This window comes from Hevea brasiliensis, chromosome 9, assembly GCF_030052815.1.
Source record: "Hevea brasiliensis isolate MT/VB/25A 57/8 chromosome 9, ASM3005281v1, whole genome shotgun sequence".
Lineage (NCBI taxonomy): Eukaryota > Viridiplantae > Streptophyta > Magnoliopsida > Malpighiales > Euphorbiaceae > Hevea > Hevea brasiliensis.
Genome location: NC_079501.1, coordinates 9,094,284 through 9,155,231, shown reverse-complemented (window position 1 = coordinate 9,155,231; position 60,948 = coordinate 9,094,284). Strand labels below are relative to the sequence as shown.

The following is a 60,948-nucleotide window of genomic DNA, read 5'->3' as shown; positions in this document are numbered from 1 at the left end:
CCATGTTGATGTTTTCAGCACACAACTTGGTGCGTTCTGGGTAAATACAAAGATGAATTTGACAAATAAAATAAAGCTAATTAATGAACGTAATAATAGTGACATAAAATCACAAATATATAACCATAATGACCTAATAAAATTATTATTGCAAAAAAAAAATTAATTCTATTTTCCGGGATAAAGTAAATATATGAACCTTAACTTATTACAAATCTGTCTTACCACATTTTGAAAGTCACAGTTGAAAAGCTATTAAAAAGAATAAATAAAATTTCCCACATATATTTTTTAAATTAACACTTGTTTTAAACAAATTTTTTTTTTTTTATATTTTTCCAACTTTTTATACATGTTATCCTGATTATTTATTCTATTAATAATGAATATTATATAATTTTAAATCATATAGTTGCAAGAATCTTTATGAAGTTGCTCCATCATCACCAAAGATTTTGACTTCATTGCGTTATATTTATACACATACATTTTTATATATATAAATTACATTTCTAAACAAAATTTTTAAATTCAAAACTAATAGAAATAAAAAATTGAAATGCAATTAATAATGAAATGACAACTGAATTTAATACAATCATATTCTAAAGAATTTAAAAAAAATTCATTGACTGTGTTCAACGATAAAACCAGCATCTTCAGATACGTCACCACATGGCAAAATCGGGAGAGAGAGAGAGAGAGAGAGAGAGAGAGAGACTGTGTTCATTGACAGACAGAGACCAGTTATTGAATAAGATTGTTTTAACCTACGTGAGATTCATATACAGACTCTGATGAAATGCAAATTTTAACATGTTATTGCATAAGTCGGCATTAATAATTGCCATTTAACTAGGCACGCTAATGATCTATTGACAAAAAGGAACTGCAAAACCCACAAACAGTAACATATGTTGAAGCCTCCAGTTGAAAAATCACAACAAATGTTAGATTTTACTTCAGATCAGAGTAGCCAGCATCGGCAACCTTGAGATTCCTGGGGCCCTTCAAACCATCGATCCCATAATGGGTTTACAGGGCCATTTGTTCTGTCATTGGGGGGAAAAAGATGACTCAGCATTGTAGATAAAGAGATTTCATATTAAAACAGCAAGAGTACAAAGGTGTTACAGAAGTTACTCTGAGAGTAACGGATCGGGTATGGCATGGACATTCCGCATTAATCTGAGGAGCACCAACAAAACTGATTTTAATCCTAATCAAATTCTTACTCAGATAACAGATTTAAGTGACAGCATAGCTGTTCTAATTTTTGGAAAGAATATCACTTATTGCACTTACTCTTCACACGCTGTTGATACATTATCTGTTTTCTCAAGCTCCCCCAGCTCTCCCTGTATGAGTTTATGAAACATACTTGATAAGAATTAAATCCAGGATACTCTTTAATTCCACTTGTGGAAATGCAAAAACCCAAATTACTCTGTTGCAATTAAATGAACAACGAGAAAGACATGACAGTTCTGATATGCAGTTATGCACCAAGTGCCTTCAAAACAAGAAGATTGCTTTCATACCATGTCCATGTGAGGAAAATTTGGCAAGGGTACAGCCCCTAACTGTAACCCATAATCTCCACATTAACAGGGTAGTCAGATTTCATAAACCCAAAGGATTTAAAAACCTGTTGACTCTAAAACAAGGCAACTTCAAGAAAAATGTTCAGAGAAAATGCATGAACTATGATGGCAATTGTCCTATTAAAATCTCTACAAAAAATCAGGGTCATAGGCCCCTTGATCATAAACAACAATTATAACAAGAAGACAGAGCATAGCCATCCCAGACCATATTGGTGCAGTGCAACTAGTAATAACAGAAACCTGCGAGAGAATTATTTGGAGGAGCTATCTATGTGTGAATTACAGAAGCCCGAAGGCTTCTCTAAAATAATCCTACTAAGATAAAAGTAGAAATATTCAAGAAATGCAATTCACGAGATTTGTATTAACGAGTTTTGACTGGGAGTTTAACTGCTAAGAATTCAAGAAAATCCTTGTGGCATTACTAATTTTGCAAGTGTAGACAACATGCACAATGTATGACAAATTTTACATCTATGAGAGGGAAGTACAAAGATAGACTCTACTCAGAAAGCAGCCACTAGGTCCCAACCTCTCAATTGGTCCTTTCCTATTTCATAACTGCAATAAGTACGACTTTATGGGCTATACATATTAGTAACATTTGTGCACTCCTACCATCACCCCCTCACCAGAACTTAAACCAAAGTTTGAAATGGAAACAGGTTAAATATAACTCAGTGCTTCATCCCCACGCTATATGATTTAGGCAAACAAATCAGGTATAACTCAGGCTTCTAGTAGTTAGGCATCCACCCTGCAGATAGGCCCAAGACAACATTTTGCATCCCAACGGCCCAGTATCAGTAGACTGTAATGCCATTCGGACTAAAGACAGCCCCCCCTCACTATTTCAAAAGGCCATGACCAGAATCTTTGAGCCCATCTTACACAGCACCCTGATTTACATAGATGATATCCTACTATTCTCCAATCGATAGTCCAGGCTCACGGACTCATGCTGTCAGAAAGAAAAGTTATTTGACCCGTACCGATATAGACTTCCTTGGCATGTAATTCCAACAAGTAAGATATCAACCAAGCCCTCATATCGCAGCAAAATTACTAAAGTTCCCGGATAAGAACCTGAACAGTAAGCAACTCCAACAGTTCTTTGAAATGATCAACTACATCAGCAAATTTATTCCACATATTGCTATTCACATTAGCCAGTTGTAAAAAATGCTGAAAAAGACAACTCCACCTTGGGGACCAGCTCAAACCGCTGTAGTTCAAGTTTTAAAGAAAGAAGCTTAACATTCACCACCACTAAAGATTTCCAATATAGGGAATAGAATGCAAATGACACACACTGGAGTGCTATTCTCATTGAAGAAACCAATGGAGAAAAGAACATATGTGGTCACGCTAGTGGAGAATTTAAAGCTGCTGAAAAATATTATCATTCGGTCTATAAAGAGATTCTAGCTGTCAAAAATGGCATAAAGAAGTTTGAACTTCATCTGATTGGCCATCACTTCACAGTTCTAATGGACAGCTCATCTTTCCCTCGCATAATGGAATTTAAAAACAAGACCTTATCAGAACCACAGCTTTTGCGCTCAAAAGACTAGTTCTCTAAATATAAATTTAAGGTCCAACATATTAAGAGAAAGCACAATCTCATTCCAGATCTCTAATCAAGACCAACTCCAGTCTGCCTCATCGGCTCCACATTTTCTCTCCCACTGATCTGCATGGCAAGTTCCTCAAACACTCCCAGTTTCTTAATTCCTTCACCAGACAGTTTTCCTCCAGGATGCTCACCAGCTATGTCCCTCTCACAAATCCAAAGCTATGCAAGAAACCATCTATTTCACTTCTAGAGTGCCATGAATACTCTTAGACAGATTCTCCCACCTGTCTCACGGTTTTTCCCTAACTGTCAATTCCTTAGCTGTTTCATTCTACACCTGAAACAGATCTCCTCTTAGAAGAGTTATGATTCTTATGGTGCATGACTGTACTGTATTCAACAGCCATTGAGTTCCTATTAATGCCTCTTTACCAGTTTGTCCAAAATATTGGCACTAGATCACTACTCTGGAGGTTCCTGGAATGGTTCAAACCCATCCCGGTATGAAGTTATGACCTAAAAAGATTAATGGAATAGAAAACAGGCTCATAACCCAATAACACAATGTTAGGTCTATTTTCATTCTACATAGGCTCTTTTTCAGAAGGCTCGATGGACTCCTTTGATCACAAAATTCTCATTATGAATGAAGAACCTACAATGGGACTATCATAGATAAAAATCACATGGGACCACTCAGAAGACAACTCGACAGACACTTGTGTGAAATCAACAATTATCAACCCTTCTTGGATTTACATGTCACATGCACTACTTTAGGACCAGTTCATTCCACTCCAGATAGCCCTATTGATTGGAATAATCCAGCCTGACAAGACTCTTAGGACCCCATAGATCTAGAAGCACGTGAAGCGCTTGATAGTGCAGCTCCATCATCACCTGAAGAACGTGGCCCATGGTTCCAACATTTTTATGGAGAGATTGACTTTGATGATGCTAACTATAGGAACTTCAATTTGTCCACATCTCCATAAAAAGATGCCTTTGAACCCACTATCACATGTGGTCTCTTACTTTGTCTATCACTTAGTAACTTTAAGAGTGTCTGTGTGCTTTACTTGAAGTTTGTACTGGATTCTGTTTACTTTAGCTTTTAAAATTATGATATTTGTCGTTATGTATCTGCTTCTTTTCTATATAAGAGAGGCTCTCTCAGTTTGAAAAAACAACCTTACGAAAAATAAAATCTGTCTCTCACTATGGCTTTCTAAACTCTTCTGAAAATCTAAGAAGGTATACTATTTCTCTATAATCAGTTGCACGTATGCTTTACACTTGACTCACATGAGAATCCTGTGTATCAGGAATGCATCTATTTTGATATTGTAAGTGACGGTCCTCTTGCTATATGTAGTATGTAAGTACAAAAGGGCTCCCAGCCTGAGAGTACTTATGGAGAGGAAAGCGGCATTGAGCATGAGTATGAACATACTATGTATAACAAGAGGCTCCCGGCCACCTATGGCATCAAAGCCTGAATTAGAAAGAAATAATATACACTTCAAGAATGAGTAAGAAGAGAATACTACATACAATGAGTTATCATACACCTACGCCCTCTGTAAATACAGTAGTAGAACAACCATCTCCCTCAGACATCATAAACCTTACCTCTTCTCTCTCTTTCTCTTTTTCCCTCAGAAGAACCTTGTCTTCCAGAATAGATAATCTGGTCGAGATATCTACTTTCCCAGAGGAAGCTCAGATTGGTGAATCCCTACTTCCACTTCTTAGCCCTTATAACATATATAGGAGATCAGGATTCCTCACTAGAGGAATTAGATCACTTATTTCTTCTAGAAGACCATTGCCAAAAGAATATGTACAGGCTTCCCGCATGGATCAGTGCAGTCTCCAAGCCACTGCTTCAAAACAATATGTAACTTTGGAAATACTACCTTCTCTTGTCCCTAAATGGAGGAATGAAGGCTACCCCCATCTCCACTTTGGTGCGGTACGCTTGATTCTCACACTACATGGTAGAAGGGGATTACCAGTAACTGCAAGGGTATCTCTCCTAGATACATGATTCCCACAATATGAACATGCAGTAATTGGTACATGTCTCACTACTCTACCAACAAGGGTATCTCTCTTCTTACTCATTCTTGAAGTGTCTACTATTTCCTTCTAATTCAGACTCTGGTGCCATAGGTGGCCGGGAGCCCCTTGTTATACATAGTATGTTCATACTCATGCTCAATGCCGCTTCCCTCTCCATAGGTACTCTCAGGCTGAGAGCCCTTTTGTATTTACATACCACGTATAGCAAGAGAACCGTCGCTTACAATATCAAAACAAATGCATTTCTGATACACAAAATCCTCATGAGAGGCAAGTGTAGAGCATACGTGCAACTGATTATAGAGAAATAGTATACCTTCTTAGATTTTCAGAAGAGAGAGAGGAGTTTAGAAAGCCATAGTGAGAGAAATTCAAAGATTTTATTTCTCGTAAGGTTATTTTTTCAAACTGAGAGAGCCTCTCTTATATAGAAAAGAGGCAGATGCATAACGACAAGCATCATAATTTTAAAAGCTAAAGTAAATAGAACCCAGTACAAATTTTAAGTAAAGCACACCGACACTCTTAAAGTTACTAAGTGATAGACAAAGCAACAGACCACATATGATAACATATGATAGTGGGTCCAAAGGCATCTTATGTGGACAAATTGAAGTTCCTGTAGTCTTAGTCATCAGAGTCAATCTCTTCATGAAAATGTTGGAACCATGGGCCATATTTTTCAGGTAATGATGGAGTTGCACTATCAAGTGCTTTTAGGTCCATGGGGTCCTAAGCATCTTACCAGACTGGATTATTCCAATCAATAGGGTCATCTGGAGTGGAATCAACTGGTCCTAAAGTAGTGCATGTGAATCCAAGGAGGGTTGATAATTGTTGATTTCACATAAGTGCCTGCCGAGCTGTCTTCTGAGTGGTCCCATGTGATTTTTATCTGTGATAGTCCCATTGTAGGTTCTCCATTCATAATGAGAATTTTGTAACCAAATGAGTCCATCGGACCTTCTGAAAAAGGGCCTATTGTAGAATAATGATAGACCTAACATTGTGTTGTTGGGTTATGGGCATGTCTTCTATTCCATGGACATCCATTAATCTTCTTAGGTCACTTGCATCTGTCTACAGGATTCTATTCCCTATACTGGAAATCTTTAGTGGTGGTGGATGTTGAACTTCTTTCTTTAAAGCTTGAACTGCAACGGTTTGAGCTGGTCTTCAAGGTTGAGCCGTCTTTTTCAACAGTTTTAACAACTGGCTAATATGCACAGCTACATGTGGAATAAATTTCCTGATGTAGTTGATTATTCTAAGGAACTGTTGGAGTTGCTTACTGTTCAAGTTCTTATCCGGAAACTTTAATAATTCTGTTACGATATGAGGGCCTGGTTGATATCTTCCTTGTCGGAATTGCATGCCAAGGAAGTCTATATCAGTACGGGCCAAATAACTTTTTCTTTCTGACAGCATGATTCCGTGAGCCTGGACTATCGATTGGAATTGGATCAATAGGTGCTTATGAGTCTGGACATCCTTGGAGAATAGTAGGATATTATCTATGTAAATCAGGGTGCTGTGTAAGATGGGCTCAAAGATTCTGGTCATAGCTTTTTGAAATAGTGAGGAGGCTGTCTTTAGTCCGAATGGCATTACAGTCCATTGATACTGGGCTGTTGGGATGCAAAATGCTGTTTTGAGCCTATCTGCAGGGTGGATGCCTAACTGCCAGAAGCTTGCTTTGAGATCAAACTTAGAGAAGATGTGAGCTTCATGTAACTGAGTGAATAGTGCATCTGTTTTAGGCAGAGGAAACTTGTCGTCTTGGAGAAAGTGGTTGAGAGGCTTATAGTCTATGACTAATCTCTTTTTGCCTCTAAGCTTTTCATATCTTTTTTCCAGATAAAAGGCTTGGCAAGCCCATGGAGAACTTGTGGGCTCAATGAGACCCTGCTGGAGAAGTTATCTACATTCTTCTTGAGCAAGAACCAGGTCTGGTGGAGTCATTCCAGGATATGAGGCCTTTCTAGGGTTTACGTCTTCATTCAATTTGAAGGGAAAGTGAATGAAGAACTCAGTATTTTTCCACAATGGGTGAGGATGAAAGAAATTAGCATGCGAATCATCACAAGATTTTAGGAGTAGATCCTTTTGATCTTGAAATGCAAGTGGAGCTTCTGCTAATGAAAAGAGTTTTGGAATTGTGGTAAAAGGCTGAAAATGTATTTTAAATTTTAAGCCAGTGGGCAGAATCTTTAGTTGCTTCGCTTGTTGGTAAATATCAAACTCAATGAGGATATCTTTGTCTGGAAGGTCTGACCCAATGACCTTAATCCATATTATGAAATTAGGGAAGAACTGAACACCAATGAGCTTCTTAGTAATGAGACTGATCTTGAAAACTTTTCCATCAGCTGCCTTAAAATATTCTGTATGTTGGACCCAATCTTTTGGAGGTAAAATGACTGAATTCATCATACTTTTATGGACTCCTGTATCAAGAAATCCAATAGTTGAAATGGGCCTTGAAAATTTACTGGGCAGTACATGTAGGGAGACCAGTGGAACAGGAATGGTTTGTTGGGTCGGACTTTGTTGAGAGTGGGTTAACTGTTGGGTCAGATGCAGTAATGGATAAGGGTTCTCAGGTTCTGAATCTGAATCATCCGAAGTGGTGCTCGATTCTTGATCATCTTCTACTAGGGCAAAAACTGTGTTTCCATCAGGTTCATCTTGTTCAGAGAAAAGAGATTCAATGTCATCATCAGCTAGAGACATTTGGGTACCCTGTTGGATGTGTTGTATCAGCTTAACTGCTTTATTAGGGTTCTTTGGACAATTCTTTGCGTAATATCCCTTGTTACAACAGGTGTAGCACCTATAATATTTTTTTAATCGCATGCCCCGTTTTCTTCTTCTAAAGTATCTGACAGATCTTTTTCCCTTTTTCTTGGAAGGGAACTTAGAAGAGAAAAACTTTTGTTGGTAGTTCTTCTTCTTAGGTTTACAGACACAATGCTTCTCTTTGCATTTGATGGAAAGGCGGAACTTTTGACAAACATTCTTTAGCGTCTTACTGTTGTCAATGATATCTCTAAATAGTTTATGTTAGTCACACATCTTTTCTAAACATGCCAGAGTAAGTTGATGGATTTCTCCAATAGAGATAGTATTCATATCTCTACGGGAAGCTGTAAGAGAGCGATGTAGTTCTGGCTGAAGTTGTTTTGGGAGAGAAGATATATACGTGTGTCTAAGATTAATATCATTGAAGCCATTGAGAAGGTCGTAACGCTGAGTCATTCGTTGATAATGCTTTTCAATGTTTGATCTCTTGAGAGAGCAACATTTCATATCAAAGAATTCTTGACGAAGCTGTTTGTTGTAGATAGTTGCATCTCCTAAGAATTATGTAAATATGGCATTGATGGCAGCTAGGACACTGAAACGGTAAAATTGAGCAAGATGGTATTCTCCTAAAGAAGAGAACCATTCTTGCAATGAGCCAATTGTTTTGGAGACAAATTCTCTAAGGACCACATGAGAATCTACATCAGCTTTAAGCATTTGAACTTCCATCCATGCTTTGAATTCTGCAATTCTTGCTCTCCATTTTGATGGTGGAATGTCATCAAGAGTAAACCAAGGACCTACACCTAGTTTTGTGGACTGTTGAGTATTTGGAGGAGCAAAGGAAAGTTCTTCAACATCTTCATCAATGGGATGTTCAACATGGGGGTCATTAACAGGTTCCGTAGTGGTTCCTGTATTAGAGCCTGTGGAAGCAGATGGTCCAATGGGATCTGCCATGAGCAGAGTAGTAATATCTGCCATTTGGTCTTCGTTGTCTGAATCAGAGGTTAAAAATCATCATCTGATTTATCAAATCCTTCATTAAGAACTGGATCAGAGACATGAGCCATGTGCTGTGAGGGGGCTCAGGATGCATAGGAGCTTTTCCTGCTCAGGATGCATATGAGCTTTTCCTTTATCAGTTTTTTGATGCAAGGATTCATCAGAAGAGGAGAGAGGCTAGGTTCTGGTTTAAAAGGTTGAGAAGGTGATTTTGAGAGGAAAGGTGAAGGATAATAAGATGGGGATGATTCAGAGAAAAACATTCCAAATGGTGACAAGGTTGGTGCCGGTGTGACCATGAATGGATTTTGATTTCTGGAAAAAGCAAAAGTATGAGGGTGTGCCCATGGATCAGGAGTTTTATGCATATCTGCTTCAATCTGAGCTATCTGCTTTTTTAAGCGTCTGATCTCTGCTTCTTTTTTATTAAACTTAACTCCAAATCAATGATCCATTGTTGCATATGATATTTCAAAATTGGTGGTTGAACATACAAAAGCAGCTCTGGTAAGAAAATGCCGTTCATTAAAAAGTATTCACACTGTTGGTTCACAACATCTAGGTGGTTATAACAATCTCAAATGAATATCCCTATTTGATCAGCAGTTTCAAACAAAAAAATCCAACTTCATGTGACCATTTCAACACAAAAAGATTCAAGTCAAAGAGTAGGTATGGTGTACGAGGATTAAGAAGTGATAAACACGATACTAAAATTAGCTTTCTAGTATATTTTACATTCTTCAGTTTTACGGTGAAACAATTTTCAACTCCTAAATTCTGCACCAGTGCCGACACTTCTAGCAAGTGTCAGTTAGAGCTCATTTAGCATTAAAATAAAAAATAATTAAAAAACCAAAATTTCCAAATTCTTGAATCAACCAGAATTTTCTCCTCCTACACGATCATCTAGATATGTCAATGTCAATTACTCAAAGATGTCTCATTTCTGTCTTTCAAAATGAACGAGTCATGTGCAAACCTACTTGAAGGCATAGGTGTCAGTGACGCCCAAAATAACCCTAAATAAACCTGAAATAGGCAGCACTAAATCCACAATGTCCTAAACAAAATCTCAAATATTCAGTTGAATCCGGTGATCAATATTGGGGTAAAATAAAAATAGAGTATTTCCAAGAACAGAAAAGAAAGCAGTAAAGAAAAAGAAGAATAAGAAGAAGAAAACGACCTCCAAGAACTTGATTTCTTGCTCGACGCGCTTAAGCTCTGCAAGAATCCGATGCTTACCTCTGGTATCAGCTCCCAGTGGAGGAGCAGCACCAACGACCTGTTCATCGGCAGACGATGCCGTTTCAGACTCCATTTGCGAGAATTTAGAAGTAGAGCTCTATCATAATTATCATTTGAATGATATTGAAAAGGAAATGTAAGTATAAGTCACCCGCATTGAAAGAGGAGAAAGAGAAGGAATCAAAGTAAGCCCACAGATCTATTATAAAAGAGCTAATGAGAGAAGAAGATGAAAATGTTGTTTATTTTTAATTCTCTTCAATGCAGAAAACACACAAGACTTTTCCTCCCTCCTCTTTGAAAGCTGTTTTTCTTTCTCTTTTCTTTTCTCTGTCTTTTCCATATATATATTTAATAAAACTAATTTTTTTTTATTTTAAAAAATATATTATTCAGGCTTCACAAAAAATAATTTTTATATAAAAAAATATTTTTTATAAAATTTTCTTTCAATAAAAAAACATTTTTTTATTAATTTATTGTTTTGAGCGTTTTAAGCTTTATAAAATATAAAAAATATTATTTAAGAAAATATTTACATTAAAACAAACAAAATCTTAATTTTTTTTTTAATTTTTCAGTCTGAAAATTATTTAGCCATTCTATTATTTTCCTGTAATCTTAAATTAATCAATTTATTCAATTTTTGTTTAGTATTTATAAATTACAACCATTGTCTTATTTTTTACTAACAGAAAAGTTAAAAATATATAAATTAATTATTTAATTTTATTAAAATATAAAAATTAAATAATAATTATATTTTAATATAATTGATTATTATGAAAATAAGCACTGTACTCCATAGGATTTTTAAAAAAAAAAATAATAATTAAGAGGTCCACTTGGTGTTAAATTAAGCATGAAATGATTTTTCTTCATCTCGTTAATTATTATAATAATAAAAAAAACATGTTAGACATTTTAGGCCATATGAAAGTTATTTTTAATAAAAAAAATTAAGTAAAATTATTTTTTAAAAAAAGAAAGAAAATTAAGAAAAATAAAATTTTTAATACTTGCATGTAAAAAATTTATATGCAGCCATTGACTATTATTTACCTTTAAAAAAAGACTGCTGAGCTATTTTGTTGACTAATTGATGAAAGATTTCAACCAAATTAGATACAATTTTTAAAGAAATACTATACAACATAACTAATTTAAATGAATTTTTCAAAAATAAATTAAATAAAAAAATTTAGAGTTTTCACATAATATTTGAAAAAGATAATAATTGTAATTAGATACAATATTTTAAAAATAGTATTATCAAATAAGAACTATTGTTATTGTTTTACCATGTAACCCTTTGATCAAAATAGAGTCTTTATTAATTTTTAGAAAAAAAAATACTATTTAATTTCATTTAACTGTTTAATGTTATATATAAAGGAACCTTTCCATCTCAACATTAAAAAGAAAAAAAAAAGAAAAAATCCAAGTGAAGCTTAGGATATCTCCAATACATCTACAATAAATGATGCAGATGGAAATTGTAGAGGCGGTGGCGGCCACCACAAAGATAAGGAATTGATGAAGAGCAAGCAAAAGCCAAATGGGTATGCGGTTGATGGGTCCTCTCTCCCACTTAGCAAAGTGCCTTTCAATGCTGTCTTTTTCTGCTTTATTTGGACTTCTTCAAATATATGTTATATATATATATTTCTTTAGTCAAGCTGGTACAGAAGGCCTCAAATCATATATCAGATCAACTTCATTTCATAGTTCAATCATACCCATACCATATGGGCTGGTCCCAGACTGTCCAAACCCAATGGGATCAATTTCAACCGTTTCCTTTACAGACTTCCAATGTCAAATGCGATGGCTTATTTCTGTCGCATCGCTCAATACATTTAAGCATTCCACCGTGAAATCATAATAATTATTATTTTTTTATTTGGTTTAAGCTAAAGATTTTTATTGTTTAATCTTGTTTATTATGAATTTAATATATAAAATAAAAAATAAAATTTATTTATTAAATATATAATTATATATTATATATATTTATATTTTAAATTTATAATAAATTAAATTTAAATAAAAATTTATGATCAAATCTAAATAAAAAATTATCGGTAAAGTAAACTTATATAGCGGAGAGAATCTTAATCTTTATATATATATATATAAAATAATAAATTTTCCAAAATTGAAGAGACATATAACTGGTGAAATTAGCCCCAAAAATAGATATATAACAGTGACCAATCACAACCTTGTATGTGGAGCTGCTACTCTACAGGCTCGCGAAGCCACATCATACTCGCTCAATAATAACAAGCCACAACTACCACCAATAACCAGTGGAGTCTGCAACTGGGTTTTCTTTACAACCTCCAGATTGACTTGTTTTCCTTGGTGGGTAATCTTTGATTCATCTAGTCATGGCCTCCTTAATGCTCAATGGAGCTGAGAACTTCACTCTCATGAGCGGCATAACCCCAAAAGGGTTAGGTTTTTTGGGTTCGGATTTTCATGGGAACCACTTTCCTAGAGTGAATTTAATCAGTAGCTCTAGAATCTCCAGGACAAGAACAGTGATGCCCAAGTGCAATTTATCAGCCTCTAGGCCAGCTTCTCAGCCCAGGTTCATCCAACACAAGAAAGAGGCTTTTTGGTTCTACCGGTTCCTGTCAATTGTATATGATCATGTGATAAATCCTGGGCACTGGACTGAGGACATGAGAGACGATGCGCTAGAGCCTGCGGATCTCAATAACAGGAATTTGCTAGTTGTAGATGTTGGCGGTGGCACCGGTTTCACTACTTTGGGTATTGTAAAGCATGTGGATGCCCAAAATGTTACCATTCTTGATCAGTCCCCGCATCAGCTTGCAAAGGCCAAGCAGAAGGAGCCCTTAAAGGATTGTAAGATAATTGAGGGCGACGCAGAGGATCTGCCATTTCCTACTGATTATGCGGACAGATATGTGTCCGCTGGGAGGTATGTCTCTTATTTGAATTGAATTTCAAAGTTTGGTTATTTGATGCTCTATTCAATTGGTGTGATGATTTTCTTTGGCTTGTGACTTGATGGCTGGACTGTACCGCTGTAGTCATGGTTCCATTTCTGCAAATTGTATGATCAGATTGAGCTGTTATTAACTAATTATTATTTTTTAGCACTGCTTATGCCGTAGAGCAATTCTTTCTGTCAAGTTTCCATTCATCAATGATGCTTTTCTGTAACTTTTGCAAGAGGTGAGGTCAAATTGGTACATGCACCTATGTATTTTACCATGTATCTGAGTGTGTGTGAATTACTTATGTGCCATGGATGTGATAAAAGTTTGAAATGAGAATTGCTAAGGAGTGCATAGAGGCAATTTGGTAACTACATATTTTGTCTGTTTGAACCGGATAATGGTAGATTCACAAGAGAAAAGTAAACTTCATATTTATATTGAACTTTGAGTCAACTTCCCTAGTAATGGAACTTACACAATTGCATCTTTTCAGTATTGAGTACTGGCCAGACCCACAACGTGGCATCAAGGAAGCATACAGGGTCCTGAAACTAGGAGGAAAAGCCTGCTTAATTGGTCCAGTATATCCAACATTTTGGTTGTCTCGCTTCTTTGCAGATGTATGGATGCTCTTCCCAAAGGAAGAAGAGTACATTGAATGGTTTGAAAAGGCTGGGTTTAAGGATGTTCAACTGAAGCGTATTGGCCCAAAATGGTATCGTGGTGTTCGCCGGCATGGGCTGATCATGGGATGTTCTGTGACAGGGGTTAAACCTGCATCTGGAGATTCTCCTTTAAAGGTAATTATTCTTGTCTCGTTATGGATATCTGGCTATAGATAGCACATATCAGTTGCTCTCTTGGTGCTTTTGGTTGTGTTTTGTAATGTATGGGAGATATGAGTTCAAAAACCTGTTGTGTAGCATTCTTTTATTTAGCTTTCTACTTTTCTGTTTTATGGGTATTGTTGTTAAAATTTCAAATGCTGTAGCAGACTAGGAATTAGAAGGGGAGTGAAAAACTTAGGGAGTGAGAACTCCTAATCATAGTGCTAAACTGAAAATCTACTTCTATGATAAAAGACTATATTGATCACTAACAATAGAAATCAAAGAGTGGTACCCAAAGATGGAAATGGATCCTTGTAACTTGTTGTTAGGATTAAAACTACTTGGAATGGTGGTAATGCGCAAGTGATGCTCCTGTTTCTAATGTTGATTAATATAATTAGTGATTGGCGGAGATAATCTCTCTATCAATTCAAGTGTCTGTCTTATTATTTATTTATTTCTTACTTTTATTACAGCTTGGTCCAAAGGAAGAGGACATAGCAAAGCCAGTGAACCCATTTGTGTTCCTTCTGCGTTTTATTTTGGGTGGCTTGGCGGCAACGTACTATGTGCTGGTGCCTATCTACATGTGGCTTAAAGATCAAATTGTACCCAAGGGTAGACCAATCTGAGACTAAAAGGGATTTTTAGAGTTCCTTAAGTGGGCCATTTTATTTTTAATTTATAGACAATTTCCTCCTGTGTGGGCACACAAGTAAATTAGACATATGCTTTTAATTAGATGCCTCTCCTTTGATTTTTCTAATTCTAGTTGTGAAATTCATTTTTCATACAGCCGGCCGCTAGTATTAGTATTGAATATTGATGTTGATGGTGATTTGCAATCCAAATTCTCTAACCGCGCGCTGTTGGTCTTTGCATTTCTTGGGAATTTATTAAAATCTAATTTTTCTTAAAAATTATAACAATTTGCATGTCGACCCACAGTCATACGGAGAGGTCCAAAATTACCCAATGCTGTGACCCAGTAAACTTAATGCACTCTCATAACATAAATTTCATCCCTGATATAAAAATCCATATCAACATATTTTACAATAATTTGACATTTTTAATTTTATATTTTTTTTTTCTATTTTCCCATATGTCAGTCTCCTTTGCTAATTGCCATCTCCATATCCTCTCTCTTCTCTTCCTATCTTCATCTTCTTTCTCAACTTTGTTTTTTCAAAAAGCGGCAAAATGAACAATTCTTTTAGCGACCTATGTAGACCCTCTGGTAACAGTCAGCCATTGAAGAGATCGGTACGTTGCTGGTCGTATATGCCAACGTCCACGGGGCTTTCTATGAATCCAGGGAGCTTCTTCGCTTGCTTACAGAATTGTGCCCAAAACAAGAACTGTTTTTCCTCTGGTAGGGAGTAGTAGGCGTGCAGCAGGAAATGGTGAATGGTATAACAGGGGAGGATTAGTGGGGCTCGCTGCAGAGTTTATGGTTTTTTTTTTCTTTTTTAAGGGAATAATTGGTATTGTAGTGAGAGAGAGATGGATAAAAGTGAAAAGAAAATAATAAAAATAATAATAATAATAATTTACAATTTAATCCATAAATTTTAAACTGATATTATCAGCTATTGAACTACTTAATTCCTGTTAAAATTAGAGGCCCCTCTATCCACAATAAAATTTGCTTTTTCTGGTTTGACACTATTCGGGCAAAAATGGGAGATGGAAATACAAGAGAGGATTGGGATGGCAAAGCCAATACCGTTAGGAATAATGAGAGAAACATGTCGAGAGAGAGAATAATGAGAGAGGGAGAGAGCGAGATAATAGGGAGAGAGCGAGATAATAGGGAGAGGAAAGCAAGGGGGAGAGAATCGAGAAAGGGTAATTTAAGAGATATTAATAATCATAAAATATCTCTTTAAAGACCATAAGAAAATGGTTTGACTACCGATTTCTGTGAACGTTGGGTCAAATAATAAATTTTTCTAATAATAATAATAATAATAATAATAATAAAACAAAGAAGAATGTTTTGACAGAAGGAAGAAAAGGAAAATGGGAGTTCGATGTGGGGGAGTAAAACTATGGGCACTAGAATTTGCAACTACCCAAAAGAAAATTCTTGAAATGATGAGATATGAAATTGGGTTCCTTTTGCTGTGAAATTATTGGAACCGCCGAAGTGCAAATAGGTACAAAATGTTCATATATTTTTCCTAACGGTAAGGGGTAGAAGAGGATGGAGAGGAAAAAAGGTAATGACGAGAGAGATGGAAAAGAGAAAAAATGGAAAAAAAAATAATGAAAATTAAAAATATTAAATAACTATAAAATATGTTGATTTGGATTTCCCATCTTAAAGGAAAAATAATAAAGATTTTAGTGATAGTCAAATCGAAATTCAAGGAGTTTTTGCGATAAAATCGATATTTAATGACGGTACTGCCACACCAGTCTCAGTTCACGCGACCCCAGCCACCTGCACATCGGCCCTGGAACATTTAAGAGGCCACGAAATAGGGAAATTACCTTCTGATGCCGCACACACGATGGTGGGTCAGCAGATATGTGAAACTATGAAGAAACATACCACCACTTCACTCTCATTTATCAGCCTTGTTCTCCAGTCATACACTAGAATTGGTAAATGCATAATGAAAATTGATACACAAGTCCACGCTGTTCAATTCACACTGCAATGTAATTCAGATGGATAAGCTCACTCAAAATACTGGCCAATTTCATTTGAGTATTGAGGAGAATTGTGTACTTTCCACAAGCAAAATTACTCTCCAAGCTACTTTGTTCCTGAATCAGGACTGAGGTCCCCATATGAAACCAAACCCCTCTGTCCAGAGGGCGAGCTCGATCTAGACCTGCTGGCAGGCTTGCTGCGATGCTTTGGTGGTACAGCATTAGGAGATCTGGAAGGAGAGAATCCACGGCTCCTAGACCTAGAACTGGACCTTGACCTCAATATCCCTTTGTCCAAAGAGTGCTGATCATCAATTCTGGCACCCAGACGAGACTTCAGACCCATGCTTATGGCAGGTCGCTTGTCTCTGGGACTAGGACTGCGAATTGGACTCTGGCTCCGGCTTTGATCCTTGTAATGGCCACGATAACTGCCAGGACTACGAGAAATGCTCCTGCTTCGGCTTCTACGATTCCTGTATCTACAAAGAATCAAAATCAGATGCATAAGTCATTAACTTGTAAAGAACACTTCTGTTACATAATTTGAACCTCTAAAACTGAAAAAAACAAAAAAACAAAAATGAGTTTAGGACACCAAGGATGCTCAAAATATCTGTAGGGGTCTGACAAAAAAAGAAATACTTTTTGGGGTTGAGGGGCACAGGAGGACTCGTACAAGATCAATTTTACTGCAATCTTGTTAAACCCAGGAGCTAATTTTATCAAATCTCTGAAACAAACCTCTTGGACAGTAACAAGAAAAAGGAAGAGAGGGAAGGGAAGGAGAACCTCGAGGGGCTTCTGCCTCTTGGTGGGCTTCTGTAGCGCCTGTGTGATAACCGCTCAGAGAAACTTCTAAAGCTTGATAGAAAATTTAAAAAAAAAAAAAAAAATTAGATATCAGGTATGGAGCCTTTCTCTAAATATATGGCACTGAGATTACCTATCACGGTTTCTTTCATTAAAATTTCTTCCACCATATCGGTAAGACCTCCGAGGTGATTTCTCCGGAGAAGGAGTACGGTATCGACGTGCAAAGGAATAACGTTCAGTGAAGCCACGCCCTTTTCTAATGCGCTTGGGAGTGCCATTTGGAGACGGGCTTCTCAATAAACCCTTTCTGTGGTCAGAGTTAGAAGGTTCAGGGGCTTTAAGGGCAAGGTTGCCCAATGGACTCCTTGAAGACCTTTCCTGGCTTGGCTCACCAGACTTCCTAGCAGGGCTTCTACTGTTGGTCCTGAATCTTGTACTTTGGGGAACTTTTTTGGGACTCATACTTCGACTACTCCTATGGCTGTTGTTTGGCCTTCTTTTGGGGCTTCGAATGGGACTGCTGTTAGAACATGCAATTACAAAAGTCTTAGAATATCATTATTGAATGTGTAAGCCATAAAAAACGAAAGCAAAAACAGAAAAATAAATGCATAAACCTTGATTTATTTGAGTCATCAGAATAAGTATGGCGATTAGTAGCCCTCTCAAATTTAGAATCTATGCCATTCCGATTGTTTACATGCTCGTCATCCTTTGACGACAATTCACCTTCTTCATTCGACATGTTTGCCTCAGTTGTTTTTGGCTTATGATCCTTTCCAGTGTCAGCTTCTTTTCCTAAGTGATCAGTTGGAGATTTTTTCCTCACATCTGTAACATTGCAAGTAAAAGGGGATGATATTATTCATTTCAAGCTGCCGTTCCATCAAACATCAAGGTAATGATTATAAACAGAAACGGGAGCAGTATACCAAGATTCTCCAATTTCTTTTCAGCAAGAGTTGAGTTATTGGTTTTTCGTGCAGAAAAACAATGATCAGCTTCTTTATCATCAGAACTGCTACTGGTACTACTAATCTCTGTATCACTAGAACTTCCAGAAGTCCTGAAAACAAAAGGGTAAATAAATAGGGCTACAATGGCCATGCCACTTTGCAAACCATTGAGGGAAGTTCATAAGCAAAAAGGTTGCACTAAATATAAATTAGACCATTTAGACTTGCGCTTTGATCGCTTATCACGCCGGACTCTCTTCCTCTCCCTCCGACCATCCCTTCGTTTCCTCCCACGTAGGCGTCTATCTCTTTTTACTGACCTCCTCTTCCTAACTCGCCTTCCATCACTAGATGAACCAGAATCAGATAGTGAGGAATCTGAAACTGATTCTGAATCTGAATCAGTACCAGAATCTGAATCGTAGTCAGAACTGTATGAATCAGATGATGAGTATCTCTTTTTTCTTTTCTTTCTTTTATCCTTCAGGGATTTTTTTTGCTTTCCTCTAGTTTGTCCATCAGAACTATCACCAGAAGGAGCCTTCCCTGATTTCTTCTTCTTTCCTGGAAGGAAGCCATATTATATTGCACATGCATTGTGAATATTGCAATATGCTCCACAAGAATTACAGCAATAAGATAACAGAAATACTTGCATCACCAAAAAGTAATGCCTCACAATACCTGCATTTCCAACAGCATCCTGAATTTTATTTTCAGAGGTTTCACCACAATCTACAATTTTTACAGGGTGGATGGGTTTTCCATCACCTGTTCCCACCTGTTCAATTTTTTTCACAACATCCATTCCTTTTATGACCTTTCCAAAGACAACATGTTTCCTGCCGCATAATAAAAAATTAGAATCCATCATACTGATAATATCTTAGGCCTTCTTATTAATTAAAATTAATTTGGCAAGATGAATCATGGCAACAATCAGGAGCATTATGGGGCTATGAGAAAGTAAATAATGTGAGCCAAATATATGAGCACAGCAGACAAAAACCACATACCCATCCAGGTGGGGCTGACGTTTAAAAGTTATGAAGAATTGGGAACCATTTGTGTTTGGACCACTATTTGCCATAGAAAGAAGACCTGGTCCATCATGCTTCAGTATAAAATTCTCATCTGCAAAAAGGAACACAAAACTTTTATGAACAATAAAGAGACTAGTCCAGCAAGCAAGCACATAAATGACTATACATATTAGATTTACCTGCAAACTTCCCTCCAAATATACTTTCTCCACCAGTGCCTGCAAACCAATTAAAGGTTGATCCTTACAAATCTGGGAATGAGTATTGAAGTCACATAGAGAAATTGCATTCATTAGTAGACTAGAAAATTTATCAAATCATAGTGTGTACCATTTCCCTTTGAAAAGTCACCACCCTGTCAGGACAAGGAAAAGAAAAATGAACAATTTGATAGCAATGAGATACAAATGTTACAGAAACATAAACAAAACTTGCTCCTTGATCATAGATACCACAAAAAAAAAAGTAAAAAAATTCACATCAAGGAAGAGTTTGTTTGGGATTGTTGTTGCAACTGCTCTTGTAAAAGCACCCCTTTCTATATACCTTGTTCAGGAACTTCTAGAACACTCATGGCCAAAGCATCCCAAAAAGTTTTGATGCTTTGGGCAAAGCACCCAAGAGGATGCTTTTGAAGAAAGCAGTTTTAAATTCAATGCAAAATGGGCACCTAGTTTGTTGTCAAGGATACCAACAAGATACACTATAGCTCAGTGACACCCGGTTCCCCACATAATCAACTACAGCTCTGTGACACCGGGTTCTCCACATAATAAAAGAATAATGAGATAGCCATATATTGAAGCCATATATTGACATGGAAATGGCATATTCATTTAACGTATTTATAACTATTTGTATAATTGCTCCAGGAAACCATACAGTTGAGGAAAAGTCAGTTCAACAAGAAGCATTTTATCATTGAGATTGACAACTGTTGAAAAGAAAAGAAACAACATACTTGGGCCATGAATCCTCTAATAATTCGATGGAAAAAGGATCCTTTATAGTGGAGAGGTTTGCCAGTTGTTTTGCCATTGCCCTTTTCACCTACAATGGATCATGGCACAATAGTATCAAAATCCAAATTAACTTGTGCAGACAACAGGCAATTGATTTCTCAAGACAAGAAAAATAAAGGATACCAAATCAACATTACAGATCCGCCTCTAGTTGGCTCACAACATCTAGATGTGCCAGTGCCAGCACTAAAAATAAAGATGAGTGTCCAGTGTCTACCACAATTCAAAAGCTAACAAGTCATTGGCAGAAATAAAAGCATATGCTAACTGTATCTTCTTACCTGGAGAAACACATGCATCCTACCATCCTCGGGTACTTTGCCCAAATTGTCTATGTGTACTTGTTAAAATAAGAACCACTATAGCTCCCACATTCATGGCAACAACAACAAAATTATGATTGCTTTCCATACTTTTCAATTTTCTAGTCCCATTAACCATTAATCTTTTTAATCATATTGGCCATATAAAAAAATTCCATATGTGTCAAAAGTCCAAATGACTAGGTTCGAACTCTTTAACCAAATGACTAGGTTTGAACTCTTTAACACTTACACAGCTAATAACTTGATATTCAAATATAGGCCATATATAACATTACTAATCCTTTTTAAGTGCAAACTACTCTCTAGTTTAATCTTCTAATCCTTAAATGGTGGTCAATGAATACCTTTGACACGGTGCACAAATTAGATTAGATTTCAAGACCTGTGTTTTCCATATTTCACAAGGACTTCTATTTTTAATTGAATTTTTTATTTTCCTAGATATATTTTATTTATATGTACCAGTTTATTTAGGACTCTAAACTATTATTCCTATTTAGTTTAGATCTTTTAAATTATTTCCTACTTAGGTCAGGATTGACAACTCTAAAATCACCCCTTCTATTCTCATCGTGTACAAGTGTTTTAGAATTATTCAATGAAGTTTTTTTCTCACAAAGCTGTCTTTGCTTTATTTATCCTTAGATTTTGAATTAAGTCTTGTGTTTCTTAATGTCTTGTATTAGATCTTATTTATTTTTCAAGTGTTTGATCGTGTATTAACTTTTTCTTGCGCTACATGCTGCGTCAGATGGCATCAAAGCAGGGATTTCACCTTAATTAAGATGCCCAATACTGGTAGTAGTAGTGGCAACCAACCTCGTAACGGTGATCGAGGGTTACAAGTTGTTTAGAGAATCATTGACGAACAACGAACATCTACTCGCAATATTGAGAAGTAACCGCTAAATATTCGAAAACTAATGCGAACTTTATTAGGAGTTGGTGACCAGAGACTGGGAACAATGTATTGGATTAGGCCAGAAGAAATAGCCACAGTAGATTCAACAATAAACTTGCTTTTTTAAATCTAGAGAGAGCAAAAGTTGAACAAAGAGATCAACTTGAAACAGAAAAACAACCTGAAGTTGAAAATCATAAGCTTGAAGGATTTGAGCTTAAAGAATCTGAAGCTTTGGTTGTATTGCCTTTTGCTGTGGCGGATGATGATAAGCTTAAATTGGATTTTCTTAAACAATCTACTCTAGAGGGAGAAGTTTATATTAATGAGATGGAGTAAGAGTAGATGGAGGAAAATGTCCAAGGGATTGAAGAACAACAAACCATGGAGATTTCAATGGAAATTGAAGAGGGGCAATCCATGAAGACAATAGTGAAAATTGAAGAAACTCACATCATGGAATTTGTGGAGATTGAAGATTTTTATAACCCTTTAATTCATATTGTCTTGGTTGTTTATTTATCCACATATTTCCATGGATACAAAGGACAATATGAAATTGCTCAATTCAATTTTGTTCAAGTCAATCTTCTTCATACCATTCAAGGAGCCATGGTTTAATTTTCCAAAGGTGTTTTTGATTCTTTAACACTTTAAAATTCAAGATTGAATTTTCTCAAAAGTGTGAGTGAGTGACGCATTAGGCAAATCAAAACTAGACTTGAATACGTGTAGAATGGAGAAAGAAAATCCATATAGCCGACATCAAATTCTTGGGATAAAGGTTGAGTTGAGTTGAGTTGTATATTTTATTTATACTTACTAGTTTATATAGGACTCTAAAATATTATTCCTGTTTATTTTAGGTCGTTTAGATTATTCCTACTTAAGTTATGATTTATAGCTCTATAAATATCCTTTCTATTCTCACTATGTATAGGTCTTTTAGAATTATTCAATGAAATTTTCTTTTTCATAAAATTGTCTTTACTTATTTATCCTTACACTTTGGATTAAGCCTTGTGTTTCTTAAGGTTTTGAATTAAATCTTATTTATTTTTCAAGTTGATTGTATATTGATTCTTTTCCGCGCTACACATTACGTCAACCTTCACCGTACTCTTAGAATACCATAGGAGCACATCATAGAAAGTGTGTGATGAGGTTCCATTGATTATAATGCATAACCATCATTTGATACATGATAAAGCAGATAAATTGTAAAAACAAGTAAGGAAAACAGTAAAAACACCAAAATGTCCATCCAGGAATCTAATCCTAAGTGCTCAAAGCAAAACAATCTTCTTCATTTTCATGTGTACTAAATAATTGGATGAGCCATTGGACACCAAGTAGAGAACCAATGTGACATTTCAAAAAGATGTCAAAAAACACCAGATATTGGAAGTAAAAACTTATTGGACAAAGAAATTGCCTTAGAGCCCGGGATAAATTGAACAAAGAATACTTAATATGTAATTATAATTTGAACAGATAAGTTTTGCATGCCTGTACAAAGTGCCCGGAAATTATCTGCAGTCTTGGGAACAACATCGGCAAAAAGCTGTCCATTAAAAGAAACAAGTTTAACTGTATCGCAATGATGATACACAAATTTAGCTTATTTAAAATAGTAAGAATAACAAAAACAGAAGCAATCATTTGAGAGGTTGTGGGAGAAACAACAAACAAGTTGGATTAAATATTTTTGCATTACCTCAATAGCAATTCTTTCAACAGGATCTCCATCAATTGACACATCAAAAAATACAAGAGGGTTCTTTTTCTTGTTCATCTCTCCTATCTCTTGAACACTGAAATCGACATCAAAGTTAGCATATGCATTCTCCAGCTATTAAAACAAAACTTGTGAATATTACTGCATTAGGGTTTGCAACACATCAGACAGACATGTAGAACCCGTTGTGCAGAAATTTCCATCCAGAATTTCCATTTATGCAGAAACTTCAAGCACATAGAATACAATCATTCAAATGGAACTACATATAAAAAAGGGAAATTGGTTTCTCCAACTGGCCAATGTACAATCTCTTTGTACAATAATGTTGAGACATGCACGTATCAAACACAACTTCTATTGTGGAACGTTATCCCAAAAGTGTTGAGAAATCAACCTTAACTTAAGGCGGTGATAAAATAATCGATCACAAAGAACTTTTTCCTAACATACATTTCTCAATGAAACCCAAAAAAAAACAAAAACTTTAACATTGGGTCCAATCTTGAGTTTCGTATGCCCAAGAGCCCATCCTTAATTTTCCACCTACGTTTGGTCCAAAATAACCCCCTCTCAGAAATCTAATAACGGACTCCAATTTATAGTCGGAGTAGAAAAAAGGTTTAACATGTAACTAAAGATTGGTTGTATAACACTTTGGGTAGCGTATTTTAACAGAACTCGCAAACACCTTAAACCCTAATTCTTGATTTTAATACAAAGGCACTACATACACAGCTTCATTTACTCCAATTTAGGCTGTATTTTCAGCATTGGTACACTAAACATATCACAGATTTGAAAATAACAAAACAATGGATTCAGATATTGAAATCCTACGAATTTCCATAAAAAAAAAAAAAAAAAAATTCCCGCAGATGAATAAGATTAATGAGAGAAACTAGGTTGAGATGAGTTTCGCGGCAACCTTGCAGGAGGCTAATTGAACTAGGGATTGCGACTCCAGGACTCAAGCAGCGGCGATAATCGCACCAGAGTGAAGTGAGAGAGTAGCTATGCTTGCGTTGCGACTTGCGACTTTGCGAGGGATTTTACCTGCTAAAATTAATTTTTTCCACGTCAGTGTGCTGGGCTAGAATCTCCTACAGATGAAGTACAAAATGATCAATTCTGTGCGAGCCACGTTTCCACTTGGAAATGATTCTTGGGGTTTCAGGTCGATCTGTTGGTATCATATCATGGGCTCCATCTCGCCTTACTGTTTTTATTGTAAAAAAATATAGGACTATTTAAAAAAAATAAGTAAAAAAATTATTTTCCATTTTTACATTTATTTTCAACATAAATTTTAATTTCTCTTTGCAAATGAATTATATAAATTGTTAACATTTAAATGATTTGTATATATAACTCTAAATATCGTTCATCCCATAGCGTGGGAAGTCAAGTTTTTATATTATTAAACTCCATTCAAGAACATCTAAAATATATAAAAAAAAAATACTTATTTTCACTAATTTATTTATTTTGATAAATTATCTTCGTATTATGAATTATAAAAGTATTAATAATTAATATTAATAAAATTTTTTTATTTAATGATTAAAAATAAATTAGTCACTGGAGATTAATTCCCTAAAATAAAAGCCAAGTTCAGATGCAAAATTGTCATGGTGCAGTTGACTTTGCTCAAGACTGAAAGCCAACGCCAGACAAAAAGGAGCCTTTGAAATTTCGTTCATCCATTCAACGGTTGATTTTATCAAGGAATTCAGGACCCACTTCTAGAAATTTTCCAGCTTTGAATGGAATTTTTAGCTCAACCGCGTAGGACTATTTCAATTTCATCCCAATAAATTAATTATAATGTCTTCCTATCTTAGTTTTTATATCAGACGCCTTCATACCTGAAGCCCAACTCAATTAACCCACAAAAAACAGTTTTCCTCTGCTTCTTCTCTCCTCCTTTCAGCGATCAGCAAATCTTGAAAATTTGAAGACATAATGGCAGACGCGCTTACTGAAGATCAGATTGCAGAGTTCCGCGAGGCCTTTTGCTTGATTGACAAGGACTCAGATGGTGTGTGTTCGTTGTTCTTCTTCTAGTTCATCATATAACTCTTGTTCCATAAGTATTAGTATATATTCTAACAATATCTATGCAGGCTTCATTACGATGGAAGAACTTGCTACCATTATACAATCGCTGGATGGACATCCTACCAAAGAAGAAGTTGGAGACATGATAAGTGAAGTCGATATTGATGGAAATGGAACAATAGATTTTCAGGAGTTCTTGAACATTATGGGACGGAAAATGAAGGTATTTTTTTTTACTAATTACTTTCTTTCATTCATTCTTTCTTTTCATATCATTTCATTCTTGCAGGAAAATGTTGCTGAGGAGCTAAAAGAAGCTTTCAAAGTATTTGACAGAAACCAGGATGGATATATATCAGCCAATGAGGTCAATATATTTGCATTTCATCCTTTCCAAATTACCCTTTTCTTTAATCTGATTTCTATGTTCACATTTGCATGCTTGTCTGATTTGACGCAATGTTTGACTATGCAGCTAAGGCAAGTGATGATAAATTTGGGAGAGAGATTGACTGAGGAGGAGGCTGAACAGATGATTAGAGAGGCTGATTTGGATGGTGATGGTTTAGTTAGTTATGAGGAGTTTGCCAGGATGATGATGGCCTTCTAATCCGTAGTAAAATTATATTTAAACAAGCAAATTCATGATTCATGTATGTTCTGTTCATTTATTTTTGCAACTTGCTTGTCTTGTAGAATTAGAAAGCAATGCGCTTTCCTGTTATAATGGCAGTGATGCACAGTAGAATTCCTGGGAATGTATTTTCTGTTATGTTGATAATTGATAATAATAACAATAATCAAATAACACAGTACAGAAAGCTACATCATAATAAAAATACATGAGAAGAAAAAAACATGAGGATTGATGCCCATTTCCATGGTCCATCTATGTTAATGGCAGACATAATTTCTCCATTCTCCCTTTGGCAATCACATCATTCTAATTTCTGATTGGTCAAAATTCTGTGGTCGCTACTTTTATTTTGAACATTACTCGCTTCGTCTGAACACAATTGAGTTCATCTCTAACTGGAGCTAAAAAAAAAATAACTTGAAAGTGTGAGAAAAGAAAAGTTGAGCCTGTGTATTTATTGGCTAAAACAGTGTTAGAGAGTAATGTTATGGTTCGTCTTGCTCTAATTTTGTCCAAAGAACACAGGAAACCAATTGTACCAAATTAGCCATTGATTAGTAAGTAGCTTAATCAATGTTAAATAATTATGGAGACTATATTATTATTATTATTATTATTTAAAATAATAAAAAAGGGTTGTTAGTAATTAGAATGTATTAAAATTTTATTTATTTTTATGTTAAAAATATTAAATTAAACTAATTATGAGTAATTTGATCTTCTTCTTTTTTATCTCTAAAGTGTAAAGAAAAGAAAGGTCTTTGATTTAAATTTTTTCATTTAATTTATTTTAAGATTATTGATAACAGAGGTGGAGCGTTAGGTGGCCTAAAAATATTTTAATAATATAAATTTAATATTTTTAATTATTTTTTAAAAAAATTTCAAATAGTTTTTTATATTTTTTTAATTTTATTAATTTTTAAAAATTTATAATTTATATATTATGATTTAAATTTAAATATTAAAATTATTTAATTATCACTGAATAAATATAAAATTTTAATTAATATTCTATTTTTATTTTGCTCTCCCTCTTCTTATATATATTGATATTAACTGAATTTTATTTTCTAAAATAATATTATTTTAATTATAAAATTGTATAATAATTAAAATTAAAATTTTTTAATTTTTATGTCCATTTTGTTATAATTTTTTAAGTGATAGATAATTTTATAATTTGATACTTTGTGTTTTTATTTATTATATATTTATATATTATACATATATAAATAATTTTATTAATATATTAGGTGCTCCCTCAATAAAAACTTCCTGATTTTGCTTTTGATGATATAAAAAAAAAATTGTGCAATTTATTAATTATTTTTTATGTATTATATCTCCTATTAAATAAAAAATATTAAATCATTAATCTCCAGTGAATAAAACAAGCCACTGTGAGCTTCCTAAAATTAAAAAAAAAAAAAAAAAAAAAAGAGCCCACTGTGCGCTAATCTGCTCACCCCTTCTTTCTCCTGCAGTCTCCACGCACTTCCGGAGAAAGAAAGTGAGAAGAAGAGGCAGCTGCAGCAGCTTCACCTCCTGCCGCCCGCTTCAACTACAAGTAATTCCATCTGATTTTGCGTCTTCTTTAGCTCATTGGTAGGCTACATACCCAAAATCCCAAAACATGGACTCTTCCATACCTCAAAAACTCGATGAGTGCTCACCATCCTCAACCACCATAAAATTCGACCACCCAATCCCTCTACTCCGGGGTCCTGTACCCGCCAGCTCATCCGACGATCCGTCATCCCGCCCTTATGTTCTCGCTGCTGCCTCCAAGATATTTGAGTTTAAAATTATCGAGCAGTGCGATGGTGGGGCCAGGATTGGGTGCGCCATAGCAGCGTCCAACAAGTGTAATCCCCCGTGGTGGCACAATTTCATAGGAGGGAAATATCCTGATTTGAAGGAGAGAGAGATGTGCGAGGAACGCGAAATGGAGGGCTGTTTGGGTGCAGCGAAGGAGAAGTTCATTGGGTTTGCCAAGTGCAACTGTTGGAGGTCGTTTAGCGAGGCGAGAATTGCAGCTGGGGAGGGAATGTTGAGTGAGAAAGTGGTTAGGAAGTTTGTATGTTTGGTATCAATGCTAGAGAGGAGCAAGTGGGGTTGGTTTGATGGAATTTGATAGATGTGAGTTTGGCATCACGAATTATAGAGCTACCGAGTTGCTGGGCGCTGATCCAAAGTACGAATAGTTTTTCAATCAACGTTGAAAGAGAGCAAGAATGTGGGGTTATTGGGTTGTGCCATTGAGGTGGTGGGAGGTTTGGCCATTTTTAACTGGTTGAGGATGAGGATCGACGCTGGAGAGGGATGCTTGGTTAAACTTCTGTGGCCAATTGTTTTTTCAAGTGAATAAAATAGATGCTAATCCCGTTGAGACTTTAGATGAAGAGTGTTCCCTTACTTAAATTGCTAACTTTAGCCAACAAATTCAGGGAAGAAACGAAGTGGGGTTTCAATAATTGGCTGACAACACTGTTCATGTACATTGGAAAGGAGCTGCAGAGATGATAGGGATGTGTTCAGATTATTATGAGAGCAATGGGGTTATAGAGCAGTGGGGTTATAAAGCCATGGATAAAGATGGAAAAAGTAAAATTGAGAGAATAATCCAATGTGTGGGAACTAGTAGCCTCAGATGCATTGCTTTTGCTTACGAGAAAATTACAGAGGAAGAAATGATAAAGAACGGAAACGGTTATAAATACGCGCCCAAGACTACCAGAAATGGTTGATCTTGCTAGGGATAGTGGGTCCCAAGGATCCATGTCGGCCAGGAGCCAGGAAAGCTGTGGAAATTTGCAAGTCCTCGGATGTAAGCATCAAAAAGATAACCAAGGACATTTTTTTCACAGCAAAAGCCATATCCATAGAATGTGGAATTCTATAGAGAGGTCACCGAGTAGACAATGGAGTATTGGTAGAAGGTGTTGAATTTCAGAACTCCACACATGATGGAAAGGGTTGATAAGATTGTGTGATGGCAAGGTTATCGCCCTTTGACAAACTTCTAATGGTACAATGCTTGAGGCAGAAAGATCATGTTGTTGCAGTAACAGTAGATGGCATAAATGATGTACCTGCATTAGAATAAGCTGATATAGGACTGTCTATGGGCATTCAAGGCACAGAGTGGTTGCTAAGTAAAGGTCAGATATTGTCATTTTGGATGATAATTTTACTTCTGTGGCCACAGTTTTAAGGTGGGGAAGATGTATCTATAACCTCCAGAAATTTATCAAGATTCAACTAACTGTAAGTGTTGCTGCTTTTGTGATCAACTTCATAGCAGCAGGTTCTGCTGGTGAGCTTCCTCTAACAGCACATCAATTGCTCTGGGTAGACCTCATTGTGGACCCGCTCGTAGCTCTGGCACTGGCTGCAGAACGACCCACTGCTGAGCCAATGCAGAGGCTGCCTGTAAGTCAGACATAGCCCCTTATAACAAATATTATGTGGAGAAACCTGCTAGCTCAAGCTCTTTACCAGGTAGCAATCCAGCTTCAAAAGGGCTATGTGTTCAATGTACCATAGAAAGTCTCTTCCTCTAGGCTTGGAACTGAGCGTGTGGAGAAGCTAAAAGATTTATGTTTTGCAAATTGACCCCTCAAAATGTGACAGTAGGGCTTCAATTGTTTCCTATTCCCAAATTTTAACAAGAGCAATGATTTAATCTGCCAAATATGTTGGCGTGACTAAAATTTAAAATTTTTTTTTTATTTACGAGTATTTTAAATCATTTATTTAAAATTAAATAAAATATTTCATTATACTCATTAAAATTTTTTTATCATTAATGTTATATTATTTTTATTTTATAAATTTAAATTTTAACATAATAATTAGGTAATAAAATTTTACTTTAAATTTTATAAGGTAATATTTATTATATATATATATATAGTAATTATTAAATGAATAATATTGAAAATCATTTACAAAATTAATATAACATTTTTTTAATTATATATACATATATAGAGGCTTCAAAATTTATCGTCTAGCTGTGCCACAGCATTTGAGTAAATTGGATTTGGCTATATATGAGTGATTGGAGCTATTGGCGACCGACATCATTATATTAGAGTAATGCATTAAAGGTGAAGAAGAGAGAAAATAATAGAGCTACGACCAATCAAAGGAAGGTGGAAAAGAAAGGAACTCATTTCTTTCTCCTCACAAATTATTATGCGGAAATACAATCCTTAATTAGTAATAAGACAAAGTGTTATATATAATCGCATCTCAGATTCAACCTGCTCATAACACCTCATCTTCTGCACCTGATGCGCCCATAAGCACTTTCAGGATTCCTATTAATAAACAAAATTATCTTCTTCAATTACCAATATTCTCAAACAATAGTGTAGTTCACAAAGATTTTTCCCCCAACTTACCCCACCAAAAAGCTTCAAACGCTCAAACTCTACACAAAATCAATTTTTTACCCAGCCTATAATAGTAAGATGATGAGAGAAATAAACACTACCAAAACGACTGCAGTTACATTCATTCAAATCTTCATGTGTCTCATAACAACTTTTACCCCTCTCATCTTTAAACACACCCACCAACAGATTTTGTTCCTCTTTATTATTTTGATATCTTTTACGATTGTCCTCTTTTCACACTTGCAATTCATGTTCAGCTATATATATCTATATTTGCAATAAATCAGGATGCACATAACCTTTGGTTTTAAGGAAAACCCTAAAGCCTTATAAGATCAATTGAGGTTAGAGAAAGAAGATTAACCTTACAATTTACCTTTTCTAAAGTGGCCAAATTCAATCTCAAAATCAAACTTTCATCTCACGTAATTGGAGGAAAATTGTTACCTTACGTTTCCTCACCTTCCTTATCAGCATTTCTAGTATGAAAATTTAGTACTAAAAAATATTTCTCCCTTATATTTTTCGCTTATTTTTAAGGAAGTGACATCCATATGATGCATGTACTTTGAAAAATTCCTCATAATTTTAAGAGAAACAATTGTTTTGACAAAGTGATATCTTCTTATTTCAAATTGAAAATACTGAGCTATAATTTTTTGACAAACCTAAGAAACCAACTTATATATGATTTACCTTCTATCAAATATGGTTAAAACTAATAAAAATTGCTATAGCTAAACAAAAGGGAATTGAAAAATTATATAAAAAATTGAATTGGAAAGGCTCTATGAATGAAGGATAAGATGCGATCATCTAAAAAGCAACAACCGGACTGTGGCATGACAAATTTCTGCCTCTAAAAAACCCTGGAAATGAAATCTCTCCCACCATATTCTTGTATATAATAATTTATAATTTACAAAATAGTTTTGGTTTATTCATTTACTTCCTGAACTGAGAGCGTTCAATTAACAGTTTTTAGCCTTTACATCAAGAGAAATGCTGTCTACCAATTGGTAATGGCTGAAATGGCACAAATGGGTAGAGATATAATAACAAGGCAGACCCAAAATAACCCAGAAATTGGTGTGCAAATGAACTCAACAAACCTTGTAAGTTGGAGTTGCTAACTGCAGGGCAAGAAGCCTAGTTGAATATATATACATATATATTTAATATATTTGATATTATACTGCAAAATGAGGGAGAACTAAAAAGCTTGAAGAGTAAAGTAACTCACACTTACATTGAGATTATATATACATGGGGCTTTGTTGTGATTCCATCAACAGGTGAGGCTACCACATGATCTGATCTTCCTTTGGCAGAGAAAAGGAAAAGGAAGTTTAGATCATGCTGGCAGCTTCAACTGCTAGTGGCGCACGATGAGGGATATCAGACCACAGTTAATCCAGTTTCTTGGAAGGAGGACAAGGAGGGAGAACTGGGTTCCTACTTTTTCTCGAGGTAGGTTGGGAAATGATGAAGAAGAGAGAAGGATGGTATGAATTTGGTGCTTAAAATAAGATTCTGAAAAGGGTTTTTCTTTTTTTAAAAAAGAGAGAACTAGAAAATAAAAATTAGGAAAGAAGCATATGGCAGTGGTCCAAAGCAAGACAAAATGAATATTATCATGCCCACGCCACCACCATGCAGACAAGGTAGCGAGCTCTTTTAAATCTCAACCCTTTATCCACTTTTCCTCTGTCTGTGGGTAAATATCCTCAACGAACCTAAAAAAGAGTGCCAACTACAATGGGCCCAACATTCATTAAATAATAAATTTCAATACAAGACCTAAGGTCTGAATATGAAGGTTAGGTTCAAACTAACAACGCAACTCTCTATACTTCAAAAATGAAACAAAGCCCAGACCCCATACAATAACAAAATTCTAGAGCTAAGCACCTGATATGCAAAGTACTCTACGCAGCACAATGCCGCCTACACTATCGAGCTAAACCAACGCCCAACGAGTTGACAACGAAAATCAAAAGATCAAAGATCAAGTATAAGGGAGGTCCCTTCCTACTGGTAGCCATTCATGGCCAAGTGAGTCTATCCAAAGCCATGAGGAAACCCCTACTATCAGGTTATCTTCCCAAAAGCCTTTATATGATCGAAATAAGGATCTATCTTCTATGACTATAGGGGAGAAGCAAGGTAGAGCTCACAATGTCTTAATCTCTTGTACCGTAAAGACACTAACAATCATCATCTAATGCCAGCACCAAGACCTTAGATTTACCACCCTCCAACTATTTACCCACAAAGCTGAACCTGCACATACACACAAAACTACATTGAATGCAGATTCACAATAAGAACCTCTCACCATTGCTTCTAAGGATTTGTGAAAAATAAAAAAGAATGTATTTATACCCTTAAACTAGAGGCAGGGAGAAAGAAACCCAGTCTCCAAACTAAGGAAGGATTTTCCCCTGCATAAAAAGAGTAGAGGAAGGCCTACGACAGACAAAACTTTGGCAATCTAAAAGAAGCAAAATTGAGAGAAATGAGAGGAAAAACCTCATTTAAAAAACCAGAGAGGCGAATCTGGGCCCCTCATATGCAAGATCATCAACATCAACATAAACCTCATCATGGTACTAAAAAATATCATGTGACATCCATGCATTATAGCGTCTTATAATTGGTTTGATGTTATTGTATTTATAAATTTAATTTGATGTTAATGGGATTGCAACTTTCAAAATACCTGTATAGCATTTATTTTTTATTCCATCTGTAATTAATCTCCCTGATTCAATAAGAATCTGAATTCGATTGTGACATGTTTACCTCTCAATTTAAACAAAATCTTGAAAGTACGAAGTTTGCACGCTCCTCACTCGTTGGTAATGGCACATCTTTTCCCGGTTTCTTTGTCCGCAATTAAGAATAACATCCTCGGAAGAAATAAATTAAGAATAATATGAAACTAGGAATAGCCAAATCAGGAAATGAGTGTAATCTTTGTTTTAAGCAACGCTTAGTCGTCACAATCAGTAGAGTGCAAGTACCGGACAAAGCAGGATTAGAAAGTGATACAAAATCTAATAAAGTTAATTGGTGATTTTAACATCTGTTCTTTCAACTTGTTTTGATCCCCTTGGCAGGCTCGTGCAGATGGAACCAATGGATGCACGCAAAGTCATCATAATATGATCTTGTTATTCAAAGTTCCAATCCAAAAAAGTCATGTATTCAAATTAAACATAATAGTTCCCAACTATTCCGCTTCAATGATTATCGTCTTTTTTTTTTCCCATTAATCATGATTAACTTCCTACCATTCCACTGCAAAGTATTCTTCAATTCGAACTCATCACTTTCTCTGTACCTACAGACTATAAACAGTTGCGCTCATATGTTATTTAATTGGGTCGTGACCCAAAAAGCAAATGGAATGTGATGCGATTCACTTGTTAACCTATACTTACTGTGCCGTGGAATAAGTAATTAATTGCACATTCAATCGAACAACAGTATCATTCGTATTCATGGGCTCCACTTTATTCAATGTTTTTTTATTTTAAATAATATAAGAGGGATCACATTCCTAAAATTCCATTTTTGGGCATATGATCACCAAAGTGCGCTCCCCACCAATTTGGAACCGTTTATAAATCACCATCTACTTATGGAAAAAGAAAAGTATGTTGCAATTTTAAATATTTGCTTTTACTGTATGAAAAAAAAAAAGCAGAGTAAATAAAAGTTCAAATGTTTTCAAGTTGAGGGAAAAAATGTAGAGAACAAATGAAAAACACAAATCACTTGCTATATCACTCAAAACTGTGGAGCTTTCAAAAAAGAACCAATAAAGGCAAATAAAATTTTCTTGACGCTCAGACCAGTCTTCGAATTGGATCCAATCATAAAAAGAATGTTTATTTGGCTGATAAATTATCCATTTGCCTTCATCTTTGACCAAAGTCCTTACTTGATTATCTGGGTAATTATTATTTTTAATGATCCATGATTATCTACCGAATCATCCTCAAAAACTTCATTTTGTGCTGACCAAGAACCCTAAAAAGAGGTAGTGCTGTGAAAGAAAAGATCTCTTACATCTTCCCTATTAATTTATAAATAGATAATAAGCTTGAGGAGATTATTACTTTTATCCTCATCACTTCTCAATAAGCAAAATCAAGGACTAGTATAATTAGCCCTTACAGCGACTGCTTAGATCACAAGCTCAGCTTTCACGTTCAGCTAGGAAAGTGTTTTTCATTTACTCAAATTTATCAATATCATATGTATAGTATATTAATAAAATACAGTTCTCAAGCAGATCTGCAAAAATAGAAAGGTGACATGCAAAGCAGGAATTAATGCTAAGAAAACTGGACCTCCTCAAAGCAATTTCATTTTTTTCTTCACATAAACTTTTCAAAATGACAAAGACTGACGACAACTTGCAGGAGGAAAATACAATTCACCATTACATGAACATCTAGCAGTACATGTAAACTTGCAGATGAGAAAATCTCATTGGATCATATACCTAAAATACTAACAGTGACAAAGAAAATCAGTGAATAGACAATCTGTAATAAATAATCAATGGCCCAAAACCTGTAAAACTAACATTAATTCTATAAACATCGCATTAGATATCCAGTAAAACAAGTATCATTGGATAAAAAGGAAAGGAACAAAAGAGACCTCAACCATCCAAATTTGTCCCCGGGTGTCATAAAAGCCATGGGCATGGCTTTAACTCCTCTTGCCTAAAGAATAAAACGACAATCACAGAAAAATAACAGGTCCATCCATCCCAAGTGGGATTTTCAGAGCAGTGTACTGAAAGAGTCTTGGCAAAGAATGGTATAAATATAATAAAAATAAAAACATGGATTCACTTCGCGAACCCTTTCATCAAGAAAGTGGAAGAAACGCCAAAAAAAACAAAAAAAAAAAAAACAAAAAACACACTCAATGTTAAAAAAGAAAAAGGTTGGTAAACGCATGCCAGACAATCCATGTACTAAGAGAGGAAAAAAAGGAATATACTTACAGAGAATTGTTATTACCTTCATATCAGATTTGAAGTATGTCTGGAATCTATTGGGTCCCCAAATAGGAAGGAGTGAGGCTGTCAGAGCATGACCTAGCTAGGGTTAGCAACTCAACTCATCCTTTTCTGTCCAACCAAAGCTAGATCATGCTGGCAGCTTCACCTCTTCCCTTGTGAACTCTTCTCTAATATTGTCGCTAATAAAGGACCAGAGGGTGAACCTAACTAGCCAGATGCTTCTTCTCTCTTTTCACTAAAAAGAGAGCATAGTTAAGGAGGACTTGAGAAGAACAATACATTATATCCTACAACAGAGAACTTTGATGATTATCTAGGACTCGGATGAAGGAAGAAAGAGAAGTCCCAAAACAAGAAGAAGAAAAAACAGTAGAAAATAGAAAGAGGAAGCTACAGAAGAAATAAAACAAAACTTGTCGAAAGAAATGGAGAATTTTTTCATGAGATGATGAAGGCTCGAAAGAAAAAGATGCATTTGCATAGATGAATAACAAGAACATGTAACAAGAAACGAGCAGGAAATGAAATAAAAGAAACCCTAGAGCTCCGCGACTACGGGATCGCGTAAACGAATAAATATACGGAGAGGGATTCGTAAATGAGATAGGGACAGATGTTAACAAGTTAAAAGAAGGGGAATCATAAAGACAAAACACACCTCGCGAAACGGTGAATTATTAAAAGAAGCATCTTCGGAGACACGACAGCTAAGAGAGACTAATAGGTTGCAGATTGCTAATAAGCTAGAGAAATCGACGTATCAGAATAGGGAAGGGTTTTAGGGTCACAGGTGGTAGAAGTATAGGGCGGCACGGCAGGGCCGGGTACTCCGAGGCTGAGCTCTCCGCTGATGCCCACCCCACTGTAGTAAGTGTATGGACAATACAGAAAAGCATCCATAGGAGTGGTACCGCTACTTGCTAATATCTCTGTTCCTCCTCTCTCAGAGGCAGAAAGTCGCTGCCCCCATCCACCCCCTCCACCCTGCAATTATTGGCTTCAAATTTATAAGGGTTTAGTATTTCAATGCATTTTTCTTGTTTGTATTTAGTTTAAATATTAATGTTGTATTTAAATTGAAAGAAAATAAAAAAAAAATTTGAAAAAAAAAATTTTATTTTTTCATTTATTTATGTTTAGTTAAAAAAAAAATAAGAAAGAAAGAAAAATAATAATTAGATTTTATTTTAATTTTTTTTTAAATTGAAGAAAAAGTGAGAGAAAAGTATTTAAAATTATAAAAATATTTTTATATTTTTTAAATTTTTTTAATGTCTAAGGATAATATTATAATTTTATTTTTTTTAAAAATAAATTTTTAATATATTTTTTTAATTTAAATATAAAATCAAAAAATTAATTTTCTCTCTAATTAATATATTTTTTTATTTTTATTTTTTTTCCATCCAAACATAGTGTAGGCCTAACTGATTTGGTTTTGTCAAGTTTCAGTTGTCAATTCAAGTTGGAGGTGATTTTAATGCCATCGAGAAGGCATTTGTTGGTTTATCCTTTATATAAAATTGTGGTCACACTCACATTCTCACAGGCTCAGGCTCTGCAATGCATTGATATTGAAAAAGAAGTGGAGGTGTGAGAAATGAGAAGATTTATGTTCTTGCACAGAGAAAACGAAAGCCACACACCTTCTGTTCGAGGAAGTCAAAATTTATGAGAAGCAGAGATTTATGTGAGTACCGAAGATGTTATAGCTGCAACAACAGGATCCTTCTCGTGACCAGATAGAATCAAAACAAAAATTATTAATTTGATGATCAGAAGATCTCTTTGATAAATGCTATCGCTTGACCCTAGCTAGTGAGTACTATTTAACATAGTCTGCGGCTCCTTCATCTGTTAGATCGCTGGGTCTGTAGCCTGTATAATATGGACGGCCTCTTTACGTCTTCTCGGTTTGTTTTTGGTAAATTCTTTTAGTTCAAATTCTCAATATATTAGAAATTTTTGCATTTATTTTATGTTCAATATATAAATATATAAAATTTATTTATTTAATAAATTAATTTGTGTTTTTAAATTCTAATGAATTGAATTTAAAAATAAAAATCCTTGAGTAAAAAAATAATAATAATAAAGAAATGATTTTAACAGGATGATGCTGAGTGGAAAAAGTTGAAGCTACGCCAGATAACGGGGATGAATTTGCATTCCCTGGACCAAGCCCAACTGGACACTACTTATTTAAAAAAGAGAAAAAAATAAAAAATAAATATTATTTTTTAAATTATTTTTTTTTCAATTTAAAAAAATTATAAAAAAATTACTTTTCATAAGAAATTATAAAATTACTCTTTTTATTTTAAAATAATAAAAAAATTATAAATTTATCATAACTTTCTTTAATCACTTCTTTCATTTTTAAATAAGAAAAAGGAAAACTTTATTTTCATTCATTTTTAATTTTTCTTTCACCCAAACAAAAATTAAGAAAAAAAAACTCTTTAGTTTCTTTCCCATCTACAAAGTTTTCCAAACACAGTGATGGGTGATCCTCCTCCTTTCAAACTTTATACGACTTGTTAAGAAGACAGACAAACCCCTTCATTACTCTTGGCATGCTAACAATAACAACTATTACACTGCAAGCACCCAGATGCGTAAAACAAAGTTATGTTTTCTTTCTCCAAGATAGAATTATATTGATGAACCTTAAGATGGCATAGCAGATGTTACATAGTCCCCACGGATTACATAGAAAGGAAGGGTTTCTCAGGGCTTTGGACGCCACTATGAGAACCTCTTCTAACAAACGAAAAACATTCTCAATGCTGCAGAAAAAAACTAAAATATCATTTATGATGCCCTGAATATCTAGAGGTGCTGGTGCTCCTTGGAGGGCGTTGGTTATAGTTTGAGAGTCTCCCTCAATGATGATTTTGCTACAGCTTTTTGATTTGGCAATGAGTGTCGCTTCCCGACGAGCAAGTGCTTCCATACGAGAGGATCAGATATGAACTGGCTTGTTTTGCAACCCCAGCCCCAAGGGTGTCCTAAGTGATCACGAGCTATAGCTGCGACAGCCTCTGGTCCGTCCTGAGCAGTGACAGCTGCATCAAAGTTGCAGAGACAGCACATAGCCTTAAAATTTTTGCTTAGCAGGCTATAAGGCTATTATCTCAGATTTTGGCCCAAAAAAAAAAAATCTTTGACAGCTCTTGTATCCATCATCTGTCTTTGGAGACTTGGGGTGCTTGTCTTGAACCAGAGCCTAAAATAGGATTTAAATAAAAAGTGCAGGATAGAGACAGTTGAATTAATTTATTTTTACTATAATTTCATAATTTAAATTCATTTATCCTTCCTAAACTAACTTTCACAATAAAATAAAAAAATATTATAATTTCTTTCTCTATAAAAAAAAAATTTATATCTAATAAATTTATAACAATTAATGGAGGGGAAGCGGGAGAAAAGTGAGGGAGAGAAGGGTAAGTATTCACGAGAACACATGGGCATTTTAATCCAAAAAATTTTATTGTTTAAGTTTATAGAATTCATTTCAAATTCTATCAAATTCTATAATTCAATAGAATTTGATAGAAATTGACATGGAATTCAATTTTAAAATTTTTATAACCTAACATATGATATATGAAATTCAATTGAATCCCCCAAAATTTTATGAATTCATTTGATCCAAACAACCAACCATCTACAAAACCGCAAGCACTGATAATCTGAACCAAAGAGATAATCTTTATGCATTCACAATCTTCAAATGATAACTAGGATATCTAATCTTACAATGATCAGAATTTCCGTCTTCTATGACCAAGGTAATCACAAAATTGACACGAGCAGGAGAATTATACTTACCTATTTGAATCTACTCATCCCTTCAATAGTTAAAACATATTATTTTTTATTCTTATTGAAAATAATAGGATTTTCAGCTCTGCTTCCCTTAACTGTTCTCTGCTTATTGCTGGATGCAACCATCTTCTGCAACTCTCCTCAGCATCTTTTAGCAACACTACATCAATTGAAGTCCTATATACGACCGCATAAAAAGTGCAAATTGCACTACGGAGTTACTTCAAGACTAAAGCCGAAAACTTGCTGAATGATGCTAGGCCCCAAAGTCCAACCCGCTGCTGCTAGGAGCTAAACAAATATCTGTCTCTGTTTGTAATGGACCAAAGTAGAGGACTCGAACATCATACCTCTGCACCCCTTCCCAGTAAAAAGAGTGATTCTCCTCACCTTAAGCAGCAATAATGAACCAAAAGAGATCTTCCAAGCCAAATTCTCGGACACAAATTCTTATTAGTCACCAAAAATCTCCACAAGAGCAGGCGCCATCTTCAAAATGATGAAATCTGCTGGCATCCCTAACAATCAGCTTTCTTTCAAATAATTTTGAAACTAGCCTACAGAAAGTATGACAATCACCACGAACTCGAAGATTGTTTGTAATTCTCATCGGAGTTCCTTTGGCAGTGCCCAATAGGCCATATGCAATGGCCAGCCTTTGACTATGCTCATAAAGCATCTGAACTTTCTCTTCTTCCCCTACATTATGCAATACGTTTGGTTTGAGCAACATAGCCTCCTTCCCTCACCAACTTTTCAGTAATTTGAGCCAACTTGCCGAATGATGCTAGGCCCCAAAGTCCAACCCGCTGCTGCTAGGAGCTAAACAAATATCTGTCTCTGTTTATAACGGACCAAAGTAGAGGACTCGAAAATCATACCTCTGCACCCCTTCCCAGTAAAGAGTGATTCTCCTCACCGTAAGCAGCAATAATGAACCAAAAGAGATCTTCCAAGCCAAATTCTCGGATACAAATTCTTATTAGTCACCAAAAATCTCCACAAGAGCAGGCGCCATCTTCAAAATGATGAAATCTGCTGGCATCCCTCACAATCAGCTTTCTTTCAAATAATTTTGAAACTAGCCTACAGAAAGTATGACAATCACCACAAACTCGAAGATTCTTTGTAATTCTTATCGGAGTTCCTTTGGCAGTGCCCAATAGGCCATATGCAATGGCCAGCCTTTCACTATGCTCATAAAGCATCTGAACTTTCTCTTCTTCCCCTACATTATGCAATACAAACTTGGTTTGAGCTACATAGCCTCCTTCCCTCACCAACTTTTCAGTAATTTGAGCTAACTTTTGGTAAATTTTATCACACTCAGGGTGCGATTTGTCTCTTGCAAGGAATGTGTGAACTTTGTTCCCAACCTCAATCCAACTGCATCCAGGGTTTTTCTTCAGTCCACTTTCCTTCATTTTCATTCTCACTCCTTCAACATCTTCCCATCTACCGCTGGCAGCAAAGAGATTAGACACAAGTGCATAATTTCCAGGATTATCGATGTCCAAATCTAAGAGCTTCTGTGCTGCAATTTCTCCTATTTCCTTATTTGAGTGAACCCGGCAAGCCCCAAGAAGTGCACACCAAACTTCAGGAGTAGGTTCAATCTGCATGCTTTTCACAAATTGGTATGCCTCTTTTAAGTGATTTGCACGGCCAAGAAGATCAACCAAACAGGCATAATGTTCTGGCCATGGCTCCAACTGATAATCATTCTTCATAATTTCAATAAATCTTTTTCCTTCATCAATCAATCCCGAATGACTGCACGCATAAAGAAGTGCCAGAAAGGTAATATGATCAGGAATTAGTTTTTCATCCTTCATTCTCAAGAATAATTCAACAGCTGCTTCCCCACGGCCATGCATTCCATATGCGTTGATCATAGCTGTCCACAGAACTAAACCTTTATTTCTAGTACAAATAAATATCTTACATGCACTATCTAGACTTCCACAGCGAGCATACATATCCATAAGAGCATTCGATATAGATTTTTCTGACATGAAACCCTTCCGGATTATGAAACCATGAATCTCTTTTCCTTTCTTCAAGGTTGATAAACTGGCAACAGCAGAGAGTATGCTTACTAGAGTTATAGAATCTGGTTCAAGAGTAGTTTCTTTGAATGAGTAAAAGACCTCAAGAGCTTCATTTGCAAGCCCATTATGGACATAAGATGATATCATGCTTGTCCATGACACAATATCTTTACATTCAATTGACTCGAACATTCGAGACATGTAGTCAATGGTACCACACTCTCCATACGCACCAACAATTGTGTTCTGCAGCACTGGATCAGATAGACCTCGCCTTATAGTGTAACCATGGATTTCTTTTACCAGTATCAAGCATTTCAGTCTGGTGCATGCCAGCAATATGCTTCCTATCATCATTGCATCCACGTCCATCCCTTCCATCTGCACTTCTCTGAACAATTCTAAAGCCTCTATGTGACAATTGTTTTGAGCATAGCCAGCTACAATAGTAGTCGAAGAAATGAAATCTTTATTGGGCATCTTATCAAAAGCACGGCCAGCATAAATCATGCAACAACACTTCGCATACATATCTACAAGTGTATTCCCAACCAGTACATTATAATCAAACCCATTCTTAATTGCATAAGCATGAATTTCCCTTCCATTCAACAGATAACCCAACCTGCCAGACGCCACAACAATGCTTATTACAGAAACCTGGTCAGGTTTCAAACCAGTATCCTGCAAATCATAGAAGAATTGCAAAGCTTTACTGTAGAGACCATTTTGGATGAAGCCCGTGAGCATGGAATTCCATGTGACAATGTCCTTTTCATCCATCTTATTAAAAATTACTGCAGCCTCGGTCATTTTGCCAAATCTAACGTACATAGCTACCAAGGCATTGGCCACATAAACATCAAGCAATTCGCCTGATTTCAGGATAGCAGCATGTATTTCCATACCCAGTTTCATAAAAGAGTAATCCTTACATGCTTGAAGAACAGCAACAATAGTATAAGAGTTAGCAGCAACACCAGCTTTTTGAATTTCTCTAAAGAGTCCCAGTGCGTCTATGCACCGCCCAATCCCAGAATAGGCAGAGATCATTGAATTCCATGACACAACATCACTTCTATCGTTCATTCTGTCAAACAATTTCCTTGCCCCGCTTAGATCATTGCATTTTGCGTACATGGCAACAAGAGAATTAGCCACGTGAACAATAGAATCATTCCCGCCTTTAATAGCTAGACCATGGATTTCAGCCCCACAACGAAGATCTTCAACTGTGCCACACGCTTTAAGCAAATAAGGAAAAGTGTACGAATCAAAAGGAACACCCAAACAACGCATTTCCCTATACATTTCAAGAGCTTGCAAAGGTTCCCCATTTGAAACGTAAGAACCCATCATAACGTTCCACGTAAAAATAGTTCTTTCACACATTTTATCGAACACCCTTTTTGCATTCAAAATAGAACCGCACTTGCCATACATGAACACAAGCTTCGTGTTCAAGAACATAGAATTCCACGCTAGATTAGACTTAATGATATGGGCATGAATTTGTTGGCCTTGTAACAGAGCCTTCTCGGTTGCACATAGCTCTAGAAGTGGGGCATAAACATGATCAAGATTACCCAGAAGCAAGTTAACATGTTCAGTTAACAAATCAGTAAATGAGCAAAAAGCATATTTTAGAGTTGATTGCCTGCATGTCTCTTTGAAAAAAGGGATCTTAGTACGACATGGAGAGAATTTGGGAATGTTGAGAGGTTTTGTGTCAGGGCTGAGTAGGGGGCAGCAAAATTGTGAAATTGAAGTAGCCATTGCAGAGAATTGGCATGAGAATCGAAGGTGGCTCGCAGTATAAGAGTATAAACGCATAAGCAAGTCCCTAAATGCTATGCTTTAATTTGATTTTGGGCGCCTTTTCATAACTAGCGCCTGCTAATTCCGACTGAAGAGCGCGCTTCAGGACCGTTTATTCGTGGAATACAGTATTATTTTTTATTTTTATTTTTCATTAAAAATAAAAATATATATATAAAAAATCCACTTATCGATAATTAAAAATATATTGAAAAATATAACTTTGTCATGAAATAAAATAGTAGAACAAACTTTAAGCTGTTTTTTAAATCGTAGAAAATTAAAAAAACTACTTTTTTTATTTTTTTATTTTTCATTTAAAAAATCAACATATGTGAACAATAAATTTTGTTTTTCTATTTTTTTTTAAAAAATTTCAAGAAACTGCTACAATTCTTCACAAGCAGTTTCTAAAATATGTTGATTAACTTTGTATAATAATATTTTCTTTTATACATTGTGTAATAATATTTTTTAACAATTCAGTCACTATGCTATAGAAGTAAATTTTATTTTGTTGATAACTATTATTTGATAATTTAACAAGATATAATTTAATTATGAAAAATAAAAAGAAAAATTAAATTAAAAAGTAATTATAAAAAATATCTTATTTTTAATAGTATCATTTAAAAAAAAATATGTAATAAATTATCTGTGAGATTAAAAAACCTGAAAAAGATTAATATCCTATAGTTGATTTTAAATTGCCAACTTCTAGTATATTTTTCTTTTACAAAATTATTCATATTAATATATTTAATTTTCATCTTGTAGCAGTAAATGTAAGATTTATTATAAATAAACGTAACATAATTTCACTTTTCAATATCAAATACCAAAAAGATTAAATAATTATTATATATGTATTTAATATTTGAAAATTAAAAAATTAATCATTAAAAAATACTTTTGGTGCATCTTCACTTTCTATTATTCTTTTTCTCTTTTAAATATTCTCTTGTTAAATTTTTATAAATAAAACATATACCTTATGTCACGACCCAAAATTCTGAACCGTGACCAGCGCATAATTTAAGTATTCTTAAATCATGCAAGCCTTATCAGAGTATCTTGAATAAATATATTGTCACTTACTAATCTCAAAAATAGACAAAATCTAAATAAACAAAAGGTCAGATGGTAAGCGCGCTACCAGATATCAGATACCTTCCTCCTCCTTCACAGATATCAATGCATATGATACTAATGCAAATCATAAACTGCAATGATGCATGATTCGACAATGCAACCTAATACCGTGATAGTCCACACGGCGGGGCCAGATAACAGAAACAGATACTGGGCACAGGTACCAATTCAAAATAGAAAATCAATTTGTACGAATCAATCAAAATCAATAAAAAATTTCAAATAGCAAATAATAACTGATAGTGCAATTCCAATAGTGTATTTCAATAGTTTCAGAGAGTCAATAAAATCAAATCAATCTCAAATCAATTCAATAAAATCAAATCAATCTCAAATCAATTCAGTAATACATCAGTAAATTTTATAGTCAAATATCAATCAATATAAATACATTAAAGGCCTGTTCCCGGAATCCTAATGGGTCTAATGCAGAGATAGTTGACAAAATCAATTATTTAATCAAAATCGAAATAAAATTCAATAATAAAATAAAACTCTAGAAAATTACATATAAAATAATTGTTAAAATATTAATTTAAAATTTCATTTAATAACAAATTTAATGCTAAGAAATTTTAAAATGGACTAAAACGGTGCCATGTACTATAATTACCACTCACGTGAAACCTCCAAAATAATAGCTAGATTCAATAAAAGAGAGACAATTTCAGCTGACAGAATGAATATTTGAATCTCCTACATACTTAAAATATAAAGAAAATATCAAATAATAATAAAATATAATAACTTTTATATATATATATATATATATATATATATATATATATATATATATATATATATATATATATATATATATATATTTGCGGCGGATTGGATTTGTGGTGGAGGACAGGACGCGGTGCATGTGGATGAACAGTTATATATATATATATATATCAATTGTTATGTGAACAGGGACGCTTCCAAAAACAAATATATATATATATATATAATAATTAATTATTATCTAATAATAATTATGATCAATCCAATTTAATACCAATGATCAAAAATAAATTGTTTTAGAGTAGTTGTAACAGATTAAAAAAATAAAATAAAATTAGATTCACCCATTATTGAATAAGGAATGAGAATTCTTACCTTGAAAACAAAATCGAATGTAATGAATAAGAAGTAAAAATTTAGGGATTCTCTGTTGAGAGTATTTGATAGAAAAAGGAGATGACAAACAGGTTTTGAGAGCAAAGTTTAGCAGAATAGATGATTATGGTATATATATATTTCAAGAGTTCTATTAGGTGTAGAATGGAAATAGAGTTATTATTGAATTGGGTTGTTCAAATTGCAGATATATATTTAATTTCAAATATATATATATATTTAAAAATAAATAAGCAGACCATCTAATAAAATATATATATATATTTTTATAAATATATTAAATTATTGTTAGCTAATTAAAATAAAATAATAATAAATGTATATGGGTTTTCACATACTTCCCCCCTTAAAAAAAATTTGGTCCCCGAATTTGAATAGACAAAAATTCTAACCTGAAGAATCAAATAAGTGAGGATATTTGGCTCGCATTTCAGATTCTGCCTCCCATGTGGCCTCACTACTTGAGTGATTATGCCACAAGACTTTGACCAAAGCCACTTCCTTAGACCGGAGTTTCCTAATTTGTCGATCTAAAATCTTTACTGGTTGCTCCTCATATGACATATCATCCCTAAATTGCATGGTTTGAGGTTGTAAAACATGAGATGGATCTAGTACATACTTCCTAAGCATAGAAATATGGAAAGCTGGATGTACATGTGCAAAACCAGGTGGAAGGGCTAAACGGTAAGCAACTGCTCCAATTCTCTCCAAAATTTCAAATGGACCAACAAAACGAGGGCTAAGCTTCCCTTTCTTCCCAAACCTCATGATTCCTTTCATAGGGGAAACTCTCAGAAATACATGATCACCAATCATAAATTCTACATCTTTACGCTTAGGATCAGCATAACTTCTCTGTCGACTTTGAGCAGTCAAAAGTCGATCACGAATTAGTCGAACCTTCTCTGAAGTTAATTGTATCAACTCTAGTCTAGTAAGCCTTCTTTCTCTAACTTCATCCCAACAAACCGGTGACCTACACTTTCGACCATATAATGCCTCATATGGAGCCATCTATATACTTGCCTGATAACTGTTATTATAAGCAAACTCCACTAAAGGCAAATGATGATCCCAACAGCCACCAAAATCCATAACGCATGCACGAAGCATGTCCTCTAATGTCTGTATGGTCCTTTCTGACTGTCCATCCGTCTGAGGGTGAAAAGCAGTACTAAAGTCTACTCATGTTCCTAAAGCTTCTTAGAATTTCTTCCAAAATCGAGAAGTAAACTGAGTACCACGATCAGAGACAATGGAAACTGGAACTCCATGAAGACTAACAATCTTGTTTATATACAACTGTGCGAGTTTAGCAAAGTCATATGTAGTCTTCACAGGAAGGAAATGAGCAAATTTTGTCAATCTGTCTACTATCACCCAAATTGCATTGTAACTACCTCGTGTACTAGGTAAACCCACAACAAATTCCATGGCAATATGCTCCTACTTCCACTCAGGGATAGGCAACGGCTGAAGTAACCCAGATGGTTTCTGATGTTCTGCCTTAACCTGCTGACAAGTCAAACATCTAGCAACAAAGTTTGCAACATCCCTCTTCATGCCACCCCACCAATAATGCTCCCTTAAATCACGGTACATCTTAGTTGAACCTGGGTGTACTGTGTAAGCAGAATGGTGTGCCTCCTCTATGATTTCTCTTCTCAACTCATCAACATTAGGGACACAAAGTCTAGTGCCATAACGAAGAACTCCATCATCATTCAACATGAATCCTTGAGCTTGGCCTTGATGAATATTATCTATAATCTCACACAGCTGAGAATCCCTCTTTTGAGCAGCCTTAATTCGATCAATCAAGATAGGCCTAACTCGAAAATGTGCTAAGAATGATCCAGCTATGATTTCAAACTCTACTCCCTGATCTAGCAACCCATGTAATTCACCAATCGAAGGCCTCATCTTGGTAGATATATGGGCTAAACTACCAGAAGGCTTCTTGCTTAAAGCATTAGCCACCACATTAGCCTTTCTAGGGTGATACTGTATGGTGCAATCATAATCCTTCAGCAATTCTATCTATCTTCTTTGCCTAAGATTAAGATCACGTTGGTCAAAGATGTATTTGAGACTTTTGTGGTCAGTGAAGATTTCACAAGTCTCACCATACAGATAGTGCCTCCAGATTTTCAAAGCAAAAATTACTGCAGCCATTTCCAAATCATGAGTTGGATAATTCTGCTCGTGTCTTTTCAACTGACGAGAAGCATATGCAATAACCCGTCCATGCTGCATCAAAACACATCCTAAACCAATCCTAGAAGCATCACAATATACTACATAACCCCCTGATCCGGATGGAAGGGCTAACACTGGTGCTGTAGTTAAACGAGTCTTAAGCTCCTGAAAACTTTTTTCACAAGCCTCAGACCACTGAAATTTCACATTCTTCTATGTCAACTTAGTTAAAGGTGCTGCAATACGAGAGAAGTCTTGAACAAACCGTCTATAATAGCCTGCTAAACCCAAGAAACTACAAATCTCTAACACAGTTGTGGGTCTAGGCCAATGAAGCACTGCCTCAACTTTTTTTCTTATCAACGCACACCCCATCCTTAGATACTGTATGGCCTAGGAAAGCCACATTATCTAACCAAAACTCACATTTTGAGAACTTGGCATATAGCTTGTGTTCTCGTAAGGTCTGAAGGACAATTCTCAAATGCTGTTCATGCTCCTCCTTACTCTTTGAGTACACTAAAATGTCATCGATGAACACTATAACAAATTGATCTAAGAAAGGCTTGAAAACTCTGTTCATGAGATCCATAAAAGCGGCCGGAGCATTGGTAAGACCAAAAGACATTACAAGAAATTCATAGTGTCCATACCTAGTCCTAAAGGCTGTCTTGAGTATGTCTTCTTTCTTGACCCTCAATTGATGATACCCAAATCGAAGATCAATCTTGGAAAAATACTTTGCACCTTGAAGTTGGTCAAACAGGTCATCTATGTGTGAAAGAGGATACTTATTACTCACAGTTACCTTATTCAATTGCCTATAATCAATGCACATTCTCAAAGACCCATCCTTCTTCCGTACAAATAACACAGGAGCACCCCATGGAGAAACACTAGGGCGAATAAACCCCTTATCTAGTAGGTCCTGTAGCTGCTCCTTCAACTCCTTAAGTTCTGTGGGTGCCATACGATAAGGTAGCATAGATATGGGCTCAGTTCCAGGAACTAAGTCTATACCAAACTCTACCTCTCGCTCCGGGGGTAAACCTGATAAATTTTCTGAAAACACATCAGGAAACTCCTTAACCACTGCAACATTCTCCAAACCTGCACCTTCTACCTGAACATCTCTAACATAAGCTAGATACCCTTTACACCTCTTTTGCAATAATCGTCTAGCACTCACTACAGAGATAAGATTACTAGAGGCAATACTGCGATCTCCCTGAAATTGAAATTCTGCCTCCCCAAGAATTTTAAAGAGTACAACTTTACTATGACAATCCCATGAAATGTGATCAGTGGCTAACCAATCCATGCCTAAAATCACATCAAACTCAAATATATCTAAAGAAACAAGAACTGAAGCTAATTCTCTATCTCCAATGTGAACTATACATCCCCTATACACCATATTAATGTCTATTGCGTTCCTCATAGGTGTTGATACAGATAAAGGATACTCTAATAAATTAGGTGGTGTACTAAATATCATGGAAAAGTATGGGGGAAACAAAGGAATGGTTGTGCCCCAGTCTTAGCCATAAGCGTCTGTTTAGATGTCTGATTAATAGTTTGAGGGGGTACCTCCCTTGTTGGATCAAGGTTTGCACCATTAAGACCCTTGGCCTTAGTTCTCCTCTTACGTCTAATAGACCCAGGCACCTATTTATTTTAATAAACAAGCATTAAATTTGAAAATGTGAGCCAAATTAAGACAAGTGAAAAAGTACGAAGGACGCAGATATCTGAAGCAATGATAAACTGAAAAGACGTTAAGGATCCTATGCTCCGCAAGTTTACTAGACCTCAACCGAGTTCTGATACCAACTTTGTCACGACCCAAAATTCTGAACCGTGACCGGCGCATAATTTAAGTATTTTTAAATCATGCAAGCCTTATCAGAGTATCTTGAATAAATATATTGTCACTTACTAATCTCAAAAATAGACAAAATCCAAATAAACAAAATGCTGAATAAACATTATAAATATCCCATAGGTAAACTGCGGAGTCTCTACAGATTTCAATAAAAACTTAAGCTGTTTGATAAACTAAACTAATTATTAGCCCGAGAAAACATGAATTCGGGCATACCATGAGAACAAATCAAAGTTGTCCCTCTCCAGAAAATGGACCGAATATTTGGATCACCAGATTCTACCGATCCAAATGGATAAATGCATGAGAAAACGTGGTTTGAGCTAGATGCTCAGTGAATGATAATTATAGCACACAACGGAATAGGAACAGACAGACGCTTGATTAATTTCACAATAAATTTTCTATTCAATAAAATCATGCTCATGCTGTCAAAATCATTAATAAAATAACTTCACAAAACATATATATAAAAGAAATTCATTCAATAAAAATTTTATGGTACAGTGCACCAGGGTGATGATACCCCACATCACCAAAGGTCAGATGGTAAGCGCGCTACCAGATATCAGATACCTTCCTCCTCCTTCACAGATATCAATGCATATGATACTAATGCAAATCATAAACTGCAATGATGCATGACTCGACAATGCAACCTAATACCGTGATAGTCCACACGGCGGGGCCAGATAACAGAAACAGATACTGGGCACAGGTACCAATTCAAAATAGAAAATCAATTTGTACGAATCAATCAAAATCAATAAAAAATTTCAGATAGCAAATAATAACTGATAGTGCAATTCCAATAGTGTATTTCAATAGTTTCAGAGAGTCAATAAAATCAAATCAATCTCAAATCAATTCAATAAAATCAAATCAATCTCAAATCAATTCAGTAATACATCAGTAAATTTTATAGTCAAATATCAATAAATATAAATACATTAAAAGCCTGTTCCCGGAATCCTAATGGGTCTAATGCAGAGATAATTGACAAAATCAATTATTTAATCAAAATCGAAATAAAATTCAATAATAAAATAAAACTCTAGAAAATTACATATAAAATAATTGTTAAAATATTAATTTAAAATTTCATTTAATAACAAATTTAATGCTAAGAAATTTTAAAAGGGACTAAAACGGTGCAATGTACTATAATTACCACTCACCTGGAACCTCCAAAATAATAACTAGATTTAATAAAAGAGAGACAATTTCAGCTGACAGAATGAATATTTGAATCTCCTACATACCTAAAATATAAAAAAAATATCAAATAATAATAAAATATAATAACTTATATATATATATATATATATATATATATATATATATATATATATATATATATATATATATAACTGTTCATCCACATGCACCTCGTCCTGTCCTCCACCACAAATCCAATCCGCCGCAAATATATATATATATATAAACGTGAACGGGACGCTTCCAAAACTTCAATTGTTATGTGAACAGGGACGCTTCCAAAAACAAATATATATATATATATAATAATCAATTATTATTTAATAATAATTATGATCAATCCAATTTAATACCAATGGTCGAAAATAAATTGTTTTAGAGTAGTTGTAACAGATCAAAAAAATAAAATAAAATTAGATTCACCCATTATTGAATAAGGAATGAGAATTCTTACCTTGAAAACAGAATCGAATGTAATGAATAAGAAGTAAAAATTTAGGGATTCTCTGTTGAGAGTATTTGATAGAAAAAGGAGATGACAAACAGGTTTTGAGAGCAAAGTTTAGCAGAAGAGATGATTAGGGTATATATATATTTCAAGAGTTCTATTAGGTGTAGAATGGAAATAGAGTTATTATTGAATTGAGTTATTCAAATTGCAGATATATATTTAATTTCAAATATATATATATATATATCTAAAAATAAATAAGCAGACCATCTAATAAAATATATATATATATATTTTTATAAATATATTAAATTATTGTTAGCTAATTAAAATAAAATAATAATAAATGTATATGGGTTTTCACACCTTACCCTTTTTTTAAGTTTAACAATAATAAATATCAGTATGAAAGGTGTATAATTTTTAAATATTATTTTATATAAAAATATTAATATTTTATTGTATTAAAATTTTGAAAATTTATTTGAGATTTTCTGAATTTTAAAAATTGTGTTCAATTTTCTTAAACTAATAATTTCACTGATTTATAAAAATTAATTTAAAGATCACGTGGCAAAAATAAAAATATATTTGGACTCCAAAAATTTTTTATGAGTTTTATGAATTTTTTTTCGAAATTTTTGGATTTCATTTTTTATCCAGGGCAGAGTAAAAATTTAATTTCGAGTATTTTAAATCAAACAGGTCGAATTAAATCGGACCGGATCAGACCTATTGAATCGAATCGGCCCATTTTTCCTTCTTCTTTCTTCCTCCTCATGCACACCCGACATTCCCCCTCCCTCTCTCATTTTCTCTCTCCTCTCTCCTCCCCTCGCTTGCCAACCACCGCCCCTTTCTCCCCAGCTCACCAGCGCACCTTCAGCACCCCTCCCCGTTGTCGATCGCCGCTCTAGTGGCTGAAAAATCAAGCTTGAAACCTCCGTCACGCACTCGCACCTTTTCGACTTCCTGGTCAAAATCCGACCGATCCAGCCACCAATCAGACCGGTTCTTCTCCCAAACACCTTCTACTCCTCAGGAGCTTTCCATAGATACCAAGATCACAAATTTTTATCAGGTAGATTATCCAATTTTTGTTTGGGAAGATTTAGTTCATTTTGATTTTTGAGCTAAATTTCTTCCAAACTAGAAACCCCACCAAAATTCCGAGAGTAATGGCATGCTCTACTCAACGAGAGCTTCGCAATAGTATAAATTTCAAAATTTTTCGACACCAAAATTTTGATGGGTCTCTCAAACTTTGTAATGTTTTTCGAGCTCCAAATGAGTTTATTTAATTTTGTAATAATTTTATTCTAATCTCTAGTGTTGTAGGTTTTACGTAGGTACTTTCGTTTCACGAAAATTCGATCGTTGCTCGAGTTTGTAATTTCCGGCCGAACAGATGGGCTACCGAAACAACTTTAGAATCGGGTCGAAATTATAGTCTACCCCACCATTTTCATACATCTTGGACATGTTCCAAGTGTCAGAATTGGCATAGGTAAATCCGAACTCTAAGTTTCTTCAATTTCCTAGTGCCGAATTTAGAATAAAAATCTATAAAATATTTGTGAGTGGTTATAAAATTATAAATCATTTTGCATTAGCTTCATAATATTATTAAGGATAGCGGGGCAAAATTTTAGAAATTTTAGCTCTTTTGAATGATTTATGATAAAATGATAGTTATAGGGACTAAAATATAATTTTTCAAATTGTAAGTATTGACTATTTTGGAGAGCCTGGGAGGGGACATATGATGATGATGAGATATGTGAAGGAACGGAAGCGTGAAAAACACAAGTTTATGCCATTGAATTCAAAAATTTTCACCTAGGGTCACATGCATCATGCAAGATTTATTTTTATCTATTTGATTTCAATGATAAACAACATATTAAAACTCTTTTAATATGTTTTTGGATCTGTATTTGCCATTTAAGATTTTAAAATTAATCAGATTAATTTTAGAACCCTAGATTAAATCAAGAACGATTACACTAACCTCTTGATACGACACCGGATGTTGTCCTCTAGCTTGTCCACACCAAGAACACCTATGGCAGCCCTTGAATAGCTTCTAAAGCTTTTTCTATTAATTAGAAAATCAAGTTCTGCCTTTTAAGAGATTAAAGATGTAAACAGGACACTAGAAACAATTTCTAGTGTTCTTAATTCAAGAAATTGATGGCTAATCTCTTTGAATTGATAAGAGATGAAGAAGAAGAGATGAAAACCCTCAAAGTGGCGTGACAAAGGAGTGTGGCTACTGGTTGTGTTTTATTTTCTCATAACAACACTTCAATAGCTAGGTTAACACATTAAACCCTTGTCACATGTCACCCTTTGATTAGCTCTAGGTTTAAGTGACCCAATCACATTGTGCCAAGTGTCAAACCTATATTTAATCTTGATTTTAATCATCTTACATGATTAAAAAACATTTGGCAAGCTTATGTGTAATCCCATGTGTCACCATCTCATGATGCCACGTGTCACACTGTGAAATGACGAAAATGCCCCTGTGTCTTAATTTTGAGTTCTTAACCCAAAATAATTATTTTCTTCTTCTAATTAATTTATATCAAATATAAATTAATTAATTAATCTCTATTAATTAATTTCTCATTAATTAAATTCATATTTAAACACTTTAAATATAAATTTAATTTATACTACACATCCAATAATCTTGATTTGGTTTCAAGTAATGCTAGGGACTTTGCAATTTAATTGCAAACCAAACCAATTTAATTAATCAATTAAACTCTTTAATTAATTAATTAAATCATATTTAAATAGGTGATAACTTGTGTATATGTGTGACTTACTAGGCTCATCACTAATTGGCAATGAGACATGATATCAACTCTTAATATCATCAGAACTCTTTCTTACCATAAATGATTTCTCTAAATCATTTTATGAACCTCATAGACCATGGTTAACACCTAGCATAGCATGCCATGGCCACCCAATTAGTAATAAGGTTTACCTTAAATGAACCTATAATCATATGTTACCATGCACTAGAATCTCTAAATCCCAACTCAGTCATGGTTTATGTCAAACTCCATTTGCTATGAATATTATGTTCTCTTTTAATTCCAGTTCTTGATTAAAAGATTTTCTCATCGAAACTCTTTTCAATAAATCTATCTGTCTGGCCAGAACTTGAAACATCAAGAACAATTAAATGAACATAGGATTTTATCTCTATTTACTTAGAGGAACAGATTCCATCTTGATCAACACCTACCTCCATATATAACTAGTAGGAGCCAACACATGCCCATATACCCATACAACAAGTATGAAAGCAATATCAAACTCAAACTACCTATATACAAGATAAATCTCAGTCTAAAGATTATATGCCTTGATATGATTTATGACAAAACATTGACAAGAGTAAACTCCATGTGCTTGTCATAAGTGTCCTACTTATCATTTATAAGTGCCTATCATTTTTGTTATATGGCATGAGACTCACCATTCCATCTTATTTATATCTCATATAAATAACTTGGGAACAAACATGAATACAATCTTTACGGATAAGTCATGTCCTTATTATGAAGTATCCTCGATTGTGAACCTATTTATGATACTTAGTGCTAGAAATATTGTCACTTATATTCTTAACAACTTAAGAATAATATTTCTAACAAAATATCAATGGACCTTTTCTATTACACATAAATATATTATGTAAACGGAAAAGTGGAAATGCCTTTTATTAATAAAAATATGTACAAGATACATACTAAATGATATGCTCTAGGGCATACTACTAACAATCTCCCACTAGCACTAGAGCCATTCATTACAATACCTTAGACCCATCTTCTCAAGATGTCAGCTTGTGACAAAGGCTTAGTGCATGGATCAATTTTTCAATGATGTTATTTTTCTGCATGGCTATATCGCTTTGCCCAACTATATGTCCGATAATGTGGTAGTGCCTTTCTATGTGTTTGGATTTTGGGTGAGACCTTAGTTCCTTCTCCATTGTTGTCACTAGTGGAACCGACTCAATGGAAGGAACTCAACTTCTTTATCCAAACAACTTCCTTTGCGATGCATCAATATACTCAGTGGAATATGCGGAACTCTTCCAACACCTCCATTACAAATGAACACATATCCAGAGGTAGACTTTCTATCATCGATATCCGATTGGAAATCGATAACCATCCAATTGCAAGTCTCCACCTCCATAAATCAAGAATAAATCCTTAGTTCTTCTCAAGTACTTAAGGATATTCTTGGTTCCAAACCTGGATTGGATTGATACCGCTAGTCAAACTAACGAGATATGCGATATTCGGCCTAGTACACAACATTGCATACATTATACTTCCAATAAGCATATGGAATCCCGCCATCTTATCTCTTTCTTCAGGTGTCTTTGGAGACATCTCTTTAGAAAGATGGATACCATGTCTCACTGGTAACAATCCTCTCTTGGAATCAAGCATGTTAAACCTCTTTAACACCTTTTCCAAGTATAGACTTTGGGATAAACCAATTATTCTTTTCGCTCTATCTCTATAGATGCGAATCCCAAGAATATAGGTTGCCTCCCCTAAGTCTTTCATGGAGAATGTATATGACAACCATACATTTATAAACATACCGTGTCATTACCCATCAATAGTATGTCATCCACATATAAGACAAGGAAAGTGATAGCATCATTAACCTTCTTATATACACATGGCTCATCCTCATTTTTGATAAAACCAAAGGATTTAATGGCTTCATCAAAACGGATGTTCCAACTCCTCGAAGCTTGTTTCAACCCATAAATGGATCGCTTTTGCTTGCATACCTTGGAACCATCTTGGGATTCAAATCTCCTAGGTTGTTCCATGAAAATGTTTTCTTCAATGTATCCATTGAAAAAAAAGCATTTGACATCCATTTGCCAAATCTCATAATCATAGTATATTGCTAGTAAAATCCTAATTGATTTAAGCATGGCGAAAATCTCCTCATAGTCGATTGCTTGCCTTTGGCGAAACCCTTTCGCTACTAGCCTTGCCTTATAGGTCTCTACCTTTCCATCAGAATCAATTTTCTTCTTGAAAACCCATTTGTTCCTTATAGGTACAATACCTTCAGGTGGGTCAACAAGATCCCAAACTTGATTCTTATACATGGAATCAATCTCGGATTTCATAGCATCATCCATTTTGAAGAGTCTATATCTGATATAGCTTCTTCATAGGTAAGTGGATCATCTCCATGATCTACTTCTTCATGAGTAGACAACTCTTGTTCTTCTTCATGAAGAAAACCATATCTCATGGGTGAGATACCTTATTCTACGAGGAACATCTGTAGATGTTTCATCAACGGGTATAGGTTGACTAGATAGATCTATATCCATCCAATCTATTGGTTGGTCAGAATTCTCCAATTCTAACTCTATTTGCCTTCCTTTGCCTCCTTCTTGAACAAACTGTTGTTCAAGAAATGTGGCATCTCTACTTATCACAACCTTTTGTGAAGTAGGCAAATAAAAATAATATCCAAAACTATCTTTTGGATATCCAACAAATCGACCCTTTTACGATCTGGTCTCCAATTTATCGGTGTTTTTGATATAATGGACAACCCCAAATCTTAACATGCTTAAGACTTGGTTTTCTTCCATGCCATATCTCATAAGGTGTGGAAGAAAGCGATTTTGATGGAATCCTATTCAATATACAAAGTGATTCTAATGCAAATCCTCAAAGGAGATTGGCATATCGGTATAGCTCATCATACTACGTACCATATCCAATACGATTTCTCCTTCGGATACACCATTCAATTGTGGTGTTCTGGAGGAGTAAACAATGTCATGCTTTCTCAAGTATTCATCAAATTCCTCAAATATTCACCTCCACGATCCGATCGAAGAGCTTTAATACTCTTTCTGTTTGATTTTCTACTTGATTTAAATTCTTTGAACTTTTCAAAGATTCATGTTTGTATTTCATCAAATACAAATACCCAAACCTTGATTTATCATCAAGGTAATAAAATAATGAAAGCCCCTCTAGCCATTTCTTTAAATGGACCACATACATCACTATGTATTAGCTCCAAAATATTTTCAACAAAGGGTGATCTAGTCATTTTACCACAAGGCAAGATTCACAAGTTGGAGTAGGCTCAATCCAATAAGGATAGAATCCCCATTTTCTCTAATTTTGTAATCCTATCTTCGCAACATGACATAACCTTAAGTGCCAAATATATTTTGAACTTGAGTTGGTTTTCACCACGCATTGCTTTCATTTAGATTGCTATAGAAACACTTTCTTCGCAATGGAAACACTTTCTTATTGGCAATGGAAACACTTTCTTACTGGCAATGGAAACACTTTCTTATTGGCAATGGAAACACTTTCCTGTTGGCAATGGAAACACTTTCCTTTGCCTTCATCAGCTTTAGTCTTCCTTTTCTGTTTAGCTATTTTCTTAGAAGGACCAGAATCGAGGTTTCTTTTTCTTATTGCCCTTCTTCTTGTTGGACTTTCCAGAAGATGCAACCAAAGCTACCTCTTTTCCTTTATTGCCTGGCATATTCTTTTGGGCAATAACCAGCATGTTGAGTAAACCAGCTAAGGTGCATTCCTATTGAGTCATATGGAAATTTGTCACAAAATTTCCCAAAAGACCCAGGAAGGGACTGAATGATCAAATCCGTCTGTAGTTGGAAATTCATGTTGAAGTCAAGATATTCCAACAATCAATCATCTTGTGGACATGATCCCCAACATTCCCTCGGACATCCTCATGCGCCTAGATATCTCATACCTAGCATTCCTCTGTGCTCACCATACAACTCTTATAGGTGAAGGAGGATCTCACTTGCACTCAAGTTTTCAAACTCATTACTCATGGAAGTAAACATGTAACACTTAGCTCTCATATCATGCTCCTTCCACTTGTCCAAAGTTTCATGTTCCTCTTAAGTGGCCTCTGGAGGTAAGAGACTAGGAACATTTGAATCTAGAACATATCTTATATGTTCAAGGTTCAAGACAAGTTTCAAATTTCTTAGCCAATCAAACAGATTAGGTCTTGTCAACCTATTGCGATCAAGTATGCTTGCAAGGATATTGGATGGTGGTGGTTGTTCTGTGCTCATTATTATCAGAAAATTAATTGCAAAAATAACCAGATTAATTAGTAAATGTATCATGTAATTAACCAAATATGATTATGATTTTTTAATCAAATTGGTCCTCCCACTAACTTAGCGAATCCTACACTTCCAAAGTAGAAAACGGAAATCCTAGTTGGATGGATTTCTAGTGGGTGATTGAATTCTTATAATTCTATTGATCATCCTCAGGTACATCCATTATTGGAATTACAATAAACTATAAGTGAGCAACTCCTTGCCCATCACATCTCATGTGAGGTTCAATCCTTTACCTAGCCCCTAATGCTCAAAATCTCAGGTACATCCATTATTGACTTATCTTGCATTAGTTAAGTTGATCCCATTGAGCCAGTAATTATGCAAATAATTTTAATGTCCTCAGGTACATCCAATATTGGCCACTAAACCATTTACATATTTACAACATCTCATGCTTTAACAATTATTCTTAGGAAAATCTCTTAAATTAATTGCATCTCATGTAACTATTTAAAATTTCTTAAAATAATTGCCCCAATGGAGGGCTTATGTTATAATTACTTTAATTATAGCATTTCCAACTTAATCATTTGTTTGGAAGATTTTATGGTCATTCTAATTACTATTAAGGTCTCATTTTGCACATTATCCATTTAGCATGCATATATCATATAATTGCATACATTCCCATACATCTCATGCATTCATGGATAAGCAGTAAATATGGTATGATCATGGACTTTCTAAGGGATTCAATTCTGAGCCACCAAGAATTGAATCAGGGCATTCCTAGGTGTATTTCATTCATTCATTCATTTTACAAGAGTTGCTGAAGGAGTACATAATCAATACTTGATCTTGAATTCCTCCCACTGGTCCCACCAATGCTCTTGACCTCCTTGAACTTCTTGCAATCCAATATTACATGGTAATCCTTGGCATACCAAGGCGAATTTACAATAACTTAAATAAATGAAATTACAACCCAAAAATTATTACAAACTTAATAATACATGCCCAAAATAAATTAAAATAAATTAATTAATTTACAATACCAAAGAAATATAAAAGAAATAAATCCAATTATATTGGTCTTTTATAGTTCATGATCATCCATCATGCATATCACTATTTAACAATTAAATAAAACATAAATACTTAAATTAAATTGAATATCTCATATTCAACTTAAAAATCCAGATTTGAATATGATTCAAATAAATTTAAAAATTCAGATTTGAATCTCATTCAAACAAATTTAAAAATTCAGATTTGAATCACATTCAAACAACTTTAAAAATTCAGATTTGAATCACATTCAAACATTTTTTAAAAAATCAGATTTGAATCACATTCAAATATTTTTTTAAAAAATCAGATCTGAATTTTATTCAATCAATTTTAAAAAATCAGATTTAAATATGATTCAAACAATTTTAAAAATTCAGATTTGAATCACATTCAAACAACTTTTAAAATTCAGATTTAAATCACATTCAAACAATTTTTAAAATTCTGATTTGAATCATAATTTAATTGTGTGATAAAAATTATAATTAAACAATTTAATTAGACATAAAATGGATCTTAAATCATACAACAATTGCACATTCACCATCCATTTACCTTTGCACACCATTGTGATGCATCAACCATGCGCACCATGGTGTTCATCATTTGTGCCGCCACTTTGACTTTGCAACCAGCAATAAACTTTTGATCTCATGATCAAACACACAATTAAATCATATAATCATCAATCTAAATGGCAAATATAGTGGCTCTGATACCAATTGAATGTGCGGAAGCGTGAAAAACACAAGTTTATACCATTGAATTCAAAAGTTTTCACCTAGGGTCACATGCATCATGCAAGATTTATTTTTATCTATTTGATTTCAATGATAAACAACATATTAAAACTCTTTTAATATGTTTTTAGATCTGTATTTTCCATTTAAGATTTTAAAATTAATCAGATTAATTTTAGAACCCTAGATTAAATCAAGAATGATTACACTAACATCTTGATGCTTTGAGATTCGTCTTCAGGACACCAGATGTTGTCCCTCTAGCTTGTCCACACCAAGAACACCTATGGCAGCCCTTGAATAGCTTCTAAAGCTTTTTCTATTAATTAGAAAATCAAGTTCTGCCTTTTAAGAGATTAAAGATGTAAACAGGACACTAGAAACAATTTCTAGTGTTCTTAATTCAAGAGATCGATGGCTAATCTCTTTGAATTGATAAGAGATGAAGAAGAAGAGATGAAAACCCTCAAAGTGGCGTGACAAAGGAGTGTGGCTAC

The 60,948-nt window shown here is 34.7% G+C and overlaps 6 protein-coding genes and 1 pseudogene across 14 annotated transcripts; 4 read left to right on the top strand and 3 right to left on the bottom strand.

Annotated features, from left to right (window-relative positions):
- Positions 1–541: 541 nt before the first annotated feature.
- LOC110631737 (guanine nucleotide-binding protein subunit gamma 2) lies at positions 542–10,668 on the bottom strand. 3 transcript variants are annotated; one of them, XM_021779682.2, is made up of 4 exons: positions 10,268–10,668; positions 1,306–1,358; positions 1,144–1,219; positions 542–1,052 (listed from the first exon to the last, which is right to left on the bottom strand). In XM_021779682.2, exons 1-4 carry the CDS (start codon positions 10,400–10,402, stop codon positions 1,011–1,013), a joined length of 306 nt encoding a protein of 101 aa, XP_021635374.2. In that variant the 5' UTR covers positions 10,403–10,668; the 3' UTR covers positions 542–1,010. The 3 variants fall into 3 exon arrangements, with proteins under 3 accessions (XP_021635374.2, XP_021635375.2, XP_021635373.2); XM_021779683.2 differs by having other exon boundaries at positions 1,144–1,207; XM_021779681.2 differs by having other exon boundaries at positions 1,144–1,188; positions 10,268–10,666.
- A 1,852-nt stretch (positions 10,669–12,520) lies between these two features.
- On the top strand, positions 12,521–14,900 carry LOC110631738 (2-methyl-6-phytyl-1,4-hydroquinone methyltransferase, chloroplastic). The gene is made up of 3 exons (XM_021779684.2): positions 12,521–13,282; positions 13,798–14,104; positions 14,611–14,900. Exons 1-3 carry the CDS (start codon positions 12,723–12,725, stop codon positions 14,764–14,766), a joined length of 1,023 nt encoding a protein of 340 aa, XP_021635376.2. The 5' UTR covers positions 12,521–12,722; the 3' UTR covers positions 14,767–14,900.
- Positions 14,901–16,679: 1,779 nt separating this feature from the next.
- On the bottom strand, positions 16,680–24,688 carry LOC110631732 (peptidyl-prolyl cis-trans isomerase CYP63). Of its 5 annotated transcripts, none has more exons than XM_021779671.2 (14): positions 24,529–24,688; positions 23,580–23,676; positions 23,372–23,426; positions 20,575–20,663; positions 19,944–19,968; positions 19,793–19,831; positions 19,587–19,704; positions 19,255–19,412; positions 18,786–19,134; positions 18,547–18,680; positions 18,232–18,445; positions 17,745–18,134; positions 17,591–17,662; positions 16,680–17,280 (listed from the first exon to the last, which is right to left on the bottom strand). In XM_021779671.2, the coding sequence occupies exons 2-14, from the start codon at positions 23,655–23,657 to the stop codon at positions 16,902–16,904; spliced, it is 2,100 nt and encodes a 699-aa protein (XP_021635363.1). In that variant the 5' UTR covers positions 23,658–23,676; positions 24,529–24,688; the 3' UTR covers positions 16,680–16,901. The 5 variants fall into 5 exon arrangements, with proteins under 5 accessions (XP_021635363.1, XP_021635366.1, XP_021635365.1 ...); XM_021779674.2 differs by having other exon boundaries at positions 16,680–17,274; XM_021779673.2 differs by having other exon boundaries at positions 17,591–17,656.
- Positions 24,689–25,445: 757 nt separating this feature from the next.
- LOC110631734 (calmodulin-like protein 8) lies at positions 25,446–26,419 on the top strand. The gene is made up of 4 exons (XM_021779677.2): positions 25,446–25,641; positions 25,727–25,884; positions 25,951–26,028; positions 26,137–26,419. The coding sequence occupies exons 1-4, from the start codon at positions 25,566–25,568 to the stop codon at positions 26,269–26,271; spliced, it is 447 nt and encodes a 148-aa protein (XP_021635369.1). The 5' UTR covers positions 25,446–25,565; the 3' UTR covers positions 26,272–26,419.
- Positions 26,420–27,708: 1,289 nt separating this feature from the next.
- Positions 27,709–29,995, top strand: LOC131183033 (uncharacterized). The gene has a single exon (XM_058152750.1). It carries the CDS (start codon positions 27,935–27,937, stop codon positions 28,433–28,435), a length of 501 nt encoding a protein of 166 aa, XP_058008733.1. The 5' UTR covers positions 27,709–27,934; the 3' UTR covers positions 28,436–29,995.
- LOC131182797 (calcium-transporting ATPase 12, plasma membrane-type-like) lies at positions 28,536–29,995 on the top strand (annotated as a pseudogene).
- Positions 29,996–38,380: 8,385 nt separating this feature from the next.
- LOC110667278 (pentatricopeptide repeat-containing protein At3g63370, chloroplastic) lies at positions 38,381–43,555 on the bottom strand. 3 transcript variants are annotated; one of them, XR_009151169.1, is made up of 2 exons: positions 39,589–43,555; positions 38,381–38,980 (listed from the first exon to the last, which is right to left on the bottom strand). XR_009151169.1 is itself a non-coding variant. In XM_058152748.1 (1 exon), exon 1 carries the CDS (start codon positions 43,467–43,469, stop codon positions 40,572–40,574), a length of 2,898 nt encoding a protein of 965 aa, XP_058008731.1. In that variant the 5' UTR covers positions 43,470–43,555; the 3' UTR covers positions 39,426–40,571. The 3 variants fall into 3 exon arrangements, 1 of the variants encoding a protein (XP_058008731.1); XR_009151170.1 differs by having other exon boundaries at positions 38,381–38,819; XM_058152748.1 differs by lacking the exon at positions 38,381–38,980 and having other exon boundaries at positions 39,426–43,555.
- Between the last annotated feature and the right edge of the window lie 17,393 nt (positions 43,556–60,948).

Bases quoted from the DNA above. Each gene is read 5' to 3' on its own strand.
- LOC110631737 (XM_021779681.2), bottom strand. From the start codon at position 10,402: ATGGAGTCTGAAACGGCATCGTCTGCCGATGAACAGGTCGTTGGTGCT. The intron at 1,189-1,305 runs GTAAGTGCAATA...GGTGCTCCTCAG, and splicing joins GTATCAACAGCGTGTGAAGA to ATTAATGCGGAATGTCCATG. The intron at 1,053-1,143 runs GTAACTTCTGTA...CCCCAATGACAG, and splicing joins CCCGATCCGTTACTCTCAGA to AACAAATGGCCCTGTAAACC.
- LOC110631738 (XM_021779684.2), top strand. From the start codon at position 12,723: ATGGCCTCCTTAATGCTCAATGGAGCTGAGAACTTCACTCTCATGAGC. The intron at 13,283-13,797 runs GTATGTCTCTTA...GCATCTTTTCAG, and splicing joins AGATATGTGTCCGCTGGGAG to TATTGAGTACTGGCCAGACC. The intron at 14,105-14,610 runs GTAATTATTCTT...CTTTTATTACAG, and splicing joins CTGGAGATTCTCCTTTAAAG to CTTGGTCCAAAGGAAGAGGA.
- LOC110631732 (XM_021779671.2), bottom strand. From the start codon at position 23,657: ATGAACAAGAAAAAGAACCCTCTTGTATTTTTTGATGTGTCAATTGAT. The intron at 20,664-23,371 runs GCATGCAAAACT...GATCCATTGTAG, and splicing joins TTTCCGGGCACTTTGTACAG to GTGAAAAGGGCAATGGCAAA. The intron at 17,281-17,590 runs GTTCTCCTTCCC...GATTCTTTGTAG, and splicing joins AGAGGCAGAAGCCCCTCGAG to ATACAGGAATCGTAGAAGCC.
- LOC110631734 (XM_021779677.2), top strand. From the start codon at position 25,566: ATGGCAGACGCGCTTACTGAAGATCAGATTGCAGAGTTCCGCGAGGCC. The intron at 25,642-25,726 runs GTGTGTGTTCGT...ATATCTATGCAG, and splicing joins GATTGACAAGGACTCAGATG to GCTTCATTACGATGGAAGAA. The intron at 25,885-25,950 runs GTATTTTTTTTT...TCATTCTTGCAG, and splicing joins TTATGGGACGGAAAATGAAG to GAAAATGTTGCTGAGGAGCT.
- LOC131183033 (XM_058152750.1), top strand. From the start codon at position 27,935: ATGGACTCTTCCATACCTCAAAAACTCGATGAGTGCTCACCATCCTCA.
- LOC110667278 (XM_058152748.1), bottom strand. From the start codon at position 43,469: ATGCGTTTATACTCTTATACTGCGAGCCACCTTCGATTCTCATGCCAA.